Source organism: Manacus vitellinus, unplaced genomic scaffold (genome assembly GCF_001715985.3).
Source record: "Manacus vitellinus isolate BGI_N305 unplaced genomic scaffold, ASM171598v3 scaffold_41_pilon, whole genome shotgun sequence".
Lineage (NCBI taxonomy): Eukaryota > Metazoa > Chordata > Aves > Passeriformes > Pipridae > Manacus > Manacus vitellinus.
The window spans coordinates 747,787-818,711 of NW_021940545.1; the positions used below are offsets into that span (position 1 = coordinate 747,787).

At 47.6% G+C, this 70,925-nt stretch overlaps 1 protein-coding gene and 1 long non-coding RNA gene across 2 annotated transcripts in view; both read left to right on the top strand.

Moving 5' to 3' along the window:
- Nucleotides 1–25,267: 25,267 nt before the first annotated feature.
- Nucleotides 25,268–46,462, top strand: LOC108640715. Its single transcript, XR_003212839.1, has 4 exons — nt 25,268–25,357; nt 42,009–42,146; nt 44,710–44,802; nt 46,344–46,462. It is a non-coding gene; the product is annotated as an uncharacterized LOC108640715 (long non-coding RNA).
- Nucleotides 46,463–49,327: 2,865 nt separating this feature from the next.
- Nucleotides 49,328–70,925, top strand: part of ARHGAP32 (Rho GTPase activating protein 32) — a 74,658-nt gene continuing 53,060 nt past the window's right edge. Inside the window, exons 1-2 of the mRNA XM_029962042.1 lie at nt 49,328–49,405; nt 57,882–57,963. Of these exons, the coding sequence (XP_029817902.1) occupies nt 49,355–49,405; nt 57,882–57,963 (133 nt within the window). The 5' untranslated portion in view covers nt 49,328–49,354. The remainder of the gene's footprint in view (nt 49,406–57,881; nt 57,964–70,925) is intronic.

The following is a 70,925-nucleotide window of genomic DNA, read 5'->3' on the forward strand; positions in this document are numbered from 1 at the left end:
AGCAGGAATTCACCTTTAGCATCTTAAAACTGACCAGAAAAGCTCTAAAATCCCGTCCTCCCTTTGTATTTTGGTTGTTAGAAGTTACAGTGAATATTGAATATGGGATGCTGTTCAGTGGCATGGGATGAGTTTGATGTCCCTGCACTGACCTGGAGTCTTTAGGGTTGGAAAGACCTCCGAGATCATCAGGACCAACCTCAGACATTAGACAGCACTTTCTAAGATAATGTCTTTAAGAAATAATATCACTGAATTACAGAATGAGATTAGAATTTGTGGGGATTAAAAATTTCAAAATAAGTGTCATTTTTCCTTAGGGACTTTGCTGTGCAAGCCCTTGAGTGCACAAGTACCTTCAAGGCTTTTTCAACCAGGGTGAGGAAACTTGTTTGTTTAAAGGAACTTGAGTTTCTCCCACAGTTGCTTAACACTTAAGATTTCAACATGATAATTTCAGTCTTTTTTTCCCCCATCTCATTTCTTTTCAGAACTGAAAATTGGTGGCAGTGGTGTCAACTGTTCCACTCTCAGTGGCTGAGTTGGAGCAGCTTCGTGTTTGCTGGGAGGTGCCTTTCATCAGAATTGGAGAGGCTGGAACTTTTTATATCAACCACTGGGCAATTTCTGAGTCTCGTGGAGCCTCAGATGAAACATCTCATTTTCAGTCTCTTCTTAGAGATTTTCCTCCTTAATTTGGTTGAGATAAAACTAAACCCACTCATTTTAGGGCTCGTACTGGTGCCTGTTTGAACCTCTACCAATGTTTTGGCACCTCTGTTTTGGCGGGAAGAGTGTTAATGATAAATTAACTAATGATAAAGACATTAATCCCGGTCCCAGTGTCAGAGTCCTGGAAGTTTCCCAGGATGTGGCACAAAATGGGCATTTTCTCTGTCCTTTGTCTCCTCCTTCTCTCCCCCCATCCCCAGTTTGGTGGACACACAGTAATGGGGGTGAGCAAATAACCACCTGCTTGGATTCTGGGGAACTACTTTCATGGGTCATTTAATTCAATTTTTTTTCTTCAAATTTCCTCCTGTAAATGTCATTGGATATTTTAATTACAAGTGCACTCAGCCCTTCCCACACAAGGTCTAATTGTGCCATCTAGCATTGATTACAGGTTCAGGGCAGCCTGGTGTGGTGGAAGGTGCCCATGGCAGGGGGTGCAGTGAGATGAACTTTACGGTCCCTTCCTACTCAAACCATTCTGGGATTCTGAGATTGCAGGATAAATGTAAAATCTCATATTAAAACATCGTGTTTGTGTGTGTGAGGGAGGTCATGGGGCCTTGTCTGAACTGATTTATACTTGTTCTGCAACTCATATAAATGTTGCTCTGCAATCTGGGCAATATTTACTGTGCAGAGCAGGTGAACACCTGCAGTGGGGAATCACATTTTGTCAATATGTAGAAAATATTTAGGCCTTAGACCCACCACAACTGTTCAGTTACTTGCCAGCTGTATTTTGAATTCTGTGTCCTGGTGTGAGTTGGGTACTGGCCAAAGCCTGCAGGTACTTTGGGACACTCCCTTCTCCAAAGGAAAAACAGAGGCTGTGCAGGGCACAGCTTGTCCAGCACCCTTGGGGCTGAACCATGACACGGTCTGGAGCTGTGAGAGTCCACAGAAACCTGTGGATGGGTGTGTTTGTGCCCATGGAGAGTGGGAGAGATGCAATAAATCCAAGCTTTGGGAGTACCTTGGAGATTCCTGCTAAAGCCTGTTAGTCTGGCTGAAGTTTTTATGCAACATCTGGTTAAGGAGGGAAGTTTTAACCCCAAGGAAAACTTTTTTTTTTAGAAAATCAGTTTGACCAAGTACCTTTTCTGCTCATTTCCAAGCCCCCCTTTCCCAGAAGGAAAAGTGCTTCCATCTAGTCCATTCCGTGTTTAGCACTTGCTCAAGTTTTTGTATAAAAATGCAAGGGGTGATAGAAAACACGTCAGGTTTGCCTCTGAACCAGCTGTGGGATGTGGACTTGCAGGTTCTTTGGTTAATAAAAGGTTCTTGGAGGGGGGCAGATTTGAGGTGTGAAGTTTAAGGTATAATTTCTCATGATGGGCACACTGTGTGCCCAAAATCCTGCTGGCACCTTCCCCCAGCCCGAGCCTGGCAAAGTGGGAAGCTGCAGGTCCTGGGCTTTGCTGGGAGGCCCTGGGAGCCCTGCAGCCCTTGCTGGGGCTGTGTTTTGGGAAAATGCATCCAGTGGGCAGGTTAGTCCCAGCCTGACCCTTGTTTTCTGTGAGGGTGCAGGCCCAGCCCAGGGCTGGTGTCACCCAGCCTGGCTCACACAGGTGAGTGGGGGCTGATCTTCCCACTTGGGGGGTCATGGGAGGAAATGGAATAAGTTTCCCCTCAGCTTTTATCACTTCCTCCTGCCAGCTCAGGGGACGTTATTTGCCTTCGTTTGCTGCTCCTCTTGTCAGCAGGAGAGGTTGGTATTTAGCCAGATGATAAATAATGCTTGTCCTGGGGAAGGAGTTCTCAGGGTGCCCGTGGTAACACTGATCTCCCCACTCAGTGCCTCCCATCCTGGGCCTGGGCCTGCGAGTTCTTGCTCAGAGAAGTGTCAGCTTTTGCTTCCAGTCTGTTTCTGAAACTTTAAAGAAGTGTGGCTGCTGGTCACTGCCTGGGACAGGGTCATTTAGTTTTGTTGGACAAGGCTTTTGGAGACCCTGCAGACCTTACAGGGGAAGGATAAACCTGTGCACGTTGGGCCAGCAAGATTTCTTCTCCTACAGAGCCTGTTTCATAGTTTGAAAGGTACATTTTGTTGTTGTTGGCCAGAGAAGTTGTGGCTGCCCCATCCCTGGAAGTTGTTCAAGGCCGGGTTGTACAGGGCTTGGAGCAACCTGGGCTAGTGGAAGGTGTGGAATGAGATGAGATTTAAGGTCCCTTCCATCCCAAACCATTCTGGGATTCCTTATTGCACTGAGCTCGTTCTCTGAGACTAAAAGGGGGCTGTGCACCCACAGCAGTAGCTCAAAGAATATGGACCCTTCTCTACCTAATGATAGAGTTAATATGTGGAACATGGAATAATGGCAAGTTTTCCAGTGCTCCTGAAAGGTAACAGGGACTGATTTGAAATCAGACTTCAGGAACTCACCAGGATAAGCTGAAATACTCTCCTGAGCCTCTGGAATCAGGTCTGTGGAAAGGAGGGTGTTAGGAGGAGAGTGTGTCCCACCTCTGCAGTTTCAGGAATGCTGATACTGCCCCTCTGACCTCCCCTCCTCTCTGAGTCCTGTTTGTGAGAGGGCTCAGAGTGGGGCTGGGTGCCAGCAGAGCTCTTACGGAAAACCAGGAGCTGCAATTCCTATTGGGAATTCAGATTTATTCATGTCCCAGCAGAACTCTTACAGAAAAACCAGGAGCTGCAGTTCCTAATGGGAATTCAGATTTATTCATATCCTGCCCCTCCAAATGTGCTTCTGCCTTCCAGGCTCCTCAGGGTGTATTTGCTTCTCCCTCGTGTGCTTTAGGAAGTTTTGTTTCCTGCCTTTGCAGGTTCCTTGGAAATGCTGCTCTGTACATGCAAAATGAAATCTTACTCAGCACAGCACAGTGCAAAGAACACAAATACCTCTCTTTGGATGACAGGAGGTGAGAAATCACAGCAGAAACGTATCTGAGTGGAAAAGGTGCTTAGAAAATGTGACAGAGAGACAGGATCAATGACTCCCTTAAGCCAATTAAGCTCTCCTTGCCACAGCACTCTTCCCCCATCAAATTTAATGTTTCTGGAGGTTCTGTGTTGTTTTTTCTTCTCCCTTGGCACTCCTGCTGATAGCTGAGGTTTAGAAGGCATTTTTTCCAGGGACTTTGATTCTTATCAGCGTGGAAAAAATGTTAATATTGATTTAGTGGGGGAGAAAACAGAAGAAGTGAGTAAGAGACTAATAGCCTGGAATGACAGGGCTGTATCAGTTTTCAGTGCTCTCAGAGGAATAATGTGCTTGTTTCCACCAAATGGAAAAGTAGACTATGACTAAAACTGTCACTGACCTCCCCCAGAATTTAATGGATTTTGGAGCTCAGAGAAGAAAAGATAGTTGTAACTAACTCTGCGATCTTAATGCACTTTCCTTGAAAATCAGCAGTTTTATGAAATGCTATATGTAGGAAGATAAAAACTGTATATATCTTATAGAGCTGTATAAAAATTTATATTCACTGCCTTAGTCTTATTTTTGAGTATGGATGGGTGCACTTCTCAATAAGCAGAAACAATAATGTGTTATAGCTTTGAGGTGGTTTATATCCTTATATATCCTTCTATCCTTACATGGTATATATCCTTTATATCCATTACCAATATATAAACTGAGTCTGTTAAAAAAGGCTGGAGAAAAACTGTAAAAAATCTCATTCCTGGCCCATTCTCATGGCTTTTCTGAGTAAGTAGTTCCTGAATGAGGTAAATAAATATAAATAATGGTCTCTTCATACGTTGGAGGGTCTGTGCACGTTGATTTGCAACAGCCAAAGGAAGGATCCTGCTCGGTCCAGTGGGAGACAGTGAAAGAAAGGACACTTTGTTTTGTGGCAAAGCCACTTTTCCTTTAAATAAATTCATAAATCAAGCAGCAACTTTAATTTAATTGCCTCTTTGTTTTAGCCCAAAGCCACCACGTGCTGGTTCCTCTTCCAGAGCTGTCTCCATTGTCCTGGCCCTGAAAACATTCACCCAGTTGGGCTGAGCTTTACTGCCATGAAGGAGCGGGGCTGCACGAGCAGGAGGAGGATTTTGCTGCTGTTTCAGGCTCCAGAATCCTGCTCTGATCCCTGGGATAATTTGCAGTGCAATGCCATCTAGTGTGCAAAGGGCTCTCAGGATTCCTGTGCTTGGGAAGTTCATGGCAGCAATTCCTCCCTGCATCTCATTCCAGCTCCAAACAGCTGCATTTTTCCCAGGGAAACTGTGGCTGCCCCTGGATCCCTGGAAGTGTCCAAGGCCAGGTTGGACAGGGCTTGGAGCAACCTGGGCTAGTGGAAGGTGTCCCTGCCCATGGCAGGAGGAGCTTTAAGGTCCCTTCCAACCCAAACCACTCTGGGATTCTGTGATTCCCTGATTTGGTGGAGATGGTTGTAATTAAATCTTAGCATTGTGAACTTTCAGTTTCCAAAATTCTCATCTTGACCATTGCTTGGGGTTTTTTGGAGTGAGGAAGCACTGCTAATGTGCCCAGCCCAAGAGGGAGATTTCTGTGGTTGTGGGCTGATATTGTATCATTTATACTTGTGCCATAAATTAGTTTTTGGTGTTCAGAGCATGGCCAGAGGTGTTTGTATCCCGTTTGTTGTGCTTTCCTGGCTGATAAAATACAACTGTGAATCCACACTGAGTCAAATCACTCCTGGAGGAGTTTGAACCTCTCTGGGCTCTTCTCTGCACCTGTGGTTCAATAGTTTGGGTGCAGGACAAACATTCTTTCATCTCTCACCTTGTCTTCATTTGGACTTTGATCTCTTAAATTCTACACATGGGATAATACAGTTTTCCTGTCAGTAGGACAGAAGAAGCCCTCCCTGTCCTGTTCTGAGGAGGGTAATGTGGGTGAGGTGGTTGCTGACTCACTTCCTTTTCCAGCCCTGTTTTTGGTGGTGTTGTGTGATATCCAAGAACTGAATTCTGGATGCTGCCAGGAGAGGGGCTGGGTCTCCCCAGACCTCAGCACGGTGAGGCTGCCAGGGAGGATTTATTTCTAAATAATCTCATTTTGCTTTCAATTAATTGTGAAACCAGGCTTTAATAGAGTGTGAAATGGAAACAGAGAGGTAACACCAGCTGCCTTTATTTACATGTGTTAATCAACACAGACCCAAACAACAACAACAGAAACTGGAGCCATTCAGGGAGGAAATGCTCTGTATTTCACTGAGAACTTTGAAAAACATGTCCTTTGTGGAGAGGAGGAAGGTCAGTGGCATATTTCAGTTTTTTTTAAATTACCAGCCATGGCAGAATCCTCTCAGAGCCCTGAAGTTCCTGCATTTCAGCCTGGCCAGCTGTGGCTGTGGGAACCCCTCATTAGCTGAATGAGCTTTGCTTTGAGCAGTAACATGGAAGGTATTCCCTTTTCCCTTTGAGAACACGGCCTGTGGGGTGAGGACTGGCCCACCAGGGTGTGCCTGGAGTGTCCCAGTGCCCCTTACCATGTTTGGTGTTACCCTCCCAGTGACTGAGGGTGGTTTCCTTTGGAGAAGGCTGGGTTTGCTCTCCGGGCCTGCAGTGGGAGGAGTTACAATTTTTTGGGAATTTCTGTTGGAAGCAGAGTTTGGTTTGCAGACAGAATGATTTTTATTTAACTGTTTGTTCAGCTCAGAGGGGTGAGAGAGGAACAACTGCCTGGTGCTGTTGTGCTGTAGGGGGTCAGGCAGGGGTTTGTCCCAGGCAGGACACACAGGGTCACTTTTGGCTGATTCTTGTCCAACAGAGTGATCTGATTTGGGTTCCTGGGGACCTTGTAGATTTTGAATGTGTCACTTGGGGAATGGGTCTGTTGGAATGAGGAAGATGATTTCTCTAGAAAGAGTTGAAAATTTTGCATTATTCCTCCAGAGAACTTCCCAATGAAGAGATGATCCCGGGTTGTGCAGCACACTGACTGCACTCCCAAATTCCCAGTGGTGGCCGTGGCTCATCCCTGATTCCAGTAACACCCCCAGTACCCAGGAGGTGAACAGAGCCCATCCTGAGACCTGGCTGTGCCTCGGTGCCCCAGGCAGGGGGTGAAGAGCTGCTCAGAGTGCCCTGGAGATGAATGTGGATTAACCCAGCTGAGTTCCCTTCAGCACCAGTGCCCTCAGCACAGACAGTTTGGGGTGTGCTGCTGGGCTTTGTAAACCCGAAAATTATTGCAGAGTTTGAAATTCAGTTCCTGATCTGCTTCTGCTGGTGAGAGCTGGGTGTTGTTTGTAAGGATGAGAGCAATGATTTCATTTAATAAACTCAATTTAGAGAATAGTCCATGTTGGGGCTGGTTAAAATGTGATTTGTCAGTTGAGGGAATGGGAGCTTTTCTGGTTTATATTTATTTATTTATATAATTTCCCTCTAAGAAGGAAATCACTCTCTGGTAGGAATTTTGTGAGCAAATAGCACAGCCAGTTTATAAGAGGGAGCAAAATTTGTGATCAGGCTTGTCTTGCACTGGTAAGACCCTTTTCAGCTCCATGTATTTATAAGTCATACAGGCTAATTCTTCAGTCAAAGATTGGACTTGATGATCTTGGAGGTCTTTTCTAACTTTAATGATTCTGTGATATTAGCTATCAAAATACAGGCTGATTTCTGGCAGGGACCATCATTCAGACATCCCTCTCCTGCCTCTCACAGGTCATTTCAGGTGCTCTTTGCCTCAGCAAATATGTTTCCATGCTCAGAAGAGATTTTCCTCATTGTCACTGTCCATAATCCCTTTGTCCATGACAGGCCAGGCTGCAGAGAATGATGTGCAGTGGCACCAGCTCTGTGTCAGGAATTGCTTTTCAGTTGTATCAGAGAAGAGCAGGTGCAGGAGGAAATTGAGATTTAGATGGGCTGAGGGACTCTGAGGAGAGAACAGGACAGGAAAGGCTCCTTCTCCTTCTTCCTGATCACTGCCCTGTTTGCACAAAATCAGGCTGCTCTTGGGGGTGTTTTAGACTATATAATTTATAAGGCACTGATTTCCTTCTTCCCCTGAATGTTTTTTGGTGCTGCAGCATCCCATGATCTCTTTTCCTTGGGGGGGTATGAGAAGCAATCTCATGAATTTTCCCAGCTTGTTCCCCCTGAACATATGGCACCTTCTGATAAGTTTCCCAGTGTAACACTTGAAGTGTCTTCTTGACACTTTAATGGACAGGAAATTTCCAGGGGTTGGGAGAAATAGGGCAGTGGGTGGGAAAGAAGCAGAGTTTCTTTCTAACAATGCTAATTTTCAATTCTTGAACCAGCTTGCATTGAGCATTATGAATTCTCCAGGGTATTTTCAGAGCTGAAAGAACAAAGAGAAACTTTGAAGAGGGGGAAATCGCTATCAGCTGATGGAGAAGGCTGGAAAAGTGTATGTTCCTATACTGAAAATGCATTTTCCTATACTAAAGTTATATGGTCCTGTGCTGAAAGTGTTTGCTCCTGTACTGTGCTATACTACACTGGACTTTATTGTACCTGTGAAAGGGAGGAAAGCTGGTTAATTGTCCTTACAGTCATGTAGAGATGTTTATTGGGCATCAGGGATGTTTTTGTTACACTAACACATAAGATATGGACAAGGGACATGTAAATAGATTAAAGTGTGTTGTCAGTTTAGGCAAGAAAAGGGGAAAATTGGGAGAATTGTCCATAGGCAGGAATGTGGGTATCAGGGCTGGAACGGGCAGAGTTCTCTGTACCCTCTGTCCCTTAGAATGCACTTGGTAAAGAAATAACTCTGAAAAGTGTGCAAGAGACTTTGGAAATCTGTTCTCTGCAGAGTTAGACTTAAAATGTGAACCTGTGGGGAATTGCTGCTGTGTGATGCTGGTGGAACAGAGCACTCCGATAACCCCACTGGTGCTGGTGGGATCATTCCCTGTCATCTCTGGGCTGCCCAGCCCATGTCTGGGACTGACCGTACACCCCGGGTATAGTGGCTGCTTCAAACAGGGCATCATCTACAGTAAAATAATAAATTAAATGCAAGACTGACTTCTGACATATTCAGGGTAAAAGCCCTTCTTGGCTCTTGGAAGGTGAAGGCACTGGCAGGGACCTGCAGCTTCTGAGGACGGGCTGAACTCGTGATCTGTGTTTTACAACTTCCCTGGCTGGGACTGCAGAATTACACCCGGATCTGACCAGGGAGCTCTTTAGCCAAATTTTACAATAAAAGCATGAATTTGTGCTAAGAAAGTTTCAGATTTTAAGATTTCCATGTTAACCTTGGAGTTCAGACAGGTGGACGTGAGAAGAGGGAGCTGATTGCAATCCCTCCTTCAGTGGTGGAATAAACCCCAGGCAGGGGTGGGCTGGCTGTGGTAGAACCACTTCCATGGCCTGTGATTCCCAAAATACCTCCTTCTGGTAGGAAAGGAAGGAAGGAAGGACCAGACCTGGCTGTTCTGGACTGGCAGAAGTGCTGTGGAATTGCAGCAGCAGCAGCAGCACACACTGTGCTGTTTGTCAGAGTCATTCGAATGAGATCGTTCTTTGAGGGGTTAAATTACCACACACACATAAAATTGAACCCAGAGTTTTGGGTCTTGGGGCAGGGGTGATCTCCTTGTTCGTGGTTATTGGGGCTCAGGTGCTGAATGATAAAATGCAGCCAGTGAAGGATGTTGGATTTTGCAGATGAGGATCATTCGTTCCGTGGTCACACGCGGAGCCCTCGGACACGTGGACATGTTCAGGGCTGTTCCCTGACCGGGGGAGGTTCTGACAGCAAAGTTTTCATCCTTAAATCCTTGTGTGCTTTCGGGAGTAAGCAGTGAGCAGGAGCTGTTGTCCCTCAGCCCCAGGGCACACATCCTGCCCTGCTCTGCAGCTCGCACAGCTCCGGGACCGGGCAGGAATTTCCTGGCGCTGGGAAGGACGGGCCGTGAGGAATCGGCCGTGCCTCACACTGAGCCATCCCCCGGCACTCAGCCTCAGCCCGAGCTGCTTTCAGCATGTGATGGCAGTTGCTGGCATTTTTTTTCCTCTCCTCTCGGGCTGGAGCCGCAGCCCCGGGAGCGCAATCCCTGCCTGCATTCCCTGCCTCCCTGTTTCTCTTGGCTCTCCCGGAACGGCCCGGCTCGTCCTGCGGGACCTTCCCGAGCAGAGGAGGGGACCCGGCGATTCCTCGGCGCCGCAAACCGAGCATGAAATGGGCAGTGCGGGAGCGGCGCTCGGGGCCGGGCGGGCACAGCCCCGGCGGGATTCCCTGGAATGCTGAGCTGCAGGAGCGGCTCCGGGGCGGCAGCACGGCGAGGGTGATGTGATTCCCAGCCCGGAGTTCCTGCCTTTCGGAGCCGATGCCTGCTCGGTCCTTTCAGTCAGCTGCTGGGAAGCTCCGGAGGGACCTGCAGGGGTTAGGCCTGGGCTGGGGATCCATCCATGGGAAGGACGGAGCTTTGGAGCAGGGGTAAGTCGTGCCCAGCCTCTCTGTGCTGGCTGTGAGATCCCTTGGGTCTGCTGGCTCCGTGGAATCCCAGGGATCCCACAAAGCCAGCTGGCAGGGCCCCTGCAGGGGGGCAATAAAGAGGATTCAGTCCCAGTTGAACAGGACCACAGCAGAGGGAGTTTACAGGGGGTGCTGGTATTTCTGTGCAGACTGTCTCACATGACAAAGCTCAGGACAGTGCAAACTGTGGGTCTCCTTCCAGGGATTAACCTGTGTCCTTTGGGAAGAGCTTTTTGCACTGAGGAAGTCAGTCTGAAATCATATTAATGAAGCGGAGGGACTTAGCTGGGAGTGGGGCTGGGGAACATCCCAGCAGTGCTTTCTGCAGTGGCCATCGAGACACACGTTTTTAAACCTTTAGTGCATCTTCTACTAGTTAGAGGAATGAGAGGACAGTAAATGAGTGAGTATATTGGATGTTCTGTGTTCCAAACTGTTGCTAATAATGCCTAGAACACATCCTTTGTGTGAGAGTAGGGTTAGCAAAGGTTTCCTTTTAAAATGAGATTTTATCATTTATTTCCTTTGCTTTGATCTTTCATGCATCTTTAAAAATAATCTTTTGAATATGAAGCAGTATCAGTTGATAAAGTGAATGTGTATCAACTCTGACCTTTTACCTGGGCAATTTCGTAGACCTTTATTACGTGTTTCTTTTTGATAAAGATTTGAATGTTTGTGTAGCAGACTTGAATAAATCTTCCATCGGGTGCAGGGACACACAATACTCATGTTAGATGTCAGTCTGACAGGAACCAGAAAAAAATCTGTGGTTGACAGAATGGTTTTAGGTTACATGCATCTCTTCATTCATAGCCTGTAAATTATTAACCAGACAAAATCAGCATCTGGGCTTTCTAGGAACAACTCTGCCCACGTGCCCACCTCAGAAATCCTGCCACAGGAGCTTAGTGCCACTCCAGGCTCTCAAAAGCAGCACAGATCTGTCACAGCATCTGCAACACCCTGGAAAAACGTGATGAGAATTGCCCTGGCTCCTTTTGGCAGCGTCAGTCACTGTGTCAGGATGTGTCCCAGTGCTCCCTGTGTGCTGGCTCAGCTCCTTGGCTTTTGTGGAGGAGACTTGGACTTAAACCACTTCCTATTTCCTGCCTGTCTTTGCTCCTTGCTTTTCCTAAGGCCCACTGAGCCTTTTATCCCTTGTTCACAGATTTGCATATGTGAAGAGAGGGAATCTCTTCCCAGACTTTGTTTTCCTGCATTACTTGGTCGGGCTGAGTGGCACCTTTCCTTTGAGGGTTTGTTTGGTGTTGCTGGTGATGCAGCACCTGAGATACTCAAAAATCTGAGATTATTATTTGCCATGAGTTAAAGAAACTGTCAGGTTTTTGTATTATATTTCTATGTGTTTGGCTGAACAGCCCCAGCAGAGAAGCCAGGACTGTTTGGACTGGCAGCTTTCAAATTCCTGCACAGTTTGGTGGCAGAGCTTCTCGTACACAAAATTCAGCCACTCTGAGAATTAAATTAATGATTTGGAAGCTATTTATTGGACTTGTGGATCTTTTCTTATGCTGATTCCTTACAACACACTTCTGTGAATAACCAAGGTCTTCCTTCCTTCCTTCCTCCCTCCTTCTCTTCCTCCTCTTTCCCATTTTAAAAGCTGGGAATTCCTAGGGAACAACTCAGTCTGCTCTGGAGATGGGGGTTCAAACTCCTCCTCCTGTGCAACTTAATGAGTCGAATTTCAGAAGTTTGAAACAAAACAAGGAGTTCAAAATCCTCTCCCTGATCCCAAAATGCTCCAAAAGATGTTTTCTGTAAAGTCACTCAAATATGTTTTCAAAGTTTTTTACATCAAACCCCTTTGCTTGGGGTCTGGTTTGTGGTACCTGGAGGCATCTGTGCCAGGAGTTCCACTGTTATTTGGAATTATCTGCTGTCAGCAGTGTGGCATTAATGGGAACCTGTGCCTTTAGTCATTTAACCCAGCTTTGCAATTGCTTTTATGAAGGAAATGTTTTATTTATGCGATATTGTTTTATAGAAATTGAATTTGAGAGGGGTAAGTCGTGCACCCCAAGGTTATTTTCATTTCCTTTTGCTGCAGCACAGTTCTTTCCTTTCCCTGGGAGCCCTGGGGTCAGTGCAGCAGAGCCCCACGGGGCTGTGGGGATCCCTGCTGGAGGTGAGGGTATCCAGGCTGTTCCTGCTCTGGGAACACGCTGTGGAGCAGGACATCACACATCCCCCTGTGCTGTCAGCTTGGAATGTGCTGTTTGTCCAAACAACAGCACAACCATTTCATCACAACATGCCACAGTGGAGGCTCTGTGTGTGCTGGACCAGACGCAGCAGTTCTCCCGGGCTGGGCTGCCCCTTCCCTCCCTCTGGAAGAGCTGTGCTTTGGATTCCCAGCAGAGGTGTGCTGGCAAAACCTTCTCCTTTGTGTTCTATCCCTCAGGGTGTCTCTTGGTGGTCAGGAGTAGTAGAGGGGAGTCAGCAGCAGATTCTGGTCCTTTATCTGCTGGTTCTGACTCCCTGGAGCACATCCATGGAGCAGAGCACGGAGTTCATTGCTGATCCCTGGGGCTGCTGGGGAATGGGGCTGGGAATGGCCTCCTGACCTTAGTTTGCAGAAGGACCATGATTGCCTGAACCAGTCCATGCTCTGGCAGTGACTCCCCAGCTGTGGTCACAGTTCCCAAGTGTAGGGACTTTCCATTGTCCCCATGTGTAAGTTATTACCAGTCTGGTGGAAGAACAGCCTCCCCTGTCCTGGTTTGGGAGCCTCTGCTCAGGGTTGTGGTTCATGTTGTCCTCTGAAAGCCCAAAGCCTGGGAATAGTGTCCCCCTGAGAGAAGGAGAAGAAAGTGAGGTTGTCATGGAAGCAGAAAGTGTGCAGGGAAGATGTGAAGCAAATCTGGGAGTGGCTCTGCATTTCTCCCATGTCTTCCCAAGTTTCATTCCAAGTGAGAGAGATTCTGTGTCACATGGAGGAGCCAGAAAATCCTGTTTTCACCCAACTAAGGTGAAAAAAGCAGTTTTCAGCCCAGTGGCTTCAATGTGAGAAGCTCAACAATGTTTATTTTCTGGCCATAGTTTCTGTAGCCTGGAATACACAGAGCGAGGGAGTTTCTCAATGGTCAGTTCATACAGAGCTTTAAAGACAAAACACAAAGCCATGAAATTCCAACTAAACCCCCCCAGGCGGCAAATGGAGCCCATGGAGCCATCCAGGATGTTGTACCCTCTTTGCCAATCACCAGTGCCCAAGGTACTGCTCTGCATGGAGCCACACACAGGGGTGTTCCTTGGTTCGGTTTTAATAACATCAGATATTTTAACTCCATGAAAACATTGAGTTTTCAGACGCTCAGAAGTTGTTTTTGCCTAATGGAGTCCCCAGTGGCTGCATCTAAGAAGTTTTTATGAATATTTCATTGCTTCTGAAGATTGACCTTCTTACACATTTAGAGGAAATAAAAGGGTGAGACCACATGAGAAAACGGGGAAAGTATCTCTGATAGAACTCTCTGAGATTTTATGTCCCAACAAGCTTAGGCATCAAATAGACTTGGCTTAAAAATTAAAACAAACAGACTCCAGCAGCTATACATGAACTGCCTGCGTTGGCAGCTCAGCCTGGGATTGGGGATTGAGGGGGGGATATTCCCAAGCTGTGCATTTCTGACTGCAGTGAATGAAATTATGTCAAGGTTACTCCTGATGCATCTTCAGAGAGGCACCAACTGTGTGCTGGTCTGGGAGCAGCAGCCTGGCATGGGCGGGACCCACCTCTCCAGAAGGGGAGATTGGGAAGGGTAGAATTCCCAAGGAATTGCCTTCCCTCTCCTCTTACTGTGTGGCACTGGGCAGGTGTTCTGGTTTATTACATTTATTTTGTATTTCTGGCTTAGATGTTATTATTAATATTCCTTCACATGCCTTATCCTTTGTATGGTTGAGCAGAGGGGCCTGTCCTGCCCAGTCCCTGGGACAGTGCAAAGCAGCAGCTCAGAGGTACTGTGTTTGCAGGGGAGTCTTCCCTGGAGTGTAGTTGCACAAGCAGCCCCTTCCCAGCCCCTGTGAGAGATCCCTCCTCAATTCCTCCTCACACAGAGGGCTTCTGCACATGGACAAACCCCTGAGAGGCAGCTGCTGAAACCTGGGGGGGGGTTGATCACCACCAAAACAACCTTGACTGCACACTGATGTGATGGCAGGAACACCATCAGATGCTGAGAACTTCACCCAGTGCCAAAAGCTGGTGTTGAATTGCAAAGTTGGCTCCTGCCATGGATTTTTTGTCTCTGCTGGGTTTTGGGGTTGTTCCTCTACTGTGCCTGAGCAAGGGCAGTTCCCTGCTCTGAAGGCAGAGCCAAAGCCTGTGGGCAGCAGTGGGAACAGCCTCAGTAACCTTTGTCCAGCACCACACCTGGAATTAACCTCTAAAATCCTGGAGCAATTAAATCTCACGAGATGCCCTTCTTTGCTGCCACCCCAAAGTGGTGCCATTTGCCCTCCCTCTGGGAAGAGCTCAGGTGCTGTGGATGTAAAGAGCAGCCTGTGCCACCACAGGAGCTCTGTTTTTCGCTGTCCTGGTCAGGATGGGAGCCCAGCACTCCCCCCTGTCTCCACCCTTCTCCAGCTGTGGCTGCCCCGTCCCTGGAAGTGTCCAAGGCCAGGTTGGACAGGGCTTGGAGCAACCTGGGCTAGTGGAAGGTGTCCCTGCCTATGGCAGAGGTGGAATAGATGATCTCTGAGGTCCCTTCCACCCCAAACCATTCTGGGACTGTGTGTTTTCAAAGTTGTCCTCTGCAGGAGTTTGGATTTGTGAGGGACCTCCAGGATTGTCCCAGCTGTTCTCACCTCTCCCAGAGGTACCAGGATACTTGGGCATGACCTCACTGGAAGCTTAGAGTGCAAACAAAAGAACAAAACAGCCCAAAGAAGAGCTGTTCTGATGCATATAAGGCACATGTGGAACTATTCCTGCATCGGGGAGGATTAAAGCACCCTGAGGGTCCTGCAGGGACCTGCCCTTTTCTCTGGCTGTGCATATTTATAAACCGTAGGAGGATTTATTAGTCTTGAAGGTGAAGCTCAGTTGAAGGGATGCTGAACAATCATCCTGCCACAGGAAAAAACTGTCTCGTGTGATTTGCCATCTTAAAATAGTTCTGAAAGTAACTACAGGCAGAATCCACATCCCACAACCTTTTACATTTACTTAGTGCTGGTACTTGCATAAAATTCAGCTGCTGAGTTCACCTGTGATTTGATGGGAACTTGTGTCTGCTGGGAAAGGAATTTACTGTGTCCAGCTCTGTGGCTCCAACTGCAGAAGGACGTGGAGCTGCTGGAGTGAGTCCGGAGCAGGCCATGGAGATGCTCCCAGGGCTGGAGCCCCTCTGCTCTGGAGCCAGGCTGGGAGAGCTGGGGGGGTTCCCCTGGAGAAGAGAAGGCTCCAGGGAGAGCTGAGAGCCCCTTCCAGGGCCTAAAGGGGCTCCAGGAGAGCTGGAGAGGGACTGGGGACAAGGAATGGAGGGACAGCACACAGGGAATGGCTTCCCAGTGCCAGAGGGCAGGGATAGATGGGATATTGGGAAGGAATTGTTGGCTGTGATGGGGGGAGACCCTAGAGAAGCTGTGGCTGCCCCTGGATCCCTGGAAATGTCCAAGGCCAGGTTGGACGGGGCTTGGAGAAACCTGGGCTAGTGGAAGGTGTCCCTGCCCATGGCAGGGGGTGAATCTGGGTTGGTTTAAGGTCTTTTCCAACCCAAACCACTGGGATTCAATGATTCAGGTTCACCTCTATCCTCACACATTCCAGTGATGTTTCCTGTTGTACTCTGCTCAATCCATGGGGAGGAAGGAGGATCTCTTCATGGAGATACTTTGCCTTTTTACTGCAGAGGTGCCTTTAATTCCAGCATCCAAACCCTCCTACATGATGTCACAGACACTTTACAAAAAGGGACATGAAAATCATAGAATCACAGAATAGTTGGGGCTGGAAGGGTCCTTAAAGACCAAAATCCAGCCGTCCTGGGGGAGCTGTGCTTGGATCTCTGCTCACCCTGGTGCTGAGTGTGACAGGCCCATGGACTATCCAGAGATAGTGTCCAGCCTGGAGTAGTGATCCGTGTGGCATTACAGGAGATGCATCTTCTTTTTTTCTCTTCTTAAGCTCTGTTTGATTTTATATGTCTTTTTTGCTGCTCTTGAGTACTGCTTTGGAGTTGTCAAAGGGATGATGTCAAATATCAGGAAAGAAATGGAGCTTCAGATAGAAAAATATTATTTAAACAAGTCTTTCTTATCTTTACTTTGATCATTACTTCAGGATATTTATGGTTGGTAAAGAAGCCACTCTGTTAGAAATGTTCTTTTCCTGCTCTGAAGCCACTGTTGGGGATGAGAAGGAGAAAGCAGGAGATGGGAAGTGCGGGGGAGGATAATTAGTACATTTAGCAAGATAAAGCTGGAGTGAGGCAAACCAGACCAGATAAATACATTTGTGCTGTCAGAGTAATTAGGTGGGAAATATTTCCCTGTTTGAGGAGATTTGCCAACCTAAAATTTCAAATATAATAAAATAAAATTCTCAAATATATAAAAAGTAGATCTTGAAGGTGCCCCATTACAAAAGCAGCTTCTGTAAGTAATGGAGTGGGTAATGAAGGTGGTGTTTGAATGAGCAGGTTAATTCAGGGGGGTAGTGCAAGTTCTCTCTGTAATGGCCTGGAGCTGAGAGAGGTAAGAAAAGCAGCATCTCAGAGTTTGAACAGTTTTAAGGCTTTTAATTTCTTCAGGATTTGTCCCAAAGATATTTGAGCCTTAGAATTTTTTTTTTTTTTAATAAAACCCAGCTGGAGAGGGACTTGGAACAAGGGATGGAGGGACAGGACAAGGGGCAATGGCTTCCCAGTGCCAGAGGACAGGGATAGATGGGATATTGGAAAGGAATTGTTCCCTGGAAGGGTGGTGAGGCCCTTCCAGGTAATGTTTCACAGGGAAATAAACCTCACATTTCTTTCTCCTGGCCACCAGACACACTTTTCACCCAAGGCTCACATTCCAGAGCCATGCACGAAGGTGCATTGGGCCTGTGGCTTTGCCCTCTTCTGACTTGCTAAATTGCACAAACATCATAAATTAAGGGAGGGGAAACATCCAGGAGACATTAAAAAGTGTGGTGGCTTAGGAAGAAATTAAAAAAAGTCGTTCCTAATACTGTCAGAAAAGTTCTCAGATGGAACATGGTTGGAGACTTCAGGAGCTGTTGCTGTGGCCGAGCGTGAGCAGCAGCAATTGCAGTTCCCTGTGCCTTTGCCAGGGATTGAACCTTAAATTCCAGCTCGGAAAAACGTGCAAAGATCCCCAGGTTTCCTTGGAACAATGACACAACCTCTGCCAGGAAAAGCATCAGCCTTTCCACTGCCCGAAAACTCCTGGCAGAGGCTTGGTCGGCATTCCTGCCATCCCTTCCTGGGGTTCCTGCAGGTGGGATGTGTTTGGGATGGAACCAGGGGGATTCTGTGCTTGGCCAGGAGGCTGATCCATCCCCCTGTGCCCATCACATCCTCCTGAGCTGGGGGACTCAAATATCCCAGGACCTCCTCAGCCTGCCTGGGCCTCTGTGCTGTGTGCTGCCCCTCGGTTGTGTGGGGACAGTGGAGGGGAAGGTGTGTAAATGAGACTCACCTTGCTTGTACTTTATAGCAAACTTAAAATAGATGTCACATTTGTAATATAAATATAACTGTATATCATATTACTTATATTCTAAATACATTTTATTATATTAATTATATAAATATATTTATATTTATACCACAAATAATATAATTATATGTGCATATTTTGATATATTCATACTATTATATGATTATATCTACAATATATTTATAATAATATAATTGTAACTAACAATAATAAATATTAATAATTAATATTATGGATCAATAATAATAATATTTGGTGTGCAAATACAGCATAAGCTGTAGATGTTTTGGCTCTCTACTAGCTCCAATCAGTGCATCATTTTCCCAGGAATTTAGATAAGAACTGGGGAGATGCTGTGTGGGATATTGAAATATTGAGAATACTGAAATCAGCTGCAGGAGGTTGTAGGAGTTATTCTACAGGTGTGTAGTGGGTTGACCTGGCCAGATACCAGGTACCCACTAAAGCCACTCTCTCACTCTCCCTCTGCAACTGGACAGAGGAGAGAGAAAAACAGCTCAGAACTCATGAGTAGAGGTAAGAGCTGGGAGAGGTCACTTACTGATCACCTTCACGGGCAAAACAGACTCAAAGTGAGGATAGTACTTATATTTACTACTAACAGGATAAGAGCCAAAGAGCGAGAAAAAAGCCAGTCTTGAAAACAGCTTCGCCCCACCCCTCCTTCCTTCCATGTTCTCCCTCCTCCCCCCCAGCAGTGCAGGGGGACGGGAATGGGGGTCACGGTCAGTCGTTTCTGCTGCTGCTCAGGGAGAGGAGTTGGAGCCCTTCCCCTGCTCCCGTGGGCAGACAGTCCTCGATGGACCTCTCAGCGTGAGTCCATCCCTCGGGCAGCAGCTCTTCCCAACCTGCTGTCCCGTGGGTCACTCTTCCGTGGGGTCAGTCCTTCAGGAATGAGCTGTACTGACGTGGGTCCCCCACAGGGGCCACGAGTCCTGCCTGGGAAAACCCTGCTCCGGGGCCTGGGCTTCCCTCTCCACGGGCTGCAGGTCCCTGCCAGGACCCAGCTCCATCCTGGGCCTGCCACGGGGTCACAGCCTCCTTCCTGCATCCCCCTGCTCCAGCGTGGGCTCCCCCATGGGCACAGGGGCACAGCTGCCCCCCCTGCTCTGCCCCACGGGCTGCAGGGACCTGGAGCACCTCCTGCCCCTCCTTCTGCACTGCCCTTGGGGTCTGCAGTGCTGTTCCCATGTTCTCACTCTGCTCTTCCCTGGCTGGAATTCTTTCTGTGCAACACTCTTCTGTTCCTAAATGTGTTATCCCACAGAGGTGTTACTGTCGCTCCAGACTGGCTTTGCCTTGGCCAGAGGCAGGAATTCCGTCCTGGAGCCGGCTGGCATTGGCTGCACGGGACAGGGGAAGCTTCTGGCAGCTTCTAACAGAAGCCACCCCTGTAGCCCCCCCGCTACCAAAACCCAGCCACAGAAACCCCACTCCGTTTGCTCTCTGGAGTGTTTCTCCCTGGTTGGGTCCCAGCCCCACACCTCTGATGAGAGATGGGGTCTCACTGGATTAGTTTAATTAAAGTTTGCTTAAAGTTTACATCATTACCTGCACAGGTAATGCAGCAGGTTTGGAGTTTGGGATTAATGATCTCCTCCTTCTATTTGGAAACAGGGAGACTTGGAGGGAGAAGGAATCAAGATTATTTTCCCAGTTTACAGTTCTCATTCTCTAATTAATTATCATCTCATTATTGGATGCCTCCCACTCTAACCTTAACTCTAATTCTGTTGGTGAGGGGGATTTGTTTGGGATTTTTTCTTTAATGTTTAGTTCTCTTCTTTTTTAATCTTTTTAATTGTATTGAAGCAGTATCTGAATGGCAGCTCTCCACCATGGCTCTGTGTTACTCATATGTGATGTGTGAGAGTGAGATCAGTGTGTTCAGGGCTTTCTGAGCAGAAGTTGAAATAAATAAGTTCATAAATGAATCAAATCTACACTTCCCAGGCTTCTCACAAATGATTCTTTCATCAGGAGAGCTGGGTGGTGGAGTCACCATCACTCAGCAAACAAGGGAAACAAGGAAATGAAAGCCAAAACTATCTAAAAGAGCTTATTTTGACATCTGGGGGTCAGGAGCACAGATGTGCCCCACTGACCTTGCAAAGCCAAGTCTTACCTGGTGAGGGTTTGGCACTTCTTTATGATACACTGATTGGAACCAGTAGAAAGCCAAAAAGTATGCAACTGTGCTGTATTTGCACACCAGGGACTGGCTCCTGAAAGAGGCATTAGTGACATTATTGGTGCATAATTTAGTGGCCAACGATCCTAGTCCTGGCAGCAGATTCATGTAGTGCTTCTCTTGAAATGATTCTTGCAGTTTTTAAGAGGAGCACACAAGACTCTGGCTGTGGTTGGAAGCAAAGAAATTATTTCAGGGATGTCAAAAGCTGTCTTTTAATTGTTTTTCTGCCTGTGGTCACACTGACAAGTGAAACAGGGCCACAGCAGCTGCCTCTGGGATCTGTGGGAGGGAACGTGGCATGTCCTGGTGCCTCCCAGGCAGGTTCACAGTCAGACTGAAATCCTGGAGCTCCAGACAAACAAATGAGCCTCTCAAAGTCCTGCTGCTCTGCTCCATGCTGGATGTGAGGATTATTCTTGGAGGGGGAGAAGGAGCTTCCAAAGCCACTGTGGAGAGCAGAGATGAGAGCTTTGGTTTGGATCTGGAGGAGAAATGCTCCCTCACACTTGTGCCCTGTAAAACCACTGAGCTTTGATGAGATTCTAAATGTGCCACGTCACAACTCACCCTCTGCTTTGTGGCTGTTCTGCTCTGCAGGAGAAATAACCAATAAATTACCCTCTGCAGGAGACTCCTGTAATCACTCCCCTTATCTCCCAGCTTACCAGAGCTGAGCCTCTTTGTCTCAGACATGAACTAGAGGCATTTTTAAGCTTGTCCTCCCTGTAGGATCAGTAAAGTCTTGGCCAGCAAGCACAGCTCTTTTGGGTAAAATTGTATTTGAACAAGGGATGGGACTTAGTTTTGTCTTTCACAATGCCAAGGGGAAACCTGGTACTGTGAGATCCTTCATGCTCCTTCAGCCCAGCCTCCTGCTCTTGGAAGTCTTTGCTATTGTGTCTGTTAAAGTTTCTCATCATTTGGTAGATCTTTGTCTGAGGAGCTACAGCTCTTATTTGTCACCTGCACAAGCAACGTGGGGTGAGTTTGGTGGTGGAGAAAAACCTGACTGTGTTGAATTCGTGCTCAGCTCTTGGTGGGTGTGTGCATAGAGGCACAGTGGAGACTCCCAAACTTGTCTGTGGCTGTGAAAAGATAAATTTGAACAATACCTTGACATTGTTACCCAGAGAAGCTGTGGCTGCCCCATCCCTGAAAGTGTCCAAGGCCAGGTTGGACAGGGCTTGGAGCAACCTGGGCTAGTGGAAGGTGTCCCTGCCCATGTCAGGGGTGGGACTGGATGAGCTTTAAGGTCCCTTCCAACCTAAACCATCCTGGGATTCCATGATTCTGTAATGTTTACAGCACTCTGCATTATCCATCCACCTGGTGAAGTGTGGGGTGTCCATAGGACCATCTTTAAGGCTTTCTTTGTGTGTCATAAAGTGACACTGAAAAGTTTAGGAAACCCTAAATCTCACTGCTAAAATCAGTCACAATCCCTTGGTGCTGGCCAAGCACAGATATTCCATAATAAATGAAATCAGTGGAATCTGATGCATCATAACTGTTTGTCAGGTTCAGGAGGTTTGACAACATTTTCAATGTGAAAAAGGAACATTTCAGATGATATGTCATAAAGTGTCATGTCTGATGCTCTGGTCAGGGACCATAAATGCTGGTTACAGATTATTCCAGCTGTCTCAGTGATCCCCACTGGGATGGGTACAGGGGTATCCTCGAGACCTGCTCTCTGCCCTGTCCTTTAAGAACACAAAAATCCATGTCCCACTTTGGAGCCAAGCACATTCTGCCCGTGAGTCATGTTTAGAGTCCACTGAGGTCAGGAGAGGCCTGTGCTTTGTGCTTGGGTTTCAAATCAAGCCTGGGGGCAGCTGTGCTTTCCAGGATGTTCTGCTTAGAAGGCATGCAGCAGCAGGAAAGGCTTTTCAGCATCAGGGCATCCATGATTTTGGAGAGAGCATTCATGTGTGTCCACTGACAGAGCAAAACACAAACTAAGCCACATGGGGAATAGGGAACACGAGTGAATATTTCATTTTGCTGCAAGGACAGTTGTGTCACAGGATAAACCCAAGGGGTTTTCCTTGTAAGCAGCTCTCTCTGTCTCTCAGTCAGCACAAAGCTGCTGTGGGAGGGGAACTGTGTTCATTGGCTTTTACAGCTTCACTCTGAAACAAGACAGTTGCAAATGGTACAGGGGGTTTAAGTGTCACTTCTCAGCACAGTGAGTTTGTCTGAGCAGGGACATGGGAGCACTGCAGTGGGGACAGACTGTGGGTGTAAAATCAGTGGCTGTGCCCCCGCAGGTCGGTGCTCAGGCAGGTGTGGGCTTTAAATGGAGCTGCTGTAACTCCGTGTCCCACACACATGGACCTCCCCGATGATTCACCTGCTATTTCGGAAGAGTTTGTGCACAGGCTTGGCTTGACTCAGGTCCAACCTCGTGTAAATCAGCCTGTTAGAGGGGGTGATGCAACTCAACCTGTGTCTTCACTTGCCCCGTGCCTTTCTCTACCCTGTTGTACAGAACCAGGCCTTGAATGTCTTCAGGGAGCTGCTGCATTTGCACATCAGTAGTTTTGCCACCTGGCTGCTGGTTTTTGGGGTGAATGGAGCCTGGCAAAGCACAGCAGAGCCTGTGGGGATGTGTGTAAGCACTGATACACCCAGTGGAGGCAAGGCCTGGAATTCCCTTGAGGAGGTGTTTGTACCCTCAGTAAGCACAGGGGAGAGTCAAGGATGGAAAGTTTTCTCTCTGGGTGGGAAACCCACAATTCATTGAATCCCAGGATGGTTTGGGCTGGAAGGGACCTTAAAGGCCACCCAGTGCCACCCCCTGCCATGGGCAAGGACACCTCCCACTTAGCCCAGGTTGCTCCAAGCCCTGTCCAACCTGGCCTTGGACAGTGCCAGGGATGGGGCAGCCACAGCTTCTCTGGGCAACCTGTGCCAGGGCCTGCCCACCCTCACAGACAACAGTTCTTTCCCAATATCCCATCTATCCCTGTCCTCTGGCAGTGGGAAGCCATTCCTCTGTGTCCTGTCCCTCCATCCCTTGTCCCCAGTCCCTCTCCAGCTCTCCTGGAGCCCTTTTAGGCCCTGGCAGGGGCTCTCAGGTCTCCCCGGAGCCTTCTCTCCTGGAGGCTGAACAATCCCAGCTCTCTATCCCTAACCCTTTCCTCATAGGAGAGGTGCTCCAGCCCTCTGATCACCTTTGTGGCCCTAATTAAAGCAGAGCTCTGTGTTACCTGGCAAGCATGGAAAATCCCCCCAGAATGGATTAGCTTTCCTTTCCTGGCTGCTTTGTTATTTTTAATTTGACTGTAGTTTCAAGACTCAGTAGCACTTCAAATGTGACATTTGACAGCAAAGAATGATGGTTAAGTTGGATGGAAGGTGCAATACAGAACTAATGGTTGTGTTTAATCACATTAATGGCAGGAATCCCCACCCTCTTACGAAGGAAAGTCACTCTTACAGATCTTTCCCATTGCCTCTTCCTGGAATGAAGTTTTTAAGTGGAATTAAGATGCTTTGGAATTAAGATTTATCTCTGGGACTGTGTTTCACACCAACCTGGGAGGGGGAGGGAGCATGGAAATCATTCAAGCTCTTGCTGGAAGCCTTGCAGGAGGGAGAGGGGATGGGTGCAAGGAGAGACTGCCTGGGAGACAAAAAAATGAGTGTGGAGGGAAAAGAGGCCCAGGAGGAGCTGCAGCAGTGGCTGAGGAAACAGTGGCTGGGGATTCTGGGGGGAGGATTTCTGAGGGAGTAAAGATATACCCTGATGGAGGTGACACTGAGTGGTTTCATCTGCCAGAGCTTCCCCAGAGCTTTGACACTTCCCATGTCCTTCCCTGCCTTGGCAGCCTCAGCCCAAGGCTGAGGAGTGTCCCTGGTGAGGTGCCATTGCTTCAGCTGCTCTGCACTGCTGGGCTGCAGAGGGAACGGGCACACTTGATTTAGGATATAAATTGTTTGATGGAAAAGTTGCATTTGCTTCCCAAAAAGCAGTACCACACGAAGTTTTACTTGCACCACCAGCATGAGGGAGTGGTCAGCATTTGCACACGTTTCTGAATATATTTAGTGGTGTAAAAATATAATAAATTGTACAAATCTAAAAGCTTTATTTGGCCCAGAAATCTGTGTATGGCCATCAGAAGATTAGTATTCAGGGAGTTGGGCTGGTGAAGGAAGAGGCTGAATGGGTGTGCTCTGGGAACTCCTCCCAGAGAGTAGGGAGGGACTGGCAGGATGAAAAGTGAGTTCATTCATCCTGTTGTGGTTGTTTATATGGGAGAGAACTTTGCCTCCTGTGTCCCTTTCAGGAGGTTCGTGTCTCTCATCACCCGTTTCTCCTTTTCCCTTGCTTGCACTCATTAAATATGGCAACTTGGGATTCTCCTCAGTCTTTTTTTCATTTCTGCTTTCATTTGTTTCAGGGTGGTTTTTTTTTGCTCTCAGCTAATTAGGATTTTTTTACAGACTTTAAGTTTTATGTACACATTTCCTTTATTTATTTGCTTTGCAAACATTTCCTTTATTTGCTTTGCAAACAGTCTTAATTTGCTTATGATCATCTGTAATTTCTGTTTTCAGAGAAGATCATTAACCATGAGCCATTTTCAGTGTGGGATATCAAGACTAGTAACAGGACCAGAGTGCTCAAGGCTCAGTAGATGTGCAGGAATGAGACAGTTAAATGTCTTCTCACTGCTCCCAAACAGGCACATCCTGATGTTGCAGTTAATGACTCTGTATGTGATGAATGGGGCTATAAAATTCTCTGTTGGGGTGAATTGCTTGACAACACTGAAATTAGGAGATATGTTTTATTATCTAATGTCTGCCTGAATGTATAAAATAAAAAATGAATAAAATGGGGGGAAGGGGAAGCACTTTTATCTGATACATGAATATTTATAGAGGTATTTTCAGTGAACAATTAATTTTGCAGACTCTTAAGCTGGAGCTTTAATCCCTGGCTTGAGCAGTTTGCCTCCCTGTAATTGTTTTATTTTTGAACCATATTTTTATTTTTAACCTGTCAGGTGAGGTGCCACAACCCAATGGCATTGGAGGGTCTGTGTGAGCTGGGAATGCTCAATGTTTCCCCTCTGGAGCTCCAGCCCTTCCCTGATTCCCTGCTGCTCAGCATGTCGTGGCTGCTGTGCCTGCTGTGTTATCCCAAGCCTGGCCTGTCCCTGCTCACTGACCTGCTCCTTCTCTCCCTCTCTCCCTGGCTCAGCTCTCGCTCCCGGAGGAACAGAACGAAGTGACGAGGAATGGCTGTGACTCCAAAGAACTGGTCTACCTGGTGCAGATCTGCTGTCAGGTAAATGCCATGTTTTCTCCCCCCAACTTGTTTACAGCCTGTGTTTCATTCCACTTGCCAGCACAGCCTTGGAATATCAGGATGTGACACTTTCTGTGCTGTGGGGAGGTTTCCAGCTCTTCCCTTGCTCCAAGATGGTGCCTGTGGTAGTGCCACCAGCTCATTGTAGGAAAAGCAAAGCACTGAGGGGAGAAAAAGGACTGTGGGAAGGAAATAATCCTTCCTGGGATGAGCCCAGGGACAGGAGTGTGTGTGAGGGCAGTCTGGGGGTGGCCATGGTCACCCAGACACTCCAGTGACCCCAGATGGGAGAATCCCAGCAGTGCTTTGTTCACACAGGACATGGGGATTCTTGATCTGCTCCCAGTGATGTCTCCAGACACCTGGTGTGGAATTGTGCTGTGGTGTCAAGATGCTTTGGGCAGATAAATCTGCTGCTCCATCCCATGGATTCCCCATCTCCTGATGTGTGTGAGTTTGTAAAGTGCTCCATGACAGGTGATTGTGTTTTAATGTGCTCAGTGAATCACTGTTGGTGGGAGATGCAGTGGCAGGTTCATTGCTGAGTTAATGCCTGTGTTTGGTCCTTTTCCTGGTTTTAGGGTAGCAGCTCTGTCCATGATTCACCTCCTGAGCATCCCTCCTATCACTGGGTATGGAACATTACCAGGATCACTGGGGTGTCTGTCACCTTTTCAGAGCTCCTTCAGTGGTTCTGCTGCCTCAGGTGCTCAGAGGAGTTGTGTGGGACAGGCACACCTGTGGTACCTACATTTGAACTGTGTGGGGTTGGGAATCTGCTGGATTGTCCCAGCATTGGGACACACAGATGGGGGGATTTGCAGTGGAAAGGCTCTGCTGCCCTGGCTCTGTGTGAACAGAGTGGCTGTTGTGAGAGCTGAGGAGAATCCTGCATCCTGGGGAGCAGAGGATCCTGCATCCTGGGGAGTAGAACATCCCAAGGAGCAGAGGATCCTGCATCCCAAGGAGCAGAGGACCCTGCTGTGCTATGCAGGTGCAGCCTGGCCCAGCTGAACCCCAGCAGTGTCAGTGGCACACACACACACACACACACACACGTGTGTACAGGTACAGAAATGTGCCCTGGGGAGAGGAGGAGAGGCTGGAAGGGGACATCACTCGGAATTGCCATTTTGGGAGTGTCTCCAGCACTGTTCTGACCGACCTGTGGCCACTTTGGCACAAACCCAGCCCTTCTCACATAGCATTCAGGCTGACAGGCAGCACAGCAGCCTCAGGGGTGGGCACAGGGCTGTGCCCCAGCCAGGAGCTGGGCAGGGAAAGGGGTTTGGCAGGGATTGGAGGAAATTGGAATGTCAGTATGTTTTAGGCCCTCCCATTTGGGATCACTCTTGGATGCTTTGCAGGATGTCTGTGAGCGTGCAGTGCAGAGGTTTCAGTGTGTGGGGACAGTGGGTGAGTTCTTGGGGAAGGCAAACCCTCCTTTGCAGGCCCTGTGCCCCAGGCCCAGCTCCTGAGAAGTTCCCTTCCCTTCCCTTCTCCTCCAGTGTTTGGCTGAACTGGAATGGAAACACTGGAAATTGGCCTCATCACTTTAAAGACTGGACACAGAACCAGCCACCTTTGTCTTCCTTTCTTTTTCCTGTTTTTCTCCTTTTCCTTGTCTTTTTCCTTTTTTCTTTTATTTTTACTTTCTGTTCTTTTTCCATTTTCCTCTTTCCCTTTCTTTCTTTCCTTTCCCTCTTCCTCTTTTTCTCTTCCTCTTTTTCTCTTTCCTCTTTTCTTCTTCCCTTTTTCCTTTCCCTTTCCATTTCCTCTGTCCCCTTTTTCTCTTTCCCCTCTTTCTCTTTCCCCTTTTTCCTTTTCTCCTTTTTTCTCTTTCCCTTTTTCCTCTTTCCCTTTTCTCCTATTGTCTTATTCAGTTTTTCCTTATTTTTCCTGTATTTTCTCTTTTCTTTTTTTTTTCCCTATTTTTCTTCTTTTTTAAAGTACTCCCCTGACCAGTCTTCCCTGCTCTGAGCCTGGGATTCCCCTCTCCCATGTCAGTCCACGTCCCTGTTTCTCAGATCCATAAAGAGCTGAGAAACTTGTGGCATCTGGATCCAATGACTGGGAAGGTATGGAAGGAACTGCACAGCTGAGCATCATTCCTGCCCTGGGAGACACTTTCCCCCTGACATCCCGGGGCCTCTCCCAGTGTCCAGGGAAAGATTCCATTCCGCCAGGCTTTGGAGCCCTGCAGTGTCTGCCTGGATTTGGCTCCACATGAGACCCCAGTGGAGGTGTGAAATAGCTCATGGAATGATGGGGCAGTGGGGAGGGATTTTGGCAGGACACAGCTGGGTCGGGCCAAAAGCCCTGGAGGAAGGGGAAAAGAGCCTGAAAACCAAATTTGACTTTACTCACCCTGGATGTGCTTCCAGAGTTGGTGTCCAGCCATTGCAGCATGTCCTGGGTTGCTCACATGGACACAGGCAGTTCTGGTATTGAGGTTAAATCCACACAAATGTAGAAGCTTTTGGATATCTGTGATTTGGTGCAAATACAGAGGGGGTGTTTGCCACCCTGGCAGCTGTAGGTTCCAGAGCTGAGAGGAACAAGCTAAAGCCACAGTTCTGGGGTTGAAGGCACTGCCCTGCTGGGCCCTGCCTGGTGTGGGCTGGGCAGATCCCCCCTGTGTGTGTGGGTCACACAGAGATGTGTCCTCTGGCATTTCACCTGCAGCTCTGCACCCAAAGCCTTCAAACAGATGTTCCAACCAGCCCAGCCCGGGCTGTGCTTGGCAGGGCACAGCCCCTTCCCCTGAGCAGTCCTGCCCCACTCCTCCCCAGCTGCAAGGACAGCTTTAGTGCCCGTGAAGAGAATTAGTGTTTGAGGCCTATTCTGCAAAACCTTCCCAGATAAGGTTTGAAAAACATTCTTTAGGAGGTGTATTTGTGACACTTTCTGCTGCAAGTCAGCTCATGAAATCTAAGCTTTGTGTGAGCTCCAGAGGGGGGCTAAGTCTCTGTTCAGCTTTTCTTCTACTTATAAACCTCAAAAAATTAATCCACTTTATTGGCTCTTAAGAAGAAGTGGGAATATATGCAGAGATGTTCCAAGTGTTTCAGAAAAGGGGAGAGACAGGATCCTTCTTTTGATTCTTTTGGACAAATTTAAACATGAAAACAGAGGTAGGGAATTAAATCTTATTGGAAAGAGCTGATGATGGAGGGGTTTGTTTGGTTTGGTTTTTTTAGACCAGTGTAGGTGGATTTTCCTTTTCTTCCAAGTAAAATTGCACTGATTAATTTCTAGAAAAGAAATTCTGTGAAAAGATTGCTGCTATTAAAGGATAAATCCTGGGAGGGTGGGGTGAGGATTGTCCCTGTGAACACTCTGAAGCCTGGAAACAGTAATTAGAACCCTTAACTATCCCTGTGGACCCTGAAGGGGGGATGTCTGAGACCTGTAGGAATTCCTGCTGTACCTGTGGCTGGGAAGGTCCATGCACAGTGTTTGCCATCCTTGGAAAGTTCCATGGGGTTAAGCAAAGAACTTACATGGTCTGTGCCACATTTCAAAGGGGTTATTTTGTGTGTGGAGAATAAATCAGCACAAGTCAGAGCCTGCAAAAAGGCTGGAATGGGCTAATCCAGCCCAGCTTGGTTGTAAGAGAGGCTGAAAATGGGCCTTTTGGATGTTTTTGGGTTGGTTTGTCTGATATTACAGCAACTACCTGTGTATGTGTTTAAATATTGCAACAGAAGTCTAGGCTTTTTTGTTCTGACAAATGGAAGAAAAATAGAAAGCATAAAGTGAGATCTGTGGTGTTTCAACACCTCAGACATCGTTTTTGGTGACATTTGGAATGGCAGGGGGAGAAGCAGGGCCTGGTTGTGAGGATGTTCACGGTCTGAGACAGACCTTGACCCGCAGGCATCTCCTGTGGTTTTTGTTTCCCATTTCCATGCTCACAGGGACATTGCTGAGACAGAACTGACAGGCCCTGGCAGCCAGAGATGTCAGACTGTGCAAGATGGGTAACAAAATCCTGGTGCTAGACCTGCTGATGGACCCTTAAACTCAGCCTGACTCTGAGCTCAGAGCCCAGCCCACCTTCCCGGCCCCTGCTTTCCATGGAATACTGCCAGTGTCCTGCAAAGGAAGCCTGTTTCAGCTCCAGGTGGATTTCTAAGGCTGTTCTCAAAGCAGGAACTCTCCTCTTTGTGCTCCCATTCCCATCCCCTCTGGCAGGGAGCTGGGTTTTTGTCCCTGCTGTCTGGGCTGTGCTGGCTTTGCTGGATGGAATCAGGGCTCTGATGCACCGGACAAAGGCATTTCCCAACCCTCTGCCTGGCAGGAGATTCCCACTGGATTTCTCCTGTTGGGAGAGCAGGATCTGCACAGCTCCAAAGGCATCCCTGTCCAGCATTCCCTGGCTGCAGCAGTGAGTGTTCCAAGTGGAGGGCATGCTGGAAAAACGGGCTCCCAGGAGGAAGAGCAGCCAGGAATCCCCATCCCTGGTGCTTTGGGGGAGAGCAGGGTGGAGGGGATTGTCACAGAGGCCAATCAGCTACTCAGAGGAGCGACATCCCAAGTGTGGTTTGCTGGGTCTGGCTGCCTGTGATAGTCCACGCTGAAACCACAAACTGCTTGCACCAGGATTTTTGAGTCAAATACTCAAAAATATGGTTGGTTTTTTTGTCTTAAAGGCTTGCTCTTTAATTTATTAATAGTTTCTGATTGAAGCTCAAACACCCGGAGAGCAGTAAGTGCTACAAACATTCCTCCTGTGAAAAGCTCTTCAATCAGTTGATTCTGAGGGACAGATTCTAACACACATATATTCCTGTGTGTGTTTAATATACATATAAAAATATATATAGAAAAACTGGTCTCATCTTTGTTAATGGGATATGTCTGTGTGGAGCATCCAGGCTGGATCCTACCCAGTGCAAAATCTGTTTTCAGAATGTGTGTTGACCTCCTTCTCCATTTTTGATAGAGGATTTTCTGCCTTTATTTAAAGATTATGCTGAACAAAAGCAGTTGCTGTGTCCTTTTATTGAGCAGTAAGTTCAGGTAAAGGTTCACATGGTGCAGCCACCATCCCACCCCCTTCTTCAAGGCCACGTTGGATGGGGTTGGAGCAGCCTGGTCTGGTGGAGGGTGTCCCTGCCCATGGCAGGGGAGGGAATGAGATGAGCTTTAAGGTCCCTTCCAACCTAAACCATCCTGGGATTCTGGGATTCTTCCCCCTGAGGTCTCTTGTCCCTGTAGCTGCTGGATGAGTCCTGGGAGTGCTCAGCAGGGCTCAGGAGAGTTGCTCTGCTTTAAAATGCATTCAAATGCTGGTCACCATCATGGCCTTTCCTCTGAGCTTGTCCTCTGTTCTTCTTTTCTGACACTTGGCACCACTTGCCTGCAGGTGAGAGACATGGAACTCCCACCCACGATTTGCCATGAGTTCAGTGCCTCATGTGCTTGGGGGTGTTTGGGAAGAGAATCGTGGAAAGTTTGGGTTGGAAGGACGTTAAAGCTCATCCAGTCCCACCCCCTGCCATGAGCCAGGGACACCTTCCACTAGCCCAGGTTGCTCCAACCTGGCCTTGGACACTTCCAGGTTTGGGGCAGCCACAGCTTCTCTGGGCCACAAATATTGGGTATTTCTTTATAAGTCCCCAAAACCTTTTTAAAAGCTACCATGACCTTTCTGGTTTGAATGTTCCTGCCCTGTCCTTCCAGATGTTCTGCTCCAGTGGTGGATCCGAGGTCACACACCCCATGCCTTCTGCTCTCAGGGGTAGTAAATAAAACTGAAGTGACGATAGGAATGTGAATTAATAAGGAATGCATGGGGCTGGCAGCCTGCAGAGAGTGCAGGAGGGGCCAAATCCAAGGTGTGGTGTCTTTGGAACACCTAGCTCTGCTCCAGGCTCTTGGAAAGTCAACTGGCATCTGATGGGAGGAGAGTTGGTGTAGAATTGTATCTGAACTGCATAATTAACATGTAACTGCAGCTGGTGTGATGATAGTAAAGGGTAAATTCATTCAGTAACCGGGTAATAATGATTAAGGAGAAGGATGTGATTGACTGGGTTTGGAGTTTTCCCACAGAGTTGGATCACACAGCACTCACACCCAGCAGGATCAGCACTGAGCTGGGCTGTGTCCTGTTCCAAAAGCAAGTTCACTGTGCCCTCTGCTCAGCCTGGGCTTTGCTCTGTGATCCCTAATTCACAAACAGAATCCCAGAATGGCTGAGGTTGGAAAAGCCCTCCCAGCCCATGGAGTGCCCCCTGTGCCCGATGCCACCCTTGTCCCCCAGCCCAGAGCACTGAGTCCCAAGCCCAGGCCTTCCTTGGACATCTCCAGGGCTGGGGACTCCAAACCTCCCTGGGCAGACCCTGCCAATGTTTAACAACCCTTGCCAGGCAGAAATTCTTTTTCATGTCCAACCTGAGCCTCCCCTGGCACAGCTGGAGGCCGTTCCCTCTTGTCCTGTTCAGACACATCACCATAGGGCAGTTTGAGGTAAAGAGGATTTTTGTCCCATTGTAGTTCTAAGGTAGAGAGGATTTTTGTCCCCTTGCCTTTGCTGCCCTTTATTCCCAAGTGCACAGTCAGGCAGGATGTGTGCACAGGGATCCAGGAGATGGGAAGGCTTCCAGGAGTTCAGCCATTCTCCTGCTTTGTCCCTTTGCAGTGCTCTCTGGGGCTGTGGACTGCGAATGCAGACCTTAGCTCTTGTTTCCTGTGCTGCACAGGAGGGTGTCAGGAATCCAGGAACAGCATCTGTGTGTCGTGGGGCTCTGGGATTTCATTGCCCAGCTTTTGGGACTGGTTCTTCATCCCCAGCCGTGGAGCAGATTCATTGCTCCTCTGTGTAAATCTGTCCGGTAATGAGAGGAAAAATTACTGTAGTACTTAAACTTTGGTCTTTAATTTCTTCATTCATGGCTCTCTTTGGTTTGGTTTGGTTTTTTTCTCTTTAATTATTTAAATATGCACTGTGAAGGACACAAGGGCAGCTCTTTATTTTCTTGACTCTGGATGCATGAGATGCAAACCCAGGGTTTTAGCCTTGTGTGGATTTTGAATTGAATAATTTATTTATAGAGTGACATTGCAGAAATAAGTACTCCCATGAAACTGTTGGTGCTAAAGCACATTCCTGCAGCAGGTGCAAGTGTAGGTGCGTTTCAAGCTGTCAGAGACACACCAGAGACAGGGACTTTCTGTGCTCTGTGTTGTGGCTTCAGCTTAAATTCCAGTAGGGAAATGGTCTGGTGGATTTATGTGAGGGTGTTTTTTGCTGTGGAAATAGGGTATCTGAAAATAAGCACCACAAGATAAGACCTCACCAAAGACCCCCCCAGACTCCTGTTGGACTGAGCTGAAGGGGAATGGTGAGTGATAAATTGCACCTTCCTCTGCTCTTCAGATGGTTTTCCCTGATGGAAACCTGCAGCTGAAGGGAAAGGCCAGGGCAGCCCTGCTCTGGGGAGGGAGAGTGATTTCTCAGAATAAAGTGCAGTATCACATGGCTGTGCTGCCCTGGAAGGTTTTTAAGCAGCAGAAGCTCTCACAATTCCATGGGAGTTTGTTCATGTCGTGTCCTTTGGGCACTTTGCCTTCAGGAGGAAAACGAGCTCGGAATTAGAGCTCACTCTGCTTGTCCCCAGAGTGTGTCCTGGGAGCTCTGGAGCAAAAGTGACAGTCACTGCTGCAATCCAAGGGGACAGGGCAGTGCTTGTGGTTTCCTTCTGTGAGTAATGAGTCCTGGCAGGGCTGCTCATCATCTCCTGATGCTTTGCAGACAAGGCTGGGTCTGGCCACAAATTGAAGGGGACAGTTGGGCTGTGCTACAGAGACACTGGATGCTGCCCCAGCACTGAGCAAGTGTAAATCTGCAGCTAAAATTGACTTGTTTGACAACTCTTCCAAGAGCTGGGCTTGGTGCAAATCCAGAATAAGAGCAGGATTGTGGTGGATGGGCTGTTTTTCTCAGCTGCCTTGATGTTTATTCCCTGTGGAGAAGTTCAAAAGTCATGCATCTTTAACAGCAGATTTCCAGGACTGTCAGTTGGGGAAGTTGAATCTGTTGGGACACATCATCTGAAGCAGTTTCATCCTGTGCAGGCTGTAGAGTTGCTTTGATCAACAAGTGCTGTTGGATGTCAGGGGGCTGAGGAGGCACCAGGGCCAAGGTGTGCAGTTGTGATGCTCAGCCCCAGTGCAGGTGAAGTTCATGGACCTTGGAAGAGCATCTGCACTTCCAAATAACACACCCATTGGATACGAAATGTAGGGCAAGAAGGTTAGTAAAGAATATTTGTAAAAAGGGCCTCTCAAGGCACAGAAACCATGTCAAAATAAATAACATGGAGGGACAGAATCACCGAGTCACAGAGTCATTTGGGTGGGCAAAGATCTCCAGGATCTTCAGTCCAACTATTCCCCAGCTCTGCCAAGGCCTCCACTGATCCACGTCCCTGAGCCCCACAGTGACATGGCTTTTGAACTCTTCTAGGGATGGTGACTCCAGCACTGCCTGGGCTGGACAACCCTCTCCAATAAAAAATTTTCCCTGATATCCAACCTAAACCTGGCACAACTTGAGTCTGTTTCCTCTTGTCCTAAAGACGCTTTAGTGGTAAATCAAAAGTGCATAATTTTCGTTGTTTGCAGCAAATATTTGCTGTCACTGAGCAAAGTGTCAAAATACTAATTCCAACTGTTGTAATTCTAACAGTTTTCCAAAGTTATGTCCTGTGAGTTACACTGAGGGCACCTTGATCATTAAACTGATATTCTGAAGAGAATTTGTAATTGAGTTGTTTGGGTATAAAATCACTGAGGTGATGAGTGCCACTGTTTCCTCAGTAACTAGAGGTGCTTTGTCCAGCTGGGTTAGAACTGGCTGCTAAACTAAGAATAAGTTGGGTTTTAGAGGAATCAGTGGCAAAATTCTCAAGGGGAGCCTGAACTGAGCTTGCTCCTTAATCCTTGGGGCTCTCCCAGAGTTCCAGAGCAGGTTTGGGCCCCAGTTTGTTAAAAACCACAGAGCAGATGTCTCTTGTCACTCTGAGTTGTGTAACCTGTCACACACTGACCTAGTTCAGCCAGCACCAAGGGCCCAGCTCCTGGAGCAAGATTTACACCTGGAGCATGAAACAACTCGGAATCAGCACAGTGTGAACTCCCTGCTGGGAATTTGTGAGCTCAGGAATGGAGGCCTTGAGCTTCCCAAGCCGTGGGTGTGCAACAGGCAGAATTATAAACTGATGTTTTCCAGGATTGTAGAGCAGGTTTGCCACCAAGGGCTCGGGCTTTGACACATAAAAAAGGTGCATTTTTATCTCATCTGTGAGTGTAAAACACTCTATTTCAAATGGTGTGGTTTGCCTTTGTAAAGACCTACCAGGGGTATTGGACATTGAAGATGCTCTGTCTTCAGTGTTCCTCTACCAGGTCTTGGCACCACTTTTCAGTGTTTCTCCTTAAAACTGATGCCAAAACATCAGCTGGTTTTCCATTAACAAAACTTCTCCAGAGCTGCTTCTGTTTCTCGTGCTTTCAAAACAGGATTTCACCCTTCTGAGCTCTCTCCTTGAGTCCTGGTCAGGTCCATCTCTCACATCAATGCTTCTACACCTTTTTTCCCTTGAAATACTCATGTTTTTCTCTCTCTAGCCCTGCCCAGAGACATTTCTTACCATGTGAGTGATATTTTCCAAACACTGGGAATGTTGCTTCATTCTGAGGTGTGAGGATGAAGGGGGCTGGAAGGAAGCAGGGTCAGATACAAGGGAGCTGCAGAGAGACCGTTCACAAGGGCCTGGAGGGACAGGATGGGGGAATGGCTTCCCACTGCCAGAGGGCAGGGTTAGGTGGGAGATTGGGAAGAAATCCTTCCCTGGGAGGGTGGGGAGGCCCTGGCACAGGCTACCCAGAGAAACTGTGGCTGCCCCATCCCTGGGAGTGTCCAAGGCCAGGTTGGAGCAACGTGGGACAGTGGAAGGTGCCCCTGCCCATGGCAGGGGGTGGACTGGGATGGGCTTTAATGTCCCCAAACCATCCTGAGATTTTCTTTTGCTGGTTTTAATCACCTCAGGCAAGTAATTTTCAAAAAGAGTTTTTTGTTTGGTTTTGTTTGTTTGTTTTATTTTAAAGCCCAGCAGTGCTTACTTTGATGAAACCCCGTCTCTTCTCTAAGTGCAGAGTAGTTTATAGCACATCTGGGAGTTGTATTTAATCCCTACAACGTCCATATAACCATTTGTAACTATATATACATTCATACATTCCCTCCTTGGCTTGCCACCTGGAGGATGGTGGAATTTTAATTCTCATCCCTGAGCAGTTGGTGTGTGGCTTTGAAGGGTTTCTTTTGTGGCTCTGAGCTCCTGTTGGGTCATTCCTTTAATTTTCTGGAGTGCAGCAAAGCCCCCCCACGCTGTGCCCTCCCCTTCACCCCGTGTCTCTGTGTGACCTGCTGCTCCCAGGGTGTAATTTTACTGGAGAGATGATTGATATGGAATTGTTTAAATTAGAATGTGTCAGGAGGGCAGGGGTTTCACTCATGTGTCATCCTGGAAATCCTGGTTCCAGTTCAGGAGGGAATGTCAGACTGCCAGTCAGAAACAGGGAGGAAAGACGGGCTTAAGGGTTTCTTGGTGTGCTCCTGTTCCTCTGTACCTGCCCAGAACCACTTCCCAGCGAAGCCTGAGCCAAATGTTTGCCCTCTGCTTGTTTGTGGCAAAGCTGCTCTGCTTTGGGAGGTCATGGCTTGTGGCAGCTTCTCACCCAGAGAACCACACCCACCTGGTCAGGGAGAGCTTCCAAAATGGGTGAGAACCAGCAGGGATGACACTGCTGGAGCTCAGCCCAGGTCCTGGGCAGCCCTGGGTGAGTTTGGTGCTCCTATCTGTAATTGGAATCCAGGAAGTCTCATTTTTAGGGGAGAAAAGCTGCAGTGGTTTCCATTAAAATATCTTTTTTTTTCCTGCTGATTGCAATTATTTGATAATAAACTGATAATTAATGCTGAGAGATTAATTTATTCTGTGGAATAAGGCTAATAAGGGTTCACCACATAAGTATACTAAATTTCCCCCTCTGCTTTCTGCCTCCTGCTTTGGCTGTATATATGTTCCCCTTATCCTATGCTAGTTGGTCCCTTGTTTCCAGGTGCAGTGCTGAAGTTTTAGTGTTTCATCCAGAAGTAAAGTAGCTTTGTGTTGCCTTAGTGCAAACTTTATTTAACTTGAAAGATTTATAATTTCCTTCAAGTTACAATAACACACCAGAAGTCATGGACTCACCCAGCTCCAAACACTTCCTGGGTGAACTCCAAGGGCTGGATTTTATTAGCCCTGCTTTTCTGTTTTGACTACATTTCCAAACCATTTTCCAGCGTGACTTGAAATAAGAAAGGGCTGAAGGGTCAGGCTGGAATAACAGAGAGAGCCCGAGCCCCAGCCAGCTGTGGGAGTCCCCCCATGGCAGAGTTAACCTCTCCTGGTGGGTGCTGCTGCTTTTCCAGCCATTTAATCCGAGGGGTTTTCTTACCATGGGGTCAAACTGAAGTGACTTTTGCCAGAGACTTTCATCTCATTTTCTGGTCTCCCTCTCCACATGGACAGCAAGGTTCAGGAGAGCATCCATGTGATCTCTCTGAGGAAATAAGCATTTGAACCAGAAAAGAAAGGTCTATCCCAGTCTTAAAATAAATAAATCTGAAGTGCTACAGAGCAAACAGACTGTGGGGCAGGAAGGCTGTGTGTGCTGGAGCTCAGTGACACCCTGGGATTGATGGACCAGAAAGGGGACCTGTGTGCTCAGATGGAGACAGATCCAGCTGGAAATGTTTTTTTTTTTTTACATAGTGAGGAGATTTATAAATCTTTATTACAAAATTTCAGCATGTAAGTTCTGTGAATTGCTGGTGCCACAAATACTGCCAACAGCAGAACCTCTCCTGTGCTGGAGGTGCCCCTGAGTGTTCAGGGCACAGCAGGAAGAGTTGCCTCTGCCAGGTGCCAGGTGGAAACAGTTAAATGCACATAAAAATATTCCTGTGTGGAACTGGCCCTGACTTATGGGAGTATGATTTTTGTACTGGTAATTGAGGTGTTTAAGAGGTGAGGGAGCAATGATGGGGTTTTAACTCTGGGAATTAAAATGCAGGGGATGGTTTAAATACCTTCCTCTTTAATTTGCAGTAAGTAATGTCTGTCTGTTAGTAATTAAATTCTCACTGAGCTGCAGGAGTTGTGCTGTGTTGGGCTTGGGAAGAACAGGAACAGGGAGCGACAGTGCTGCTCTTCCCGAGTCTCCCAGGGCTGAGTGGAGCTTTAGGGAATGTGTGAACTGCTCCTGGCTGGGGCTGCTCATCATCCTCCCGAGGCCATTTGATCAGCAGAGCTAAAAATACTGCTCCTGGAGCTGGAGCTGGAGCTGTGCATCCCTGTCCCTCCCAATCTCCTCTCGCTCCGCAGGCAGCCCGGGGAGCTCGGCGGCCTCGGGGTGATGGTTTTGCTGATGGAGGGTTCAGATCTCGGCTCACTGCAAATTCAATCATCAGCTCAGGAATCTCGGAACGTTTTTTTGAGCGTGACATTTCTTCTTGCTTTGATAATCAGAAAAATACTGGGAGCTCTGTGCAGTGGGCTGAGATCTCGCCAGGCTTTCCTCACACATTCAGTCCTGCCCAGCAGAGTAGGGGAGAGCAGAGCAGCTGGAACAAGAGCGGAAATGAACCTAGATTTTCCATTTTGTGAGAAATTCCAGATTTGACATGATGCTTTTCATTGTGAACATGTGTGTGAATTGAAATTCCAAAATATCTTTGATTTTGTTCAAAAGAGATTTGTTTTTTTTGTCAGTGGTCAATTTTTCCTTTTAAAGATCGTGAAACTATTTTATGGTATTATTAAAATCTTCATTTGGTATTTGATTTTTGTATTTTAATGAAATTTGTCACACCCAAGTTTGTAATTGAAGGTCTGAATTTGGGAAATCACTTCACCTCGTGCTTACCTTCCCCTCTTTCTTATGTCCCACTGGAATGAGGGGTTTAAGCTTCTCTAAATCAGGACCATTAATAGTTAAAGAAATGAACAGTAATTATTGAATTGGAAAATTAGAGGCTGATCAAAAATTTATTTGAGCGACAGTTTATGGAAATCATGAGAAACGTGCAGAAGGCATTTCTGCCCTATGGATGTGAAGTGCCTGGAGCACCAGGAATGTTGAGCTTTGCTATAAACCAGAGCTGGCAACACGAGACCAACTTAATGGGCACTTATTGTTTCTAATATTTTATTAAGTCTCTAAATTAAAAAATAATCCTTTTGCCAAGCCCTCCTGGCACTTTAGAATTTGCAGGAAATGAGAGCAAGATGTACAGTTTTTACATTGGTGTAGGGAAGCCTTTGTAGTGTTCTGGCTGTGGAGTGGGGCTCTTGTTCCTGCTGTTCTGGCTGTGCCTCTCCGTGTGTCTGGCTGGGAGAACTTAGATTTTGCTGCTTGGGATTTGTGCTGGAGGTCTGAGGAGAAGCTCTAAATGTTGTCCAGTTCCTTCCTGGATTGCTGCAGTGATTCCTTCCTGGACAGTTAATTGCACCCCTTGTAAATAAGGCTTCAAAATTTGTAACTCAGGTGCCAAATCTGCAAAAACTTCACTTAATACAACCTAAAGCATGAGTGCTTTTTGAATTTAGTTATGGCAGGCTTAAAATTATGGGATATTGGAAATATTCACCCTTAGAGTGTTGGAGGAACTTCATGCTGGGTGGAAGTGTGAAGGTCTGTTCTGTGCTGGCACATCCTGGGCATGGTCACTGGGAATGGGAGTGAGGAATGGGCAACTCTGCTCCAAAAAGTGGAGGGGCAGGTGCTGAGCTCTTCTGAGGGAAAGAAGGGAACAGTACAGCTGTGTCAGGGGAGGTTTAGGTTGGATCTCAGCAAAAGGTTCTTCCTCCAGAGGGTGGTTGGCACTGCCCAGGCTCCCCAGGGCAGTGGGCACAGCCCCAAGGCTGCCAGAGCTCCAGGAGGGTTTGGACAACACTCTGAGGGGCAGGATGGGATTGTTGGGGTGTCTGTGCAGGGCCAGGAATTGGACTAATGATCCCTGTGGGTCCTTCCAACTCAGGATATTCTGTGATTCTATGGAGAATCCTGCAATCCTTCAGCACGAGAGCCTGACACCCACGGGCGTTGGGTGACTGACCTGGGAATGGGGACGTGGTTTGGCCTCTAGGCATCCACAGCACCCATCTCCTGGAGCCTCACTGCTCCCTCAGGGATAGCTCAGGGATAGCTCAGGGATAGCTCAGGGATAGCTCAGGGATAGCTCAGGGATAACTGTGCTGTTGCTTAGCAGCTGCCGAGCTGCAGTTTGGAGGTGCCGAGCGGTGGGTCCAGGTTACCTTCCTCCTGTGCCCCTCTCCACGAGCTGTGCAGCACAGGAGGAACATCCCGGGGAGCTGGTGGGGCCAGAGACACCCTTGCTACCGTGGGGTAAGTTGTCCCTCTCATCCATCACCTTTTCCTCGCTGTTGTTGCCTCGTGCCTGGGATAGGGTTCATCCGGAGCCGGGGGAACGCTGTCCGTGCAGGATCCTGTCACACCACTGCCCCAGCTGTTCCTCTCTTGCACATTTAACTCTTACTGTCTTCATTCATGATGGAGAGACTGCAAATCTACAGGCCAGCATTGAAAATATGGAATTAATGCCAGGTTTGGGCTCATTTGACAGATGGTTTGTTATTTGTAGGGTGTGTACGAGATGGTGCTGGAATGCCCAGTTCAGTGCCAGGAGCAGATCCAGGGTCACAGGGATTTCTCAGGCTGTTGTTCCTTATGTTGGTGACTAAACCTGGCTCAGCTGAAGGTCACGCTGGCAGCTCAGTGAGAGAACAAGAACCTCTTAATTGCAGAAGATGGAGGAATGGGAAGGCTGACAGCTCCCTGGGCATAATTAGACTTTGCAGTCCTGGTTTTGTTTTTCTCCTTTAGACAAAAGGTGAGATGGCAGAACGTGGAAATTCCAAAGCTTTTCTGTCCTGTGTAGGTGCCTCTTTGTAGGACTGTGGAATAAGGGTGATTTCTTGGGAGCTGAGAGCAGAGTTTGTGGGCACAGTGACAGTTTGGAGTTGTCTGCAGTGACCTGGGTGGAACAGAGCTGGGTTGAAGGGTTCACATCTACAGTTGCCTTGCAGGCTTTGGGTGTTAATATTAAAGTGAGGCTTAGAACTTTGCTGATAAAGAAATGAATATAGCAGAATTCCGACTGGGAATTCAGAGTAGGCCATGCCTTTTGTGTCCCAGGGAGGAGGGCACCTGGCACAGCCCTGCCAGCCATGGCTGGGGTCACAACCTACAGCTTGTGTCCCCTCTCACCCTACACATTCCCTGCTTTCTGCTCTGCTTGCCAGGCATCCCTGTGTCCCTTTGAATCCTTGGCCCTGCCCTTGAGTGTCTATGTAACCTGGAGCAACTTGGTCTAGTGGAAAGTGTCCCTGCCTGTGGCAGGGGGTGGAAAGGGATGAGATTTAAGGTCCCTTCCAACCCAAACCATTCTGGGATTCTGTGATTAATGACTGTTCATAAAGTGCTTTAACCTGTAAACTGCTGCATTATTACAACATTTTTTACTGAACACAACAGGCTGTGAAGCTTTTAAAAGTCATCAGTAGATATTAAAAGCTTCCCAAAGCAGATTATTCCACGCTGCCATGGCCCTTCCCTGTCCCCTGGAGCTGTCTGGATCTTGGCTGTGTTTTAATTGGGGACATGATATGCACTCAGGAGTAAATCTGCAGCTAGTGTTGTTCATCATGGATTGGTTTTTAATTCAGCTGAAGACTTGCCTGGGGCACCTGACAGAAATTTTGCAAGCTCCAATCCTGCCTTCAGATCCCTGGGTTTATATCCTTCTATCTGTGCAGAATCTCATGTCACACTGTTTATCCAAGCCCTTTGTCATTTACATTCCTGCAAAGACACCTTGGGTAGGAAAATACCACAAAATCCTTGTGGGACAGGTGGATGTTACCTGGATCCATCTCATCATGTCTGTCAGTGTTTAAGAACCATTTGGAGAATGCCCTTGAAAATGTCATTTAACCTTTGATAAGTCCTTCAGTGGTCAGGACTAGATGATCATGAGAGGTCACTTCCAACTGAAATCTCTCCTCCTTCTCCTCCCCCTCCCCTCCCCCTCCCCCTCCCCCCCTCTCCCCTCTCCCCTCTCTCTCTTCCTCTCCTTCCCTCTCCCTCCCTCTCCTCTCCCTCTCCCTCTCGTCTCCTCTCCCTCTCCCTCTCCCTCTCCCTCTCCCTCTTCTCCCTCTCCCTCTTCCCTCTCCTCTCCCCTTCCTCTCCCTCTCCCTCCCTCTCCTCCCTGGCTCTCCTACCCCTGAAACACTTCCATTAAACAAAACCAGACCAGGAAATCGATGCCTGGCCACCTCCAGGCCATGGTTAAACAGTTCAAACAGGAACTCTCCCGTGTTTTGAGCATGGATGGCTGCCTGCAAATTCAAACATGAAAACACTACTCAGGCACTTCCATGGCTTTCAGATGTTTTGAGAGGAAAGTGCTGCTTCTGCACAAGTTTTCCTTTTCTAACCCAAACTGGTGATGGGTTTGTAAAAGTGTGACTCTCTTGTGTCTGTGCAGGGGAGGAGCTGGATTGTGAAGAGGAGTTATGAGGATTTCAGGGTGCTGGACAAACACCTCCACCTGTGCATCTACGACCGGCGCTTCTCCCAGCTGGCAGAGCTGCCCCGCTCCGATGCCCTGAGGGACAGCCCCGAGGTAAATCACACCTCTGGAAACATCTGCAGCACTGGCAGGACACCTCCAGTCACCTACAGTCACTCACAGTCACCTCCAGTCACCCACAGTCCCCTATGGTCACCTCCAGCCACCTACAGTCTGCTATGGTCACCTACAGTCACCCACAGTCACCTCCAGCCACCTCCAATCACTCACAGTCACCCACAATCACCTCCAGTCACCTCCAGTCACCCACAGTCACCTACAGTCACCCACAGTCACTTCCAGCCACCTCCAGTCCCCTATAGTCACCCACAGTCACCTACAGACAGCTACAGTCCCCTATAGTCACCTCCAGTCACCCACAGCACCTCCAGCCACCTCCAGTCACCCACAGTCACCTCCAGTCACCCACAGTCACCTCCAGTCACCCACAGCACCTCCAGCCACCTCCAGTCACCCACAGTCACCTCCAGTCACCCACAGTCACCTACAGTCACCCACAGTCACCTCCAGTCACCCACAGCCACCTACAGTCCCCTGTGGTCACCTACAGTCATCCACAGTCCCCTGTGGTCACCTACAGTCATCCACAGTCACCTCCAGCCAGGGGTTGGGGATATTTTCAACTAATGGCATCAAGCTGCACCAGGATATTTGGGAAATATATGGGATTTTAGGGTTAGGATTATAGGGATCCTGTGATTTATCTCAGTTTATCTGGCAGAGGTTAAAGGTAGAGTAAAAAAGAACCTCCTCATCCTGGACTGTGCTGGTGGTGCTGGCTGATGGTTGGACTTGAAGATCTTAGAGGTCTTTTCCAGCCTTGGCAATTCCATGATTCCATGTAGTAGCCAACTATGAGTGCAGAGTCCTTTTAATGCAGCCCGGGTTAGATTTGAAAACTGACTCCTGGGAATAAGGTCAGTGATTTTTATCCCTGATTTCAGTGACCTGAAGGGAAATATCCTGCAAGTTCATATGAATTGGTTAAGCTGCTAAGTCTGAATGGTTGTTCAGAGTGTCAAGAAAGCACCTGTTGGTGCCTTAGATCCCAATTGTGTCTTTGGAAACTTTGTCAGCATTCCTAGGAAATCCTGCTGTCCCAGGCTGCAGCACTGCAGGAGCAATCCCACTTGGAGTGCTAGACTTGCATTTTCAACTGAATATTCCTAAAGCTGCTTTCTAAGAGCATTTGCATTAGTGCATTATTTAAATGGACTTTAAAAGCTGTTTTTCCTGCATGGATAAGAGGGAGTTTTCATTTCTTGACTTACTGTCTTCCCCTGGAATATGATGAGCTGGAATTCCTTCGGCTTCTCGCCTGTTGCTCATGGAAAGGTGTGTTCATGTCCAAAATAATCTTCTGGAAAGTAGCAGGTGCATCTTGGCTGCATCACTTCAGAGCACATGGAGGGGGAGGCAGTGCAGGGAAAGGGAAATGAGGGAAATTCAATCCAAGCACTCAAAGAATCATCTGTCCAGGAACTATAAATCAGGATCTGTGTTCCTTCAGTGCTGAGCAGGGATTGCTTTGGAGCCACGCACAGGGGCTGAAACCAGTACCCCCTGGGATTCCTTGGGGTGTTTGCCATTGGATACAGGGACCTGATCCTGCAGCCCCATTGCTCAGCAGAGAGACACTTTTCTTATTGCTTTGGCTTCACACAGCCTCTGTCTGAAAAAAAATTTAAAGTTTCTAGTTTCTTAAACTCAGCAGAAGCAGCCCCATCCAGGATAATGAATCCCTGGTTTTATTTTTAATTGTGTTTTAGGCATTCCTGTCTCTTATATCTTTATTCGTACAACTGATTTAATATGGTTTAGAGCATGAGCCCAAAAATCTGCATTCTGTGTGTAAGCACAGGAGCTGTAAAGATGTTGAACAGCTCTGTTGCTCTGTGAACTGTAACTCTGCAGCTGTGGAGTGTCTCATCATGTATTTTTCATTTTGAACTGGCCACATTTGAGCACATGTTTGAGGAGAACAATGTTTTAAACAGTCCTACAGACTCTGGGCTACAATAGTGCTTTATAACACTGTCACTGTGAGCCTTTGGAGAGACCTCACGAGTTTCTCTTTAATAAAAACAAGTTTATTGTTACAGAGGGGACATTGCTAAGTGTATTTTTAAACCCCTCCTCTACTGTTTGAAATATTACTCTTTGCTCAGGGGGTCAGTCTGAGTTGCCACATTCTTGAGGGTTTGCAGGAGAGTGGAAGGGGCAGCCAGGGTTTTGTTTCACCAAGTGGTTCTCAGGTGTGTTTGGTGGCCATAACATGGGTGTGAAATCCCTGAGGAGAAAAAGGCTTTAGATTTGAGGTATCTTGACAAGGGAAATCATGAAAATCTAAATATCTTACGAAAATAACATTATTACCTTCACAGTGAGCTGCTGCTTTCCAGCTTTTTGGTGTGATCGTTACAGCCCCGTGTGTGGCTTCACATGGCAGAAATACATTTCCTTGCACAAGGGGATTTATTTCTATGACTCTTGCCTATGGCAGTGGCTAATTTATGGTCTCTCCAAGTGTGAAGAAGCCTGTCCAAACTGTGCTGTACTAACAGAAGCACTGTGTGTGTGTTTGTCCCTGTCCCAGCTGGTCACCCAGATGCTCATGGCTTACCTGGCCCGGCTCTCAGCCATCGCAGGCAACAAGATCAACTGTGGGCCTGCCCTCACGTGGATGGAGGTACAGTACAAAGCTCAGGTTGTTCTTCCTTTCCTGACCACAAACCTGCTCTCTTCCAGACCAGTAATCCTCCCAGACCTATTGGTGCCACTGAAATTCCATCCTAAAAGCTTTATTCCCCCGTTACCAGGTGTGTGACATGTAGGTGGCCATAGAAGGTGGAGAACACACAGAATCAGGTCCAATATTAAGAATATAGGAGTTTTTTTCCCCCTCCTGCTTGGATTTTGTCACCCCAAACCGTATTGTTGTGCTGCTAATCACAACTACTGAGGTGGCAGCTCCAGTGAGGCACAGACTGGGGCAATGGGCTGCTGGGAACTCCCAGTGCCAGGCTCAATCTCCCAGTGCCTCACATTCTTACCTCCTTTTTGGCAAGGCACTACTGCAAGTGTGACACATTTCTCGAGCTTTGAGTTGTCTCTGTTGTGCTGTTTGCCTGCCCTCTTTCTTTTTTAATGATTTCTCCTTGTGGGAGCTGCAGCCCCAGTGGGTGCTCTGTGCCCCAGTGGGTGCTCTGTGCCCCGGTGGGTGCTCTGTGCCCCTGTGGGTGCCAGCGCTGACAGAGCCCCCCTCGTGCCCGCAGGGACACTGTTTGCATGGGGGGAGCTGCAGCTGCAGCTTTCTGGGCTAATACCACGGGAACAATAGCCCTCATGGGAAGGGAGGAACACTGGGATCAGGGCAGGGTCCAGCTGTCCCTGCTCAGCCTGGGGACAGACGTGTGGCTTCCCATTCCTGCACACCAGGAATAGCAGCAGCTATAGTTAGACTGTTGCCGTTAATTTTTAAATGGTTGGGATAAGGATTAAGTGTGTTTTCCTGCAGTTTTCCCCCACTGATATCCTCCTCCTCACCCTGAAATCCTTTGGGAGGAGAAAGTCTTGGAAAGCTGCTGAGCAAAGGAAGGAAGTTATAGAGAGAAGTGAAACTGGGGGATCTACAGCAACACAGTGGACCTGGAGATCACAGCAAAGCTGTTGCCTGTGGAGTACAGAACACAGAATTATCGCAGAACTGACTGAGAATCCTACAGAATTTGACACAAGCACAAAAATCTGGGAATTTGCATTCCTGCAGCGAAGAGGGGGAGGGCCATGTTTTCTTTAAAAAGAGAAATAAAAGGGGGGGAGAAAATTGAAAGCAACACTAGTTTTTGGTTTGACAGCATTTCCTCCCTCAGAGCCTCTTCTTGAGCATTAATTCCACTTCACAGAGAATTTCTGTAGCACTGTTTTAAGTACTTGAGGAAAAACAACCTGATTTGATGCTAAAGGGAGGTGCAAACCCTCGCTGGGTGTTCCTGCTTGTGCGCAGAGCTGCACAATGCAGTGTTTTTCTGCTCAGTGGCTGGAGCCACACGACCTTGTACAGCCCCTGAGAGCTGTGCTGGCTGTGCTGTGCCCTCACTCCCAGCTCTCTGCTGGGGCCCCGAGCTGGGCTGTCTCTCTGCATCAGCTTGAAGCCTCTGCTGTGTCTGAGCGCCAATAAAACCCCTCCTCCCTTGTCCTCAGCTGCCTCACAGTCTCTCTCTCTTGCAGATTGATAACAAGGGGAACCACCTGCTAGTCCACGAGGAATCGTCCATTAACGTTCCTGCTATTGCTGCTGCCCATGTTATTAAGAGATATATTGCTCAAGCAGCAGATGAACTGTCCTTTGAGGTAAATAAAGCACTTTTATTCCTTGTTGTCAGACAGAGATGAATGTAATCTGTTTGTGTGTATGTGTCTGTGTTTTTGTGCCCATCATGAATATATCCAGACGCTTTCAGAATGTTTTGTGAGGTGAAGCTTAGAAGATTGAGTTAAATATTCGATCTGCAGTGAGTTGGAGACAGGCAGATGTTCAGTCATCTCTAAAATATAGCTTTACTTGGCATTAGTATCTTCTGGTTAAACAGCTCCTGCCAAGTCCCCTGGGCTGGTCCCTGAGCAGGAGCAGCCCCTGCAGAGTCCATGTGTTGTGTTGTGTCTCTTCAGGGTCACTGTCCATGTGTGTGTGTGTGGACACAAGTTTAATTACTCACTGCCCAGGTTATACAACCTCTGTTTTTAAGAGTGTCTGCTGCCATGAAAAATAAAGAACCAGACTGGCAAAGGATTTGACACTTAAAGGGCGGGTGATGATCTACAACTGGTGTGAAAATCCCACATGAATCATTGAATCCCAGGATGGTTTGGGTTGGAAGGGACCTTAAAGATCATTTACTTCCAAGCCCCTGCCATGGGCAGGGACACTTTCCAATAGACCAGGTTGCTCCAAACCCCATCCAAGATCTGGAGGGTCAGACTGTGGAAGTTTTTGTCTCTCAGGCACTTGCCTGTTTGACCCAAACAGCAGCAGTTCACACTGTGACTGCTCTGAGCAATGGTCCTGTCACTGGAGTGTGCACAGTGCTCTGCAAACAGTGTAAAGGAAAACAGAGCCCAGAGGAGTTTTGTGAGCACATTCTCATGTGCAGCACAGGAAGGAAGAATAATAGTGATAGTCTGGTGCTACCAGGGTTTTGTTCATGTTCCAAATGGAGGCAGTTACTAGTGCTGAGCAAAGAACTGCACGGGTCAGAGAGACGGGTGGGCACAGCACCCCCAGTGAGGGTCCACGGAGCACAGGAGCCATGGAGCACAGGATCCACGGAGCACAGGATCCATGGAGCACAGGATCCACGGAGCCCAGGATCCACGGAGCACAGGATCCATGGAGCACAGGAGCCATGGAGCACAGGATCCACGGAGCACAGGATCCACGGAGCCCAGGATCCACGGAGCACAGGATCCATGGAGCACAGGATCTGTGGAGCACAGGATCCATGGAGCACAGGATCCACGGAGCACAGGATCTGTGGAGCACAGGATCCACGGAGCACAGGATCTGTGGAGCACAGGATCCATGGAGCACAGGATCCACGGAGCACAGGAGCCACGGAGCACAGGAGCCATGGAGCACAGGATCCATGGAGCACAGGAGCCACGGAGCACAGGAGCCATGGAGCACAGGAGCCATGGAGCACAGGATCCATGGAGCACAGGAGCCATGGAGCACAGGATCCATGGAGCACAGGATCCATGGAGCACAGGAGCCACGGAGCACAGGAGCCATGGAGCACAGGATCCATGGAGCACAGGATCTGTGGAGCACAGGATCTGTGGAGCACAGGATCTGTGGAGCACAGGATCCACGGAGCACAGGATCTGTGGAGCACAGGATCCACGGAGCACAGGAGCCATGGAGCACAGGATCCATGGAACACAGGATCTGTGGAGCACAGGAGCCATGGAGCACAGGATCTGTGGAGCACAGGATCTGTGGAGCACAGGAGTCATGGAGCACAGGAACCATGGAGCACAGGAACCAGGCTGTTTGCCAGGGGCTCAGTGCTGATGAGGGCACTGAGCTGGCACTCCCTGCTGTAAATCCTGCTCTGTGCCAGCAGACTGGAATGCAGCTGGAATGCAGCCCAGGTTACGAGGAATAGTGTGTGAGCAGGGAAACTGAGGCACATGTGGCTTCCCAAGTGTGTGCAGAGAGAAACCTTGGCAGGACAGACATGGAACAGGAGCAGCTGTTTTACAGTGTTGTGTCCTGTTCCCTAACCCAAATCACCCCTTTCATATTTAGGATATTCTTAATTTTGAGTGGGCAGTTGCACAAGTAGCTGAGTGGGATTTTGCTGCCCAGGACTGAGGAACACACCCAGTGTCTCTGCTCGTGTGGTGACAGCAGCTTCCTCAGTGGAGACTTGCTTTGCTCTTGGTCCACCATTCCCTTGAGGAAATCACTTCCCTGTGTCTGTTATCCCTGGCTGAAAACTGAGGATGTGTTGTCTTTTCTGTAAAACACACAGAGACCCATCAGTGTCAAACATCTGGTGAAAGTTGGGCATTACTGGTCCCAAGTTTTGCTCTCCCTGCCTGCAGGACTTATTTACGTTCTGCCCTTTGTCATTATCTGTAATAGAGCCCCACTCAAACCAAGCTCAGTGCAGTATTGATGACACTGATTGCCTTTGGAACTATTGTGGGATTACATTTTTATGGGAGTGAGCAAAGCTGCAGAAAACCTGTTTGGTCTCCTTGGCCATTTCCATCCTGTTGCTGTGACACCACTTCTCCTCTGCTCCCCTCCCAGTCCAGACCAGCACATCTGGGGCAGTTTGGGAGCTACAAAGGCAACTCTTGACTTTTTGCTGTGAGAGGAAACAGAAAGACACATGTCAGTGCCCACACACACATGGGTAGGGCATGGAGTAAAAATTAGTTCAGCTACTTGAGAGTATTTTCCAAAGTGTTTGACACCATCCCTACAGTTTAATCAGAACACTCCTGTACCCCTGGGCAGAGATCCTGCTGCTCTTAAGGCCCCTTTCCTTAGGAACAACTGGGGAATCCAGTAACTCTTCCCCCTCACAGTTTGGCTTTGCAAAGGCAGATGTGGAGTTTACAGTTTATTGCCGTGCTGGAGACTGTAGTTTTTGGGATTGTGCTCATGGCAGGCTGTGATTGATGTTGTCAATCTTGTGCAGGTGGGAGACATCGTGTCTGTCATTGATATGCCACCAAAGGAGCTGACCTCGTGGTGGAGAGGAAAACATGGATTTCAGGTAGGCACAAACACCAGAGATGATGATAAAACTTAAATAAAGGCGGGAAATTCAGCTGTTTGTTCCTGGAGCTGCTGTGCTGCACAGGACTGACTGTGGGGATGAACAGGGTGTCCTGTGTTGGTGTCAGGGCACTTCCTTTCTCCCTGGGCTTGGGCTGGAGACACCCAGGGACTCCATGGGAAGTTTGCTCCCTGCCTGCCATGGGAAGGAGGGCTGGCCATGGCCCTGTGATGGACAGCTGGCCTGATGTTTGTGGAAGCTCTGCTGTCCCCCTCCAAGGCAGCTGACACTGTTGTTCACATCACCCTGTTCCTTCCAGGAGCTAAAACCAGCTCAGGCAGAACATCGAGGATTCAGAGAACTCCAGTTGACAAAACAGTGCCACTGCCTTGGACAAGCCACCCATCCAAGCTGTGCTCTCATGCCTGTGTTTGCTGGGTGGTTTAAAGATTGCTGGGCTCTGTAAAACTTCCAGCAGAGAGATTTACACTGAATTTTCAAAAGGTCCTAAACATACCTGGGAATTAGGTACCAAAACTTCTGTGTCCAAATGGCTCTGTCCTTCTAAAGAGTTTTATTCCCTAACTTAGATTTTCTGATTGGGAAATGTAAAAGATAAAAAAGTCTCTGTTAACAAAGCAAAGCCCAAAGGTGCTGCAGGTTGGGGGGTGTGACTCCTGCCGTGTCTCGTGTTTCAGCTCCTTTCAGGCAGAGGGATTTTCATCCAGCAGCTGCTGTCTGTGAGGGGGTGGAATTATGAGTTGCTCTGGAGAGGGTCAGAATTGACCAGACACTTGTGTATTTTGGCATGGAAAGTCTTCTCAAGGTTCCTCAGTTTTTCCCTGGCAGACCTTTCTGTGCCAGGTCCAGCCTGTGGCCCGGCTGTCAGGGAGCAGTTGGATCTCCAAACACTACAAATCCCAGCTGGATGCAGTGGCAGTTAAATGATCACATTGCTGCCTACCCAACCAGAGCTTTTGTTGGCTTTGGATCAGATTTGGGAGTTCAGATAACATCTCATTTGTACAATCAGAAGAGCATGGACATGTGATACCTGCTCTGAAATTAGATTTGTCTCTGGAGTTAACACATTGATATTGCTTGAACAAACTTCTGGTTTTGAACTGTGTTATGGCTTTGCTGGACTTTTGTTCTAATTTTAGAAGCCTTAAAGCTTTATTTGCTGTACTATTAAATAGAATCATAGAATGGCTTGGGTTGGAAGGGCCCTTGGAGATCAGCAGTTCCAACTCCCAAATATTAGTTAAGTGCTTTAGTACTGATCAGGCCATGCCACATTTAACTTCCAAGTGAATCAGTAAAGCAAAATAAAGCTACTTTGTGATCTGGGCATGAGTGTGGACACTCTGCACACACTGATGGATTACCAGGGTTGATGATAATTCCATTATTCGGTGTGAGCTCCCTGCCTGCTGTCAGCCTGGCTGAAACTGGGACTAGGTCTGAAGAGTATCACTGGTGATTAAAGACACAAAAAGCAAGGCAGCTCTTCTGCAGTGTGTCACTGCCTTGTACCTCCCAGCTCACATCCCATTGTGCTTTCCAGCACAAAAACACATTGATGAGACTGTGGAAAGGGGTTTCTGTGTCCGTGCACAGTCAGGCTCCTCACACCACAGACCTGAACAGCTGCAGAAATAGAGCACCATATTCTGGCTTAACAGAAAATTAGGGGTGTAATAATCTCGTGTCCTTAATTCCAAGCAGAAGTCTGTGCCAGTGGGATCAGGTCACCCTGAGCCTCACACTCTGTGCAGATGCAGCTCTGGGTTTGTGGCTCTCGGGATGTTTCCCAAATGCAGTGGAGTTGTATTGGAAGGAGTTGCTGGTGGGGAACAGCCCATTGTCGTGTTCCTGCTCCTGTTGGTACAGAGCAGCTCAGTGAGTGCTGATTAAAGCCATCCCTTCACACACAGGGAGCTCCTCTGCACAGGAGCATCTTCCCTGGGAACTGCCAGGGTTTGGCCATTCCTCTGAAATGTACTTCCCAGCTTCTCCTGGCCAGGAAGCACCATCAGCTCCCCAGAGATGCAGATTCTGACCCCGTACAAAGACACAGAGGGGTTTTAACCTCTGTCATGTTTAAGGCCCGTGAGATGTGAGTGTCCATAAAAGGTACATTTCCTGAGCTAATGGAGCTCTTTGACCATGCTAACAGTGAGAAGAGAGTTCAGAGAAAGGAAATTCATGTCTGGTGTTGCTACACCAGCCCTAGAGATGTAGCAGTGCTGAAGTGCCCTGGATGAAGAGTGTGGAGGGGAAGAATGTTGTTATAGTACTTGGTGTAAGTACTTTATGATAGGCAAACAGTTCTGTTCCTGTTTAGGAACACTGTAAAAATGATAGCAATCTGTTGAGCCAGTCATTTGAATTAATCAAATAAATCACCAGAGCCTGTCTTGCCAGATAATTGTGATTCTGAGGGCAGATAAAAGGACAAAGTCCTAACACCAAATATTTGGACAATTTGTTCATGTTATTTCTCAGGTTTTTGCTCTGTGCTAGGGAAGGAGCAGTGTTTTATCAAACCCACCACAGCTTCCATCATCAATCATGTCTTGATAGGAGGAGAGCAAGAAGAGGATAAAAAATCCCCTGAACGGGGGAAAAATCACATCTTGACTTGAAAGGACTCCCCTGGTTTTGTGCATTTGGAGCAGCTGTGGGTTGTGCCTGCCCAGGCAGGACAACAGTCAGTCCTGGGCAGGGGATGTCCTGCCCGTCCCCATCCTTTGGGATAACGGGAGGGCTGTGGGGCTGGGCTGGAGGCAGGTCAGTGGAAGGCAGTTGTGACAGCCTGTGTGAGCTGCAGTGGATCCCTGGGGGGGTCAGTGTGTTCCTGCCAGGCACAGCTGTCCCTCAGGAATGACTCACCATTCCTGTTGTCCATAGATTTCCATGGTACAGTGCCTTTCTCTCCTACCTGAGCTCACGACTGCACTGCAACACTTAATCCTCTGCAAAACAACCCATGAGGCTTCGTATCATCTTCTCTGGTTAAAGCAAAATGATTTTTAAGACATTTTTCCTCAAGCCTTTTTTCTCTTCAGATGCTCTGAGTGTGAGTCACTGCTTTCTTTGTAAGATTGTTCCCTAAATTACAGCCACCTCCACATTAACAGCCTTCCAGCCTTCTTTGTTCTCCTCTGCCTTTGCTTCTTGCTTTGTCTTTTTCATCAGTGACTCCATGTCAGCTGAATCATTAGGGACAGGCCCTTGTTTGATGCACAACTGCTTGTGGATGTTCTGAGTCATTCTGGTTTTTGGGAATGGTTTCATGAGGGGCAGAGCTGCCCCACAGCAACCTGTGAGGTGACAAAACCGGTGTGTGCAACCGGAGGAGGACTGGGCTGCTTTTAATCAGGATTACAGGAGCTGGAGAGGCTGTGGGGCTGCAGGGCCCTGCTTCCACAGAATCCAGAATGCTTGGCTTGGAAGGGACCTAAAGATTGTCTCGTTCTGATGCCCTACCACCAGCCCAAGCCCTGTCCAACCTGGCCTTGGACACTCCCAGGGATGGGGCAGCCACAGCTTCTCTGGGCAGCCTGTGCCAGGGCCTCCCCACCCTCACAGGGAAGGGTTTCTTCTTCCCATCTAACCCTTCCCTCTGGCAGTGGGAAGCCATTCCCCCTTGTCCTGCCACTCCAGGCCTTGTCCCAAGTCCCTCTCCAGCACCAGTTTCCCCAAGTGCAGGTTGCACACCAGGCAGGAATGGATCATTGGCAGCTCTCACCCCACACAGATTTTATTTGTTTTTGAAAGAAAGAATTTTGAAGAGTTTTTTGGCCAAGGTGTTCATCTCTCTTTAACAAGGGCTCAGGGTGAGAGGACCAACAGTCCCATTCCTCCTGTAAGTGCTGTCCCTGAAGTGGGAGAACCTTGGCAGGGGATGCTTTGGGAACGAGGGGAGTTTGTCCTGCTCTCTGGGAAGTCACTTGGCAAACAAAGCAGTGAAGATTCTTCTCAGGAAGGCCAAACAGCTAATAAAAAAATAAGGATAAAACCTAACCGTCTTAGGTTTTGCTTGACTTTCATCAGATTTAAAAGGGGGACACTGACTGAAATTTAAACCACACTTTACTTTTTGTCAAAACAAAAAAAAAAAAACCACAACCAAAATGTCTCAAACAGTGTTTGATTTGCCATTTATATTGCTGCTGCTTTCTCACTTACTTAAATTCCCTCCTCATACGCTGAAAATTATTACTGTTAAATTATTGTTATACTGGAAAATTATTCCTGGCTTTTCCCCTTAAAACCTCGTGTTACTTCCAGTTTTAGCAGCCACTGGCATGAAAGTGAAAAATAAATCTGTAGTAACAATTGCAGAACTGTTTGCACCCCCAGCCTGTGCCTTCCCTCTCTGGTTAAGGTGTTCTTTTAACCTTTAGATGACCTTGTATTTATCTAAATTTATACTCCCCTGGCTATTAATTTTCGGACGTTGCCAAATCCTTTAATCCTGGCTCAAGCTCTAGTAGTGCCTTGCTACATCTGTTGAGATTAACTCTTGGACTAAACTCATTTATTTATACAAAATCATGGAAAACTTTCCATGGGAGGAAAAGCATCTTTTAATTGGGTGGGAATGAGGCACAAGCTGTGGGTTGTGACTCTGGTGATGATCTCTGGGGGATCTTGAGATAAAAGTTAGAATAAATAAGTCAGAAAATGTCATTCATTGGACTGTGAGCAGTGAGGAAACACCAGGGAGCTTGTCAACACTAACACGTGAAAATTCTTTTTCCCTAAAAATCCATTGTCATTATTAGTGTGGACATGGCAAAAGTGCTACATTGAGAGCAGGTATAATGTTTGATTTGGGTTCTGAGCTATCTAGAAGCAGTGACATAACCATGCAGGGTCTTTCATTTCTGAATTCCTGTTCAGTGTATTGGATAGTCCATTCAGAAACAGGAGGAATATTATGTTAACAGTCAAAGGAAGTGAGTTTTGATTACAGTGTGGGATCTGGGGTTGGATTCACATCCACACTTAGATGATTAATGGAAGGTTGGGGGCCCAGTGCTTCAGGTTTCTTTACATATCCCAGGCACAGACATTGTGGGCAATTATAAAAGTTCTCAGAGCATTGGAAATGGAAAGAAAGTTCATCCCTTCAGCTGTGGAGCCTCCCAGATGATCGTTTCTGTGGTGGGCTGAGACTTTCCCTGGTTGTGTATATTTTTCCTAATTTAAAAATTGTCTCCTGCATCTCTTGCATGGGAAATGTCCAACATTGCATGAGAAATGTCCACTCTCAGGATTGAAGTTGGGGATGTTCAGACTAGAGAAGAAAAAGGTGTGTGGAGAACTCAGAGCACCTTCCAAGTGTCTCAGTGGCTCCAGGGGAGCTGGAGAGGGAATGTTTTCCAGGAACTGTGGTGACAGGACGAGGGAGGATGGGTTCAAACTGACAGAGGGGAAATTTAGCTTAGATATTCAGAAGAAATCCTTCCCTGTAAGAGTGGGGAGGCCCTGGCATAGGGAGAAGCTGTGGCTGTCCCATCCCTGGAAGTGTCCAAGGCCAGGTTGGACAGGGCTTGGAGCCACCTGGGCTAGTGGAAGGTGTCCCTGCCATGGCAGAGGGTGGCACTGGAGGAACTTTAAGGTCCCTTCTAACAAAGCCATTTTATGATTCTGTGATTTAAAGCCCTGAATATTTTGTTTAAATCCCAGCACTTCTGTGTCTGTCCCACTCAGCCTGTTCCTCAACAGCTCCCAGCAGAGCAGAGACCCTGAGCTGCCTGAGGAAGGGCCCCTGGATGCCATGCTGGGGTTTATGCTGGTTTTCTTGTGCTAATTGTCCTATTGCTTCATATAAACTGCCCAAAAATCAACACTATGGCATATAATTCCAGGATACCATCTCCTGGCAAAGCTGGCACACCCAGCTGAGGGAGTGGGTGCAGCCACACCTTGTGTAGGGTGTGAGATGGGCTCTGAGAGTCACTTGGGCAGAAATGTGATGCCCAGGCCAGTGCCAGTCCCAGGAGCCACAGCTGAGGGCAGGGAGATCTGCTGGCCCAGTGCTGCTGTTCCAGGTGCTGTTCCTGAGCTCCCAGAGTCTTCCCAACAAGCACATTCCAAGTGTCATGGATGACAGTTTGTCCTGTACTTGGTTAAAACCCTGCCCTGCTGAATTTGGGGGTGTGGGAAGAGCAGTTACCTGCTGGTACTATTAACTGTTGCTTCCCTTAGGGAATCTGGAATAGTTCCAGTCTGGAATGTTTACCAGGACACCCCACACATGACACTGCCACTGAATTGCTGGGAGGTTTATGGGGGAAAATCAACTTGGTGTAGGAAGGAGATGAATTTTTTTTTTTCCTCAGAGACAAAAGGGAGTTGTGTAAGATGAATAAATAGAGGAGGAACTGTGTGCCAGGCCTGGTGCTGACTGCCTTGTGCCTCCAGTGGATTTCATGGATGTGGGTACATGACTGGCAGCATCCAGGCCCATCCACTGGCTCTTTGCCACGTGTTCCTGTGGCTTTGGACCAAACTGTGGCTGCCTGCAGTGACTTGGTGCTTCCAGCTGCCCCATCACGTGCCTGACACGGGCCAGGAAATCCTGCCCCTGCCTTGGATGAGGTGTCTGGGGAGGGAGGTGGTGCTGGAGTTCTGTGCCACAACACAGGAGCTGTCCTGGGGGAGGAGGTGGGGTGTGACAGGGAAAAAGGTCTGGAAATATGAAACCAAGGGTAAAAGTTTCCAAAGCTCTGCTCTGGTCTGACTTTCACCTGGGATGGGAGTAAGAAGGAAAATGCTGTGAACTAGAAATGCTGAGAAGTGGAAAACTCCTCTGTGGTGACAGCTCAGTCTGGATCCTTAACCAGAGAAAGGGAGATAATGCCACTGCTCCCCAGATACAGCGAGCCAGGGGTGGCCTAGGAATGTCTGCAGGCACATCCCATTCCAACACCAGGATCCTTCCCATACCCTTTCACCCTGCTCTGGTTTAGAGACATTCTGCAGCATTTTTGCCTTAGAGGGGATTCAGGGAGAAATCACAGAAGGTGGAATATGCTGAGTTGGAAGGGACCATCAGGATCATTGGGTCCAACTCCTGGCCCTGCACAGGACTCCCCAGGAATCCCACCCTGGGATTTCCATATCTTTTTCCCAAAAAGCAGTTCTTGTACTCGAGGGTAGGACATGAGCTGTTTGTTAAAGGACAGGGCAGGAACTCTGCAAATTCACATTTCCAGTGAGTCGGTGTGTCCTTGCTGTGCCCTGGGCACTCAGGTTCCTCCTGTCACAGGAGAAGCTGCACTCAAAGGTTGGCAGATTTTTTTTCCCCAGGGTGGGGCCTGGCTTTTGAAGCATCTTCAGATGTTTCCTAAGGACAACTCTAGAATATTCTGTGTGTTACAGCTTGCTGAGCAGATCCACAGCTAGTTCAGAGGGTTCAGCAGCTTGCAGGGGGGTGTTGGAGCTGTTTTCCCAGTTGCCAGTAATGGATATGGATGGGTGGCACTGTTCTCCCTTCTCCTTCTCTGGGGGAAACCGAGACACAAGAGTTGCACTGTCCATGATCCAAAGCAGATCCAAGAGCACACCAGGCTCGTGGTAGAGATTCCTTTGCTGCATCCTGCTCTCCTCTAAATATTTTATTTCCACTCAGATCACTGGATTCCTACAAACATAGAACTCATTTCACTCCATGTATATTTTATTAAACTTGTTCTCAGTTCTAGGACTGAATTGAATTCAATTGCACTAAACCCTCACTGAACTTCTTTAGCAGGTTTTTAAACGTGCTCCATTTGAACACTTCCCTTGTTACCCACACTGAGCAGGTCAGGCAGTGAGGCAAGGACACAGCAGAGCTTTGTGTCTGCAGAGTGCCTTCTCCTGACTTAGCAAATAAGAAAGCACCTTTTTTTCTGTAATGGGACCACACCATGCAAATACATGGGTCCATATTTGATTTCAGTTTTCTAAGGGGATAAAATGTTAAAGTGCTTGTGAGTGTTGTGTTTTGGCAGTGAAAAAGGTCAGGTGTCAGTGAGGTTTGAGTAGAGAGAACTGAGGTGATACTGAGAGCTGACACATCTTGTTCTCTCATTAAATTTCTGTCAGAGACCTCCAGCAAACCCAGCTAAAGCCTTTCTGTCTCTGAGTTCCACCCGAGATCTAAGGGGGTGTAGACACTTGTCGCAAGTTGAATATCTCTGTCCTGTGTACAAGCTCAGAAACCAAACTTATAAAATCATATTTTACAGGACTAATGATTTGGTTTGTAGAACTTCTGGCTTTTTTTGATAAACACTAAATAGCTGTGATAACTAATTTGAGAAGTTATTTCTCTCATGCTGGTCATTTGATGATGGATGATGTTATGGGGCATCTGGCCAGGGGAGTTCAGGGGACATATTGAATTAGCAGTTGCTGGTTGAACAGTTCAGATCATACACCCAATGTTCTGCCTCCTTGTGTCTCCCCACAGGTTGGATTTTTCCCCAGTGAGTGTGTTGAACTCATTAACGACAAAGTTCCTCAGTCCGTGACCAACTCGGTGCCCAAACCAGGTATGGAAATCTCCTTTTTGGCTGCAGGGACCTGAAATGGAGCTGTCTGTGTTCTGTTCTGGGTCCAATATCTCCTGTACATTATCATGTGTGCTGATCACCCTCCACACGTACCATGTGCCCTCTGTGTTGGTCACCCACAATTCCTCTCCCACTGTTAAATGTCTTTCCCTTGTTGTGTAAACTCACATCAAGTCCCTCTCCTACCTGACTTGAGAGATTTTAAACTTGTAAAGAATTTAAGATACTTTGAGCAATCTGTGATTGGGATTTCAGTTCTGGTGTGCAGAGAGTGTTGCATATCAGGGGTTTTTTGTTCAGAACATACAGGAACAGAATGTTTTTGCTGACTGAGATGGAATAAATTAATTTGGTACTGGAAGGTTCTTTGTGTTTGAGGATTGATGGAGAAAGTTGGATATAAGAGAACTTGGAATGCTGATTGCTGTGCTCTGGGTGTGTGGCTCCATCTACTTCTTCCTGCCTTCTGGACAGTTCTGTGTGAAATACAGGCAAGTTAATCCCAAGCTCTGCTGAGGAAAGGAATAATAAATAGAGAATGAGATTTTGGATCTGATTTTACTGTCAACCTTCCCATGCTTCCAGTATGCACTGGAAGGGATCACACTTAGTTGTGCTGGCCTGAGATCTCTGCAGAAATTACTGGAGATGAAGCTTTTGTTTAATTCTGAAATTTCTAAATCTATATATTACTATAGATAAAGATATTTCTGTATCTCTTTTGTATCAAGAGAAGCAGTTTGAATTTGCAGATCTTTCTTAAAATGTTATTCAGCTGGCAAGTTGAGTTGGTGTTGAACTGGTGTTCTTTTCATTCCTCTTCTCTATTTCAGTGGTGTTCCTTATCTTAGAAGATTGCTGACTTGATACTTTAAGACAAATAGATGAAATTCAGAAGTGTGACTTTTTCTAAGGGAAATAAATGCATTTTGTCAGATCAAAGCTTGGGAGTTTGGGTCCAGTGGTGGAAAGTTGTGGTCCTGAGCTGTGAGTGCTCTGTGTGTGCTCTGGAGAGCTGGCAGTTCAGGGGAATGGTGTTCCCAGCCACTGGCACCTCCAGCCTGTGTATTCCTGGGAATGTGCAGGTGCATTTGCTGCAGTCAGTGGCACAGAGATCCCTGGCTGCAGCAGGTGGGCATTCCCTGGATCCAGGATCTGCCCTCCAGGCAGGGCGACTTTAGGCAGGGCAACTGCCCAACCCTAGAGCAGGCAGGGGCAACTTTAAATGTAAAATAACCCCAGGCCAGGCCAGTGGATCCAACCATGAGCAAGGGTTTATTTTTAAACCTGGCTCAGGCAGTGGATTAGCTGGAGGTGCTGGGGAGCAGTGTCTGCTCTGCCCTGCTGGGAGATGATGGAGCTGCACATGAACAGATCCCCTTTGGCTCTGACAACCCCTGGGGTGGATCTCCTCCCTCAGCCTGGGAGATGTTTAGTGTAAAGTTGTCACCAAGAGCCCAGGTCCTGTTCAAAGTCCTGAGCTGGGAGATGCTGCCCAGTCTGAGACTGCCCTGCTGCCCTGCCCTGGGGCTCTCTGGGGGTGCAATTAAAGGCTCCTCAGGAGAGCACTAATGAGCTTCCAGACGTGAGGAATGCTGGAGTGATGGTGCAGCTCCTTCTGTGATCCTGGCCTGCCCCTGCTCTGCACACAGATTCCTGGTAGGATCTTTTTGGTGCATTGTGTGTTCTAGCTTTTCCTCCTGGGAATTAACAGCTCTTGGGTGGGGGAGGAGGAGTCTGGAGACTCTTCCTGGAATGCTGCAGAAGTTGGTGGGAGCAAGAAGGAGTCAGGGAGGAGGTTCCCATGGTTAACACTCGTTGGATGTGGTGCTGGAGGACTCAAGGAATTCTCTGCCTGGAGGGAAAGTGCTTGTGAAATCCAGGAGGGTGAGAGGATGGAGGGGAGGAAGGAGCTCCAGCTCCTGGGCTGTTGTGTACCTGCACAGCCCAGGAAGGTGACATGGGGCAGGAATGAGGTGCTGGAGCACCCTGGGTGGCTTCAGGAGCACTGCTGCCAAATGGGAAAGTGGATCTTCCCAAGGGCATCCTCCAGAGCCTCACCAGGAACGGCATTGCCATTCCAATATCCATGGCATAATAATATCCAATATTCATGGGATAATGCACTTCCCTCACCCAGATTCCATGCATTTCGTGTGTTCTAATCCATGACTTAAACACACAGGGGGTTTCTCATACACTTAAATATCCACATCAGTTATTTCCCCTCTTTACCTCTGTTTAAAATACCAGATTGACTTTTCCCAAGGATCAGAGACTTCCCTAAAAGTCTCACTTGGAGCTGTTGTCCTCACTTGACATTAGCAGGGTTATTTCATCTTGAATTAATGGGAAGTTTTAGATCTGGCCTTGATAAGCCCTACTTATAACAAGCCAACTTTATTTTCTTTAATCCAAATATGATGTGCAGAGCATCCAGGACACTGTGTCTGCAGAGTGAAGCTCTTTGCCACTAAGGAATTTCCAAGCACATGCTGGTTGACTGTCCCTGGATCTGGCTGGGCTGAGGAACCTGATGAAAAGCAGATGGAAAGCAAAGAACTTCCTGCCCTGGGTTTCTATTATTATTTCTAATTAGAGGGTTTGATGTGTACAAGTGGTGGGGACAGCATTTTAATAGAGCCATGAAATATTGCAGTGGGCTCTAATGCAGTTCAGATGGGAATGGAAACACAGGGAATGGGAGAGGAGGGTTGGGATTGAGGGCAGACTCTGCTTTTAAACACTGTTTTCACTGCCTGTGGAAGGATGTGCTTGCACCAGTGGTGGTACAACCAGGGCTAAGACAAGGGAGAGAAAATGGACCATGCAGGAAAACATTATTCAATTCTGAACAGTCAAAATAATAAGAAAGAATATTGTTTTGCTTTGAGTCAACTATGAAATGTATTTAATAATGAAGTTTGGATTCAGGAGGTGCTAGAAGGTACCTGTTGAGTGGTATTTGCCCCCCAGTATTGGGTTGAGCCTGTGCCCTTGTTTTGTTCGTGTTCAGTCCTGTAAGAAAATGCTTTTTTTCCAGTTGGGATGCAAACTGCCTTCCTGATTCTTTCTATTTATGTAAAAACCCCTGTAAAGATCCAGTAAGGTTCTGTGGGCTCATCAAACCCCACATTTATTGAGCACTTTCCTTTTTTCTGAATTCTTCCACTATTTTTACTCAGATACAATACTGTAATGATAATTTCTCAGCCTAAATTGTTGTACTGGATCCATAGCTAATATGTCCTAGCTGATACTGTCAATTTAGCTGACTTTCAGTGCCACAATAGATGGAATCAGCTCATGTTTAGGAAGATCTTTAAAGATCCAAGATAAAGATTGCATTTGAATTTTAGATATTTGGTGAGAAATGAATCTTTAAAATATTCATTGTGCTGCTCAGAAGGAAAAATGGGAATTGCTGCTCTGTTTGTTCCTTCTAAGTGAATGTTTGGGCATTGCCTGTAGGTTCTGGCTGTGTTGACTCTTCCCATTCCCTTCTGTCCATCTCTGCTTGGTCTATTTTTGGGAAAAGTGTGTTTCTGTCTGTGTGTTCACATTGTCCCTACTCATCCTATGGCACAGGCAGCACTCCTCAGCTCTCTGTCCCAGTCTGTCCTCTCTCGTAATTCTGGATAGTCGTAGTTTAACAGTATTTAACCCCCATCTCACCCTCCCCTCACACATCACTTTGTTTCCTGTCTTGTCCTAACAAGCAGCGTCTTGCTGGGACCAAACTTCCTGCAGGGGCCTTGGGGGGGTCGTTTGGGGGAGGTTCTGGGCACAGTTCTTGCTGGGGAGCAGCTGATTTCAGTGGGGATACCCAGAATAAAGCTGCACTTTGCACTGGGGCTCTCAGAGCTGAAGGGAAGAAATGAGGGAGAAGGAGGTAATATTTCATTTTTTCGCCTTCCACCCCCAAAAAATCAGCATTTTTAAAGCTTCAGGGGTCCTTCTCACCAGTTCCTCAGTCTCCTTTAGGACGAAGAATGAATAACCCAGCAGCTCTGCCAACTTTATGGAGGAGTTTACAGATTCCTGTCTCATCCTCTCATTTAAATTGAGTTTAACAGGTAAAGACACTCCTACAACGCAGGACCAAGGACACAGTAAAGGGGACCTGTCAGTATTACAAGGTGCTATAAATGACTAATTTTCTTTTTTAAAACATCAATAACAGATTTATCCAGGTCAGCACACCCAGCACAAATAATCCACTGAACTTCAGGAGGATTGAAATTTAGGTCTGGCTCAGCAACAGGCTCTGTCCTGACCTGCTGCAGACTCTGGGCAGTGCTGAATGAATTAATTTTAACTGCAAAAATGCAAATTGAGTTACATTCACTGTGTTAGAGCTGTTGGAATCAAAACAGGCTCCTCAGAGCCTGGCTGTGGATTAACAACCAGGATAAAAAAACCAGGATAAAAACCATTGTGATTGGGTTTTTATTTTAATAAAAATCAGGAAGAAGAAGAAGGTGCAAATAAAACTTAAATTCTGCCTGGGTTGAACAGCCATTTGACACCAATGAGAGCATCACGGCTTAATTAGTGCTTTTATAAGGAAAATATGGGAAGTTAAATGGACATAATTAGTACCAGCCTCGTTAATCTGATGTAAACAAACCAGTTGTTTGGCGTTCATGCAACTGTATCATTAAAGCTGAATTGAGTGCAAATTTATTGAGCCAGGACAGGCATCCATGGCCAGCAGGGAAACAGGGGATGAGCTCAGGGCTGCCAGCAGGAGACACAGACTGTGCTTCCAGAGCTGCCAGAGCTCAGCACCAATCCTGCAGGAATCCTGGTCCCTGGCAGAGCTCAGCACCAATCCTGCAGGAATCCTGGTCCCTGGCAGAGCTCAGCACTGATCCTGCAGGAATCCTGGTCCCTGGCAGAGCTCAGCACTGATCCTGCAGGAATCCTGGTCCCTGTGCTCCTGCAGGGCTGGAGCTCAAACAGATTCCTCCTCCTCACTGAGAGGTGTTTGACAAGGGGTGTTTCAGTGTCTCTGTTTTGTTCAGTCCTACCTGGCCACCCCTTTCCTGGATAGCATGGGCAGGGATTTGGGAGGAGAGGCCAGCAGTCGGAGTGTGGAGATGCTTCCTTAGGAGGCTTCTCTGTGCCTTTGGAAGGTGCTGCAGGGATTGCCCAAAGTTGTGGAAGCCCCCAGGGTTTTCCAAGAAAAGCCCCCAGGATTGAGCCAATGGAGATTTCAGCAGGTCAAGGCCAACCTGCCCATGGAATCCCAGGGTTCCCTGGGAATCATGGGTTCATGGAATCCCTGAGGTTGGAAAAGCCCTCTGAGATGATCCAGTCCAGCCATTAACCCCCCTGACCGTGGCCCCCAGTGCCACATCCACGCCTTTCCTGGACTTTCTCTCTTCCATCCAAAAAACCAAATTAGCGCTTGGGGGTGAGGCAGAGCTAAATCTGCCTTCTCTGCAATTTCTGATTTTCAGGAGGAACACCTTTTGCTGACAGCAAATTATTCTCAGAAAAATTCTGAGATGTCTCAAGATAATTTCAGGTATCTCAGAGAAAAATTCTGAGGCGATTATTCCTCTTTTTGCATTGGATGAAGGGCAAGAAAAAGCAGCTGTTTGCTTGAGCACCATTAGAAGTGGAGGAAAATTCAATATATAGTAAAGCCTGGGCAGGGATGGGCCTTGTGCTGAGAGATCAAACGTGCAAAATGTTTGGGTTTTTTCAAGCTGGGACATGCTGGGTGGGAATTCCTGGATCCTAATGAATTTCCAAAGAGTTTAGGGAATAAAACCCCAACCAACTTGAAGGATTGGGTCCATGGTTGTATTGTGTATAACCCAGCTGAGCTTTGTATGAAATGAGCCCATTTTTACTGGGGGTGTGTTTTAACCAACTGTTTTTTGTTTGGTTTTTCCCTGTGTTTAATGATCCCTTCCCAGTCTCCCCAGCCCATGGAGCCCACCCAGCATCCTGGAGCTACTTCCCCCCTTGTACGTTTTCATTGATTCCTTTTTCCCTCTTTCATTCTTTCCCTGTTTCTCTGTGTCTCCTTTTCTTCCCCTTTCTTTTTCTTCTGTACATTCAGGTCAGTAGCACTGATGCCCTGAAGGATATTAGGGAAACCCAAACAACCCTTTATTCTAAGCTTTTTAAAGGCTCTTTGGACTTAAAATAATACAGCAGGGAAACAGCAAAGCTGATTTTAACTCTTTTCTGGAGGTCAGAGAATCATTTTGAATTCATAAAAAGATTGAAAAGATTAAAAAGAAAGAATTTAAGTGCCAAGCAACTAAATATGAATGTCAGTGTGAAAGAAAGAGAAGGTAAAAATGGGTGATGGAGTAGATTTAAACGTGGCTTTCAGTGTTTGTTAGACTTGGCAGTTTTCAGAAGCCAAGATTCCTTTTTCTTTTTGAAGATCAGGGAATGCTGTTTGTGCTCAGCATCTCTCAATGCCCCAAGTGAACTATTAAGTGGATTATTTATCCAGAGTCCTGCTTTATGTTGCCATGGTCCTTTTTAGATCCTGCTTGTGCTGCTCTGAATCTCCCAGCAAAGCCTGGTGTCAGTAAAACCCGGGGCTGTTTCTGGAGATTTATCAGGTTTTGCAGTAAAGGCCTCATTTCCACAAATCAGCTCCCCCTGGGATGGTGTTTGGATTCCATAAATGAGTCTTAAAACTGGATATGCAAATCTGTACATAGATATATTGTAACATATATAATATTCATGTGCATATATATTTTTTGCCCAAGCACATACCCACCTCCAGCCTGTTGCATGGAGACTGTGCTGATACCCCTGTAACGTGGGAAACGGGGATGTGCTTCCCATTCCCAATGCTTCCTCCAGGACAAGAATGTTTTTTGGCAGCAAACTTGTTTCTGGTGTGAGGACTCAACTTCCTGAGCATGTGCCAAGATTATCAGATGCCTCTGGCCAGAAAGGGAGACTGATCCAGGAGGGAAAACAGCATTTGAGTGTCAGATATATCATGGACAGGAAGGCTTCTTCCACTGCACATTCCCAAACCAACAAGAGCCAGGGAATGTTTAAACTCGGATGGAGTTTTTTAAGATTAAAGGTAAAACCTTATTGTTATGACTGGCCATATCCAGTGATAAATAAATAACCTGCCACAAAGTTTGCGAGGAATCAGAATAGCAAATTCTTGTAAGATCCAAGGAGTTTCCCTTGGTCACACAGGTATGGAGAAAAGATTTTCCTGATTTTTTTCCCACTCCTGTAGTCAAGGTTCTTGAGTCCATGAGCCCTTCAAAGATACAATTCCTGCTAAGGATCAGTAGCAGTTAAATTCAGGTAACACAGGCAGGGTTTAGACTTGTCTCTTTTTTTCAGGCAGAGTTTAAGCCTGTCTGTTTTTTAGGCAGGGTTTTAGCCTGTCTGGTTTTTTCAGGCAGGGTTTTTTTCCCAGGTTTTTAACATGAAAACAAGGCATGGCCACATTTCTGGTTGCTTAATGCACCCTCAGGGGTCAGTGTTCATCCCCCTCCCCTCGGAGCTGTTTGTCAGAAGGAAGATTTCGACACCAGAGCAGAGCTCTGATATTTCTACTCAGAGGTACAAGGCCTATTAGTGGTTCTGCTTGTTTTTCCTGGGAAATTAATTCCTTTTGACAGCCATGGCCCTTTGTGAGTCATGGAATTGCCACAGAGATTAGAAACTTGGCTGGGGCTGCTCCCAGAGCACCCCTGAGAGCTCAGGAGCCACATCCTGCCATCCCTGAGCTGTGCTCTGCACTGTGCTTGCTGTTCATAACATCCCTGTGTACCAGAGAGCGTGGTTCTGCTCCCAGGAATTCATCCAGGATTTCATACATCCGTGTATTTTTGAAGTGTGGAAGCTCTGGGGTCCTGTTCAGGCTTTGCTGGTGGAGGGGGAAGTTCCTTTCTGGGCTCGTGAGGAAGTTTTTAGACACTGAAGTTCTTTTTTGGCTCTTAGCTTCCCCAGATAAATAAGCTGAGCTCTGGATAGGGAGGCAAGGACTGGAACAGGGTTTGTGAGTGGGACAAAGTGCCCTTGACAACAAACTCGAGGTCCTTGGTCTCTCAAGCACCCCAAAGGCCATTCCTGGGCAAGCTGTGCTTTTAAAATCACTGATTCTTCCACCAGCATTTGCCACCCTAAACCAACATCCTTTTTATATAATTTTTTAACTCTTTTTACAGTGAAAACTCTCTTGAGAGTGTTCACCCAATCCCAGAATCCCAGACTTCTCTGAGCTGGGAGGGATCTTAAAGATCATCTCATTCCACCCCCTGCCATGGGACTGGAATTGGGAATTAGCCTGGATACACTGTGGTCACACCTGAGCCAGCTCCAAGCCCAGCTCTTCAGGCATCCACCTTCCTCCTCAGCAGCTCCAGTTTCTGGGGGGGCTCACTGACCTCATTTCAGCTCAGATTTGGGGGTTCACCCAGCTCATTTCAGCTCAGATTTGGGGGATCATTCAGCTCATTTCAGCTCAGATTTGGGGGCTCATTCAGCTCATTTCAGCTCAGATTTGGGGGCTCACTGACCTCATTTCAGCTCAGATTTGGGGCTCATCCAGCTCATTTCAGCTCAGATTTGGGGCTCACTGACCTCATTTCAGCTCAGATTTGGGGCTCACTGACCTCATTTCAGCTCAGATTTGGGGGCTCACTGACCTCATTTCAGCTCAGATTTGGGGGCTCACCCAGCTCATTTCAGCTCACCTCCTCTTTGTTTGCTACCCATCCTGTGAGCTCAGTGTGTCACTTCACTCCCACTCCTTTTTGCACACAGACATTGTCAGGTAGGGATAGTTCAGGCCTGGAACAAGCCAGAGAAGCAGCAGCTCTTCGTGCCCAGCACTGAACTCTGCATTTCTCCAGTTGCTATCTCTCCGTGTTGAATTGTTGGTCTCCTGCAGGAGATATTTAATTTGACTGTGTCCCTGCTCTTGCCTTGTGTCTGTCCCTCTGCCCCTTGCCCCATGTGCAGATCTGGAGATGGATGGTGTAAAACCAGGCTCTGCACATGTTACCCAGGCTCTGAACCAGCCCCACCTGAGCTCAGGTAGAGCCTCTTGTGCACCATCTCTGTCCTAACCAAGTCTAACCCCGTGTGTTGTAGCAGTAACCCCTCACTAACTCCCTAGCTTTGCTGACAGAAGGTAGATGTAGTTGAAATAGTGTGTTATGAATTTTTTTACATTAAAATCTGTTGGGCAGAAACCTGATTCTGAGCATCCACCCCTGTGTACCAGTAGCCACGTGGATATTAATCTGTGTATCAGAATTTAGCTTCTTTTCCCCCTCCAGCTGCTGAATTTCTAAATATAAAGTGTTCTTCTTTCCCCAGGCTTTCAATTTGGGCCTCAGAGAGATCTATCCAAAGAGGGTTCCAAACCCTCTGTGACCACATTGTGGAAGAAAGGACTTGCTTGAATAAGAGAGGAGACATGTGGTTAAATGCTGCAGCTTTCTGGCAGTGTAAATGTGCCCAGATGCAGAGAGAGCACAAAACAACTGTGTTGTGTTGGCATTGCCATGACAACGCCCTGCAGCTCTTCAAAAGTAGCATTAGGTAAAATTAAAGTGTTCCAGTGGAACTGAGGAGCTGAGATATGTCCCTGGGACATAAACAAATTCCTCCTCACTTACTGAGAGGTGTTTGACAACAGGCATTTCAATGTATTTGTTTTGTTAAATCATACCTGGACTTTGGTTTCTCTTGAGTGCTTGGAAAGAAATAAGTGGAATTTTAGGAGAAGCATATCCTGCTATCCAACAACTGGTATAACATTTCAGTTTATTAAAGAGGCCAGTGCTTGTGCAGTTCAGTGATTTAAGTGCTTGCTAAGTGCCAGGCATCTCTTCTAATTGTATTTCAACTGACTGCAAATCTTCTTGTGGTTTATGTGTAAAGCTCTGCCTCTGCTGAAATCCTTGTCTGGCTTCCCATTGTACCTCCTAAAGTCACCAAAGGCGGATTTATTTTTAAACTAGGCTTTAGGGCTTTATTTCACTCCCATAATAAGTGCTGTATGCTTGCTTTATAAAAAAAAAGACTATTATTTTGCTGGTAGTTTGTGCCTTGGATACATCAGGAGTGTGCAACTTCACCTTCCATAGTTGTGTTGCATTGTTTGCTCTCAGTGCAGTGAGTTCTGATACTGGGAATTGCTCCAGTAATTACCTGGTTTTAGGGGAAGGGGATTTACTGCACAACTCTGAGATTGGTTAGTCTTTTTAGGTCTTTAAATCTGAAATTCAAATCAGAACTGCAGCAGCATTTTCCTTAGTTTTTCATTTCCTTGGAGTCTTCTCTTGCCTCCCTTGTTTCAAGTGATTCTTCCTCCTTCTTTTGTTGCTTCCCGTTTTTTGGCAGAAATAGAAAGGGATGAGAGCTGTGGGCTGAGCTGTGGAAGTGCTGCTATATCCAGGATTCATCTGGTGCTCTATGGAATGTGCACCATAAAATCTGTGAGCCTGCCGGAAGAGTAGGAGTTGGGGAGAACAGCTCCCAGCTCCTGTGTGCTGGGGAGAGATGGCCAGGAATGTGCAGGACAGGCTCTGTGTGCCTTGGGCAAGAAGGGCTGGGGATGGTGGAGCATCCCAGCAGCAGCATCTGTCCTGCCTGGGACTGAGGAGTCACTCTCAGCCTTCTCCATTCCCCCTCTGCAGGAGAGCACGTCCTGGATATGTGCCTGAAAATCCACTTGAGGATTCCTGAGGTTGCTTCATAGTTTAGCATTTGAAGAGAATTGCAGGTGCATTATGGATGCAGGTGCCAGGGAGTTGCAGTTTTGGGAGTTCTTCACCAGACTGGGACAAGCAGTGATTTACCTGGAGCAGGTTTTAGAGTTAAAAAGTGTCAAGTATTTTTTCTGCACTCTATCAATGAGAATGTGTTTTTATATGGAACTTGCTTTTGAATTTAGTTCTGCAGTGGCAAATCTGAAATGTTTTCCTGTCTACCTCAATAAAATGTATAAACCTTGGCTAACTCCTAAGTGAGAGAAGACCAAGAATTTGAAGTATTTCACCAAGTTTCTAAGGACATGAGGTATTAGGAGTCAATGTATTTTTCCTTCCTCCTTAATCCTTTAATCCTTTAACAGTGCAGATGTTTTCTGACAATGGCAGTAAGCCCCAAAGTCCACTTTGGTGCTTTCTAAGCACTCCTGGTTGTGTTTCTTGCCCACAGACTGGAGTTTGGGTGATGTTTGTAGCTGGTGCAGGATCTGCAGCTGAGCCAGCCCCTGTTCCTGTGACATTTCTGGGTGCTCTGGAACTGCCTGGGTGCTTCTCAGCCACTTGGGAGTGAGTTGGCTGACATTTTCTTCCAGAGGCCTGGCTTTGGGAGCCTGGAGGAGAAGAGCAGGATCTGGGGGTTGGTGCTGTGTCTGGAGGGTCCAGGGGAAGCCGTGGCAGAGGCAGAGAAACTTGGCAGGGCAGGAGACCCATCCTTTGGGGGAAGAGCAGGAGAGAAGCTAGACTGAACCAAAAAGGCATCTGCAGAGACCTGGGAAGAAGATGGAGATATAGTTTGGTTCTGCTGTTTCATTTATATATTCCTTTTCTAGCTGAAGTCAAAAGAGAGTTTTCTAACCTGTCCAGGCCCTGCTTGAGCCCTCCCAGCCCGCAGGGAGTGGAGCCTGTGTGGTTCCAGGAACAAGAGCCATGTGCTTTCCAGGGCTCAGCTGAGCACAGGGGTGTTGTCTGGTGTAACCTCGAGGTGCAAGCTGAGGCAGGTGGTGGCTCTGGTGGCCTTTTGGCTCCTCTCTGCAATCCCAGGAAGGCCCAGGTGAGGTGTCAGGGAAGGAGCCTCAGTCTCCATCTCCCACCAAGTTTGTGTTCAGGATTTCCCTGGCATAGCTGAGTCTGCTGGAAGGTTGAAAAAGGTCACACTCAGAGCTGGCAGAGTGTATCTCCCAAAAAACCCCCAACCAGCCACCCTTGATGGGGTGCAGGCTCATGACAGAGGAGTCCTTTGGCAGCTCTGGGGATCCCAGGGGAAGCAGCAGAGCTCTGCCAGTTGAGGAGCATCCCCTGCTCCGTCCCAGCATATCCTACATCCCCACTGGGAGGCACTACTGGTGTAATTACAGCCCTGGAAATCGGCCTCCTGAAAGCACAGGAAGTGCCTGGAACAGGGAGAGGGAAGAGACACGTGAATTGCTGTGTTCCCTGGAGTGCAGTTCCTCCTTGTGTGTGGTCACTGAGGCTTTTGGAAGAAGCTGGACCCATAAACAGCAGCTTCAGGCATCTCACACTTTGTCAGGTAATTTTGTGGTGAGTCTTGGCCATGTTTCCTGGGGAATTTTAACTGGAAAAGAAAAGGAACAAGGGATCCATGAACAGTCTGCAGGCATCAGTTCAGAAATAATTGCGTAGACCCATGTTTTGTGCTGGTAAAAAAGAGCTGTATTAATGTTTGTTATGGAAGATTCCTGGTATTTGGGGCTTGGAGAGGTTGGATCCACCAAAATAGGATGAGTACTGTGAAGTAAAGGGGTGAAACTTGGCTGAGTGCAGGGGTGTTGAAGGCACTATGTGCTATTAATAAGGCCAGCTTCCTTTTCACATGTTCTGTGCTGCTTTCTCACTCTCCACTTATTCAGGTTGAGGGGTTTGTTATTTTTAAACTACGTTTCTTCCTTTCTCACAAGCTCTGTCAAAATGGGACTTAACTCTAATAATAGTTGGCTTGAGCAAAACTCTGCAGTTGTGCTGAAAGCTTTGGAATCATGGGAAGAGGGAGTTTGTTCTGCTCTAGTTTTCCTCTCCTTTTCTCCTGAATAATTCTCTATATTAGTGTGGGAGACAAGTTGTGGCTTAGAAATACCTTGAGGCAGCTTTAACCTTGGGTGATGGCTCTGATCTCTGCTTGCATTGGCACATGGATTTATCGAGGGTTGTGCCATGAATAGCCCAAATCTCCCTTTAAAACCTGGGCCTGGG